This window comes from Dama dama, chromosome 24, assembly GCF_033118175.1.
Source record: "Dama dama isolate Ldn47 chromosome 24, ASM3311817v1, whole genome shotgun sequence".
Taxonomy (NCBI): domain Eukaryota; kingdom Metazoa; phylum Chordata; class Mammalia; order Artiodactyla; family Cervidae; genus Dama; species Dama dama.
Window position 1 is genome coordinate 55,713,816 of NC_083704.1, and position 60,948 is coordinate 55,774,763.

A 60,948-nucleotide genomic window follows, 5' to 3' on the forward strand; every position below is an offset into this window, starting at 1 on the left:
GTGTGAGCCCGGATCCTGCATCGCCCCCTCCTCTGCTCCTCCCAGCCAGCGTCATGTCCATGAGACTCATGGGCATTGCACCTGCAGGCTTAGCCCTGAGAATCAACTGCGTCTCTGAGTGCTTCAAAGGTCAGAAGCCTGGCCCCTCGTGGACTGTCAGCTCCGTGTGAGCAGGGTCAGCATTCCCACCAGCACTGCACACACAGCAGGTCTCCTTAGGTCCGACTGGGTGTTGGAGGAGGGCAGGGGCGGGTGAAGGGCTTGGGACGAACCCAAGGATGGATCTCCTGGGGCTGCTGTCTCCCGCGTGCCCTCCTGGAAGGAACAGGGGCCTCACCCTCCTCTCTGTTCACAGGAGGGATCTCACACAACATACACTCTTGTACACACACATAGACAAATAGACGCACACACCACACACTCACACATAGATACACACACAAGATATGGAATAGTTAAAGATTCTTTCTTGATAAGTGTGAGGAGAGGAGACAATGAAATTGAGGCCTGCAGGATATTCATATCACAAGAATTTATTTTTCAGATCCAGTAGCCTGAGGCAGAGCAAGGAAACCCTTGGGACTCTTCTCTGCCTTATGATGGAAATCCTCAAGCGCTGATTATCTGCAAACCCTTAACACGACAATGCGACATACTCGGGCTGCTTGTGGAGGCGCCCATGGTTGCTTTGTTATCCTGATGCTCTGGTGCTGTGAAACAGAAAGGAACACAGGCTGCTTGTTGGTACTGCATCACCAGCAACCCAACCTCCTTCCCTACCTGGACCTCCCATTTCCAGGGTCACACCAGGCTCCTTGGGCAGCAGTTCACCTCTGGCTGTGATATGTGGAGCATGAGGTGGAATCCCCACACTCAGAGATAGATGAGGACACTGAGGGAAGACAAGGGCTTCCCAGAGTCACAAGCCCATCCCAGCAAAGCTGGAAGGGAGCATTAATTGAGAGTTTGTGACTCTCAAAACTTTAGGATGGTCAGAGTCCCTGAAAGTCTTGGGAAAAGACAAATGATCGGACCCCACCGCAGAGACCGACTTAGTTTCTCTGAATGGGGCTGATAATCTGCCTTTCTGACAAGCTCTCTGGGTGGAGACCCCAGTAGAGAACCACTGCTCTTAGGGACACACAGCCAGGACTGGAGACCTGGGGCTCGGGGAGGGAGGGGGCAGGGTAAGAGGGCCTTTCTCAGCCCTGGATGGGGCAGCGGGTCATTGGTCCAAAGGTACTTCCACAACCCACCCCCACGGCAGTTCTCACAGTACAGAAGGGGCCACTTACATTATTACAGGTGATGTCAAAGTTACCCCTGACCTGGTCCAGGGTGACTGTCCCCTCACACCGTTTCAGCAGCTGGAAAGGGAGGCTCAAGGTCAGAGTGGAACCACCCACCCCCAGGCCATAACCTCCCAACCTCACACCAGGGGCTGGGAATCTTGCTGGAAGTGCCCTGTTCAGCCATCTGGGAAGCATCCTCCTTGCCCCCAGCCCCCAGGCTCACCCCATTCTCCTTGAAGTCACACTGCTCCGGGGGCTGCTGGGTGGTCCTGGAACACACGGTCTCCTTCACCCTGAAGCTCACCCGCTTCGGGGTGTCTGGGTCTTCATCCTGGTCAAGGATCAGAGTGGGGAGACTGGGCTCGGGCTCAGGCTTCCCTCTCTGCTCCGTGTCCCTGCTCCCGCACCTAGAGGGTCCGTTACCCAGCCCCCTCCCTGACTCACATCCTGACGAGGCTGGTCCAGCTCGAGAAGACGGTAAATATTAGGTTCTGAGGATTGCTCATTGAGCTGATCCACAGCACGAAGCACGGCCTCCCTGTAGCTGAGGGCCTGGGCGCTGGCCAAGGGCAGCACTAGTCCCAGGAGCGGTAGCCACAGTGCCCAGTGTCTCAGCGAGAGGCTGGCCCTCTGGGTCTCCATGATCCCCAATCTGCCTCCTCCCAGCCCGAGGGACCCCCTTTTATGCTCAGCCTGGGCCTGATGCAAAGACTCAACCTGACCTGCCCCATCCCGGCCCTCCTCCCAGGGTGCGAGGTGGACTTGCCTCAGCCCCTGCTGTTGCTTCATGGGATTGCTGGGCAGTGGGCAGGGAGGCCCCCGTGCAAAGTGAAGAAATGGTTTCTCCATCTCCCTGACAATATCTGGGCCTCTCCTGGGGTCCATGGAAGTGTCACAGGCAGGGTTGCTCAAAGGGGTTGAGTCCTCCAGTCGAGGGAGGGACCAGGCACGGTCTACATCCCCTCTGACTCCACACCATGGGCTCCTCAGGATTCGGGGTAAAGGAGTGTATTCAGGAGTCAGCCTCCAACACTTGGCACTGCCTGGAACCCAGTAGAGAGTCACTTAACATTTGGTGAGGGGATGACAGTACCACATCTACAGATGTACACACCAGAATTGATGGGAGAGCACTGTGTGACCATACCCTTGTGGCTAGGCTCTTTGGGAATGTAAATTGTAAATCCTCTGTAAAACACAAAAGATAGGAAGGGAAGGGAGTACTGGCAGAGACAGGTCATGCTTAAACTTGAACTTCTAAATGGGTCACTCCTTTGCAGGGTTACAGTTGCACTAACAAGATTATCTCCCCCAGTGGGCAACTTGAGGGTCCTGTACTAGTCCTTTCCCTCAATCCCATGATCCCAATGGGCAGTTAAATACTAAGCAACTGTCATCTGCTTGATGAATGTCAGAAGTGAGAGCCCTAGTTGACTTGCAAGACTGCATGGCTCCAGAGTAAGAAGGGTGGGGAGTGTAACACTGATGAGTCTCTAATCTGGCTCTCTGGTGCAGGAGGGAGATGACCTCGATCTTGCGGAGCCCGCAGGCTCTCCAGCTCACTCTGGCCCTCATCAAGCCTGATGCCCAGTTGCTCACCCCCTGCTTCTGGAGGTGAGAACACATCCTAAGCCTCTACTGTATGCCCTGGGCATTGCTTCTGTTTCAGCTGCCACAGGGCCATTTGTGAAGACTGACAACACAGTCCTGTGCTAGATGGTGTGGAGGCAAAGCTAGACGTCGTGGATGCTGACCCCAAGGAAACTAAAAATCTGTTGGAGAACTGAGGCAGATATAAAATATAACCACTGGTAGTCCAGTGCTGAAGAATCCGCCTTGATGCAGGGAACATAGGTTTGATCTGTGATCAGAGAACTAAGATCCCACTGAGATTGGGGAACTAAGATGGGGCAACTAAGCCCACGTGCCACAACTACTGAAGGCCACGGGCCACAGCAGATGATTCTGCATGAAGCAATGAAGATCCTGCGGGCTGCAACTTAGACCCCAGGCTGTGTGCTGTGCTTAGTCACTCAGCCGTGTCCGACTGTCTGCAGCCCCATGGACTATAGCCCCCAGGCTCCTCTGTCCATGGGAATTCTCCAGACAAGAATACTGGAATGGGTTTCTATGTCCTCATCCAGGGGATCTTCCCAACCCAGCAATGGAATCCCGGTCTCCCACCTTGCAGGCAGATTTTTTAAACACATACAGCCAAAGGAACAAATAAATAAAATATTTTTTTAAAAAATTAAACAAAGGCTCTAATACAGTAAGAAGAATCAAACCTCAAGACAGTGTGTGTATGCTAGTTGTCTACTGCGCATGTGCTCAGTCGTGTCTGGCTCTTTGCAACTCCATGGATTATAGCGTGCCAGGATCCTCTGTCCATGGAATTTTCCAGGCAAGAAGACTGGAGTGGGTTGCTGTTTTATCCTCCAGGGGATCTTCCCGACCCAGAGATCAAACCCTTGTCTGCTGTGTCTCCTGCATTGCAGGCAAATTCCGTACCACTGCACCACCTGGGAAGGCCCAGTTCTCTATTGCCCCATAACAAATTACCACAACTTAGCAGCTTTAAACAGCATTCATTACCTCACAGTTCTAGAATGTAGAGGTCCAGTAGGTTTGGCTGAGGGCTAGATTCTCGCCTTAGGGTTTCACAAAGCCAAAGTCCAGGTATCAATTGACTGGGCCCTTATCTCCAGGGTGTGGGGAAGAATCCATTTTGAAGCTCATTCGGAATGGCAGAATTTGATTTCTGGGACTATAGGGCTGAGGTCCCCATGTCCTAACTGGCCTTCAGGTGGGGACTATCATTTTAAGTAACTACTCACATTCCTTGTTACATGACTCATTCCCGTCTTCAAGATAGCAACAGGGAGTCTCTTTTCTTCAAGTTTTAGGCTGTAATGTTTCCCCAGGAGTCTTTTGGTTAGCCTGGATCTCCTGTTCAGTCAGATGCTCGCTGTCACTGACTTTTATCTTTGGGATGGCGTTTATCCAGGCTGTTCATCAGCAGATTCTGAGCAACAAGTTCCTTATTGTGCGAATGAGAGAACTTCTATGGAGAAAGGAAGACTGCCAGAAGTTTTACCGAGAGCATGAAGGTAGGAGCCAAGCGTCCTCTGAGCGGGAGGCTTCTCTATCCCTGGAAAGATTTTACCAACACCCAAGTCAGGTTCTCACAGACGTCAGTCCGGTCACTCAGTGTATCTCTTTGTGACCCTGTGGACTGCGGCATGCCAACCTTCCCTGTACATCACCGACTCTCAGAGCTTGCTCAAAGTCATGTCCATCGAGTGGGTGATGCCATCCAACCATCGTATCCTCTGTCGCCCCCTTCTCCTCCTGCCTTCAGTCCTGGTATCAGGGTCTTTCCCAATGAGTCAGTTCTTTGCATCAGGTGGCCAAAGTATTGGAGCGTCAGCATCACTCCTTCCAATGAACATTCAGGACTGATTTCCTGTAGGATTAAGTGGTCTGATCTCCTTGCAGTGCAAGGGACTCTCAGGAGTCTTCTCCCAACACCACAGTTCAAAAGCATCAATTCTTTGGCATTCAGCTTTCTTTATAGTCCAACTCTCACATCCATACATGACTACTGTACTTACCAACTGTAAAATTCAGCCAGTCTTCTAAAGAGTGGATTGATAACACAAACTTTTCATGATTATCAATGTTTTTAAAATATTTTCTAGGAGGGTCCTACCTCATGGTACAAAAAGAAATTTAGTCTTCTATCCTGATAATATCACTTGTCAACAATTGACTCTGTCAAATACTGTCCAAAGGCTCCTGATTTCATTTCATTTCCCAGCAACCCCATGAGGTAGCTATTATGTCCCCAGCACACAGATTAGGAAACTAAGTTAGGGAAGTTATTGATTTACCCGAAACTACACAGGTGGTAAGTTGGAGAGCCTGGGTTCAGACCCAGGTAAGTCAGACTCCCTGTTCCTTTCTCGAAAGCAGTGATTATTCCCTCCTCTACGGAGGCAGGAGTGTCAAAAATTCTCTTGGCACTGGTGTCTTAATGGAGGTCCTCTCTCCTTGCAGGGCTTTTTTCTATCAGTGGCTTGTGGAGTTCATGGCCAGGTATTTCTCATTTTAGTTCCAACATCTTCATCCACTGACTTATTTCCCCTGCCCCACTAAGTAGATTTATTAATTTTATTTGCCACTCTTTAAAGTTGTAAGCAGTGTCGAGGGTCTGAAGAAACATGGGTTCGGGCCGAGACTGACCCTGTGGCCACCTTTTCTGAGGTGCTTACTGATCCAGGGGCGGTAGAAGAGTGTTGCTGAATGCTTCCTAACAAATCTGCTGTCTCGGTGGCCTTTCTTCCTCGGCGGCCTTCTGTCACCTCTTTGACGCAGTACTCAGCTAGAAAGGCAAGGGGACTCTCAGGATGTCCGGTGTGCCCTCCTGAACCCAGAGCCAGATTCCTGACATGTGCTCCCCTGGTTCACAGTGGGCCGATCCGAGCCTACATCCTCGCCCACAAGGACGCCATGCAGCTCTGAAGGACTGTGATGGGACCCACCAGAGTGTTTCGGGCACGCCACGTGGCCCCAGATTCAATTCGTGGGAGTTTTGGCCTCACCGACACCCGTAACACAACCCACGGCTCAGGTGAGGCTGCCTCCTGTGTCCACCGTATTCAAAGGGAATTTGGTTCAAGGATGCTGGGCAGGGTGGGTGGTGGGGTTGAAAGGCAGGTCCCCCAGGGAGCTTTCCTCCCAGTTGGGTTTCTGGCCCTTTGTGGTGACCTGTGTCCCAGGACGTAGGGGTGGGAGAAGTACAGGCTCTGAAGCTGATTATGACTGCTTCTTGCGTCTACCCTGCACTCCCTATGAGAACCCCTTCTCTTTCTCTCCTCCCCTTACAGACTCAGTGGTTTCAGCCAGTAGAGAGATTGCAGCCTTCTTCCCCGATTTCAGTGAACAGCGCTGGTACGAGGAGGAGGAGCCCCAGTTGCGCTGTGGCCCTGTGCACTACAGTCCCGAGGGTGGCATCCAGTTTGCTGCTGACGCAGGCCTGAGGGTTTGTGAAGACTGGGGCATCGCCCAACCTTCTCCACAGACCTCTGGTCCCAGAGCAGTCTTCTAGGACTGCTTGGGCCATTTCTGCTGGGCATCAACACCTATGTGAGGGCCTAAGCTCCTCACTGCCACCTCTTCTAGAATCTACTATCTACCTCTTCTCTGGAATGTTCATGGCTGGTTCAGAGGAATGATGGCTCCTCTTTTTCAGGGAACTGTTCTCATTTTCAAGGAGAAGCTCACCCAGCTGACTTGCCTGAAAAATGCAGTGACTCTCTATTAGTCACGTTTGGTCTGTTCTCCTTAATAAAAGTCAGTTTGCTACTGAATAAAGGCTGGGAGCGCTGCTCGGTGCTCTCTCTCTAACTGGAGCGTTTGAACCCGTCCTAAGTCGAGTTTCTGGTCTATGCTAAGTGAAGAGAGAGTCAAAACTCCCAGGAGGTTCACGTGGCATACAGCTTATGTAGAGCACGAAGGCCCCTGGCATAGGCCTGCATCCTGGAAGAAGGGGCACCTTTGGTTTGAGCAAAAGTATGTCTGCCAGTAGTGGCATATTGTTATGACTCACTTTTTTTTTTTTTTTGATATGCACAGAGCCACTAAAGGCAGCCATGTCTCTGCTGTAGCTGAGGATGACAGTTACCTACTGCTATGACAAATCACCTCAAGATTTCATGGCTTAAAACCATAATGACTGAACTTGTCTATATGTCTGTGGATCAGCTGGGTGATTCTGCTGGGCTCACCTGGATGCACATGGCTGCATTCAGCAGTTGGGTCCAGCGTGGTCTTTCCTCCTGAGCTGCTGCTTTGCATGGTTATTTCAGGGTTCCAAGAAAACAGGCCTCCATTCACGAACTTATCGAGCTTCTGCTTGGGTCATGTTTGCTGGTACCCCACTGTGAAAGGCAAGTCACATGGCCAAGCCCAGAGTCCATGTGGGAAGCAACTGCACAGGGCACAGATGCAGGGAGGTGTGAATCACGAGGGAGCATTACCATGACAATCTACAATCTGAAAGTGAACAGGCTTGAATTTATATAGAGAATTTATGCAAACAAGTATTTGCACAAGCCAGGAAAAGACAGAAATAGCCAGAGAAGGACGGCTGAAGCCTTGCCCACATACTTGCACTCATCAGGCTCCTCTCCTGAGTGTGTCCTCTGCTGTGGGTTGAGGAATGTCTTGTGACTAGGCCCCCACCCACACTCCCCGTAAACAAAAGGCTTCTCACCTGAATGTGTCCTCAGGTGTGATATCTCCCTAAAGTCTTGACCACAGTTCCTGCACACGTAAGGTTTATGCCCTCTGTGAATCCTCTGGTGCTTAACGAGGGCTGACTTTTCACTAATACCTCACCCACACAGCACGCACACAAAAGGCTTCTCCCTTGTGTGTGTCCTCTGATGCAGTGTGACTTGAGGCTAAAAGCACACATAAACCTTCTCCCCGGAGTGTGTACTCTGGTGGTTTTAAGGGGCGACATCTAAAAAGCCTGGCCCACGCTTCCTACATATTTAAGGCTTTTCCCTGTGTGTCCTTTGATGTCTGATGAATGTGACTTCTGACTAAAGTTTCACCCACACTTTGCACACAGAAGATCTTCCCTCCCTGTGACAATGAAGAGGTTTGACTTCTGGCTAAAATCCAGTCCACACTCTCCAAACCGGACTGCTCCAGATCCTGAGATTTCTACCCTCTCGGGAACGTTGTCTGTCTCCCCAGAGCTTACCCTCTGGGCTGGACTGAGCTGCACCTTCGACACAGTTGCCTCCCTGAGAGTTTACTGGTGGTCGTTGGGGTGGGCTAGAGAAAAGCACTGAAGTCCTCCTGTCATTGGTAATTAAAAAACAAAACACAAAGGGGTAGAGCCCCTCCCTCTTTGATGTTCTGCTTTGCCCACCACCACCCCTCCCCAAAGTGGTTTTCATCAGAATGTTGTTGCTGCTACTGCTGCTGCTCAACTGGGCAAGCATGTCCTGGTTGGTGTTGATTTCCTGCACATGAATCTGGAAATAGGACGACTGCAGAGATCACGCTGGCTGAGAATCTGCTTATGCCAGATGACAGACAGGCCAGGGGTGGATTTGTGGCTTTGAATCTGAAGAAAGAGTTTTCAGCCTAAGTAGTCACAGGAAGGGTTAGCTAGGCTTTCCCTCCTTGTCATAATGTCTTGTAGTCCATTCATCAATCACAACCATTAATGTATGTCTCTCCAAGGCAAGTTTCACCAGACCTATATTTCCATTTAACCCCTTTTGACTTTTTATTTGGAAATAATTTCAAACATACAGAGAAGTTGCAAGAATAAGGACAGTATACAGAACAGCTCCTACCTTTTACCCAAACTACCTAGTGTTAAAATTTGTATGTTATATGTGTGTGTGTACATGTATATGTACATACATTTTTTTTCTTTGAATTAATGCATACATCAATACTCTTTACCTATAAATACTTCATTGTGTGTCTGACAAAAGTAGGGATATTCTTTTTCATAACCACAATACAGTTATCAACTCCAGTAAATTTAACATTTATATAATACTTTAACAACTAGGAGGGCTTCCCTGATAGTAAAGAGTCTGCCTGCAATGCAGGAGACCCCGGTTCAATTCCTGGGTCAGGAAGGTCCCCTGGAGAAGGCATAGGCTGCCCGCTCCAGTATTCTTGGGCTTCCCTTGTGGTTCGCCTGGTAAAGAATCCACCTGCAATGCGGGAGACCTCGGTTCGATCCCTGGGTTGGGAGGATCCCCTGGAAGGGAAAGGAAAGGCTACCCACTCCAGGCTACCCATTCTGGCCTAGAGAATTCCATGGACTATATAGTCCATGGGGTTGCAAAGAGTCGGACATGACTGAGCAACTTTCACTTTAAATTAATGACTATCATATGTATTCCAGTTGTCAGCTGATCCAATAATATCCTTTATAGCATTTTCCCCACAGCACGGGATGGTCTACAATCATATTAAAATTAGTTATGTTTCCTTAGTTCCCATTAGTGTCTCTTTCATGAGACTGGCATTTCTGAAGAACAGAGTTCTTTTCTCAGAGAATCTTTCTCATGTTTAGAATATGTATAGAATATTCCTGACATCTTCCTATGATTAGGTTCAGATTATATACCCCAGTCAATTTTTTTTAAAGATTTATGTATTTTATTTTTAGGCTGTGGTGGGTCTTTGTTGCTGCTTTTGTTGCTGCACACGTGCTTTCTCTAGTGGTCGCAAGCAGGGGCTACTCTTCATTGCAGGGTGGTGGGCTTCTCATTGTGATGGCTTCTCTTGTTGCAGAGCATGGCCTCTAGGCATGCAGTCTTCAGGAGTTGCAGTGCATGGGCTCCGCAGTTGCAGCTTGCGGGCTCTAGAACACAGGCTCAGTAGTTGTGACACACAGGCTTAGCTGCTCTGAGACATGTGGGATCTTACTGGACCCAGGACTGAACCAGTGTCCCTTGCATCACAAGGCGGATTCTTAATCACTGGACCACCCTTTAGTCAATTTTTACTTATTACATTTTTTATTTGAATCAAACAAACAAAAAACCCCACAGTAGAACATATTATTCTATATATTATTCGAAAAAGGAATCTTCCAAGTAAACATCAGAGGCATTGTCAGCTTTGTAAGTATCTGCACTTATACTAAAATTATCTTCTAGGCCATAACCAGTTACACTGACACATAAGCTACAACAATTTGTTTCCAACAAGAGTTGAACAATCTGCATGACGAATATAGGAATGTTCTTTGTGACTTTTCCTCTGAAGAGAAAGAGTGGATATACACAGGAGTCACTCAGTCTGGATGTCTCTAATACAGAAGACAGTAGAGAATAGTGGCTAACCAGAGCATATGTGAAACCTCATTTGAATTTCCCCATTCATTATCTGTCCAACTTCACTGACTCTCACAGGACAGAATGAAGCATGACTAAGACATGTTGCTCTAGAGGGTCTACTGAGCCCAATCAAGTCAGGACCCGCCCTGATCCCAAGGAAGTACTCTCTGCAGCCATGAGAGTTCTGTTCTGGGATCAGGAATAGAATGGATTGGGAGCAGGTGACTAAAGCTAATTCCAGTCTCTTCCTTCTTTATTGCACATTTCTAACAAAACTGCTTACTTTATTCAAGAATGTATACGTATCCAGGACTTCCCTGGTGGTCCAGTGGTAAAGAATCCACTTGACGATGCAGGGACACGGGTCTGAGCCTCGGTGGGAAGATTCCCCATGTTGTGAGGCAACTAAGCCCATGTGCCACAACCACTGAGCCCGTGCTCTAGAGCCTGGGAGCTCCAACTACTGAAGCCTTGACCCTAACCCGTGTACCTGTGCTCCACAGTAAGAGAAACCACCGCAATGAGAAGTCTGTGCACCGCAACTAGAGGGTAGCCCCCGCTCACTGCCACTGGAGAAAGCCCACACAGCAATGAAGACCTAGTGCAACCAAACATAAATGAATATATATATCCATAATGTTCAGAGTAAAAGCCAAGCCCTAAGTGGCCCACTAGGTTCCACATTCTTTCATAACCTACTGGCTTTCTGACTCCATCTGTACTCTGCCCTTCATTCACTCCAGTCTGAGCTGCATTGACCTCTGTCCTGCTGCTGTGCAGACTGGGTCCTATGTCTGGAACACCCTTCTCCCAGATATACTACTGGTGTATCCCAAGGACACAGAACTGGACTTAACATTTAATACTTAATAAACACTTTTGAGTGAACGAGTGATAGGAGCAGAGTTAATTAAGAACGAACGTGAAAGGTTAGACAGAAGACAGACACATGTTCTGTTCTCAACACTGTTAGAATCAAAGGCTCCTTGTCTATGTTTTGTAACATCTCATTTACTGTCTTGAAATAAGATTCATATTGAATAAAATGTCCCCATACACAAAATTTTAAAAATAGTGCCCTAACCAAAATATAAATGAGAAATAAAGGAAAGTAATTGACAACAAAATACTATGCTTTTCAATATGAATTTCTTGGAAGGACTACACCAGGAGACAGTGAACCAATCAGATGCTTATAGCTATAGGCAGGTCACAGTTACAAACGGAGACAGACATGGACGTGCCTTACTGATGACGTGTGCATTCTACAGATGACAGACACAGGTGTGCTATATGGCTGGTAAATCAAACACTACAACCAGCAATGCCACTGGTGATATAATGTTTTTCTTTTTTTTTTTTTTTCCCCAGGTATACCAAGCAGTGTGTGGGGTCTTAGTTCCCAATCAGGGACTGAGTAAGGGCCATGGCAGTAAAAGCACCCAGCCCTAAGCACCAGATCACCAGGGAACTGCCATGCTTTTCATATTGATGAATACTTCTTGATAAAGTTCAAAACTATTTTCCCCTTGATTTGCAATCTACTATGTGAAAACTACTTTACAATATTATCTAAAGTAGATTTATATTCTAGATTCAAAGCATTATAAATAGATCCGTGGCCTGGAGAGGAAAAAAAAAAAAAAACAGAAGAGGGCTGATGAATTGATACAAGCTTAAGAAACATTTTTTTTGAAAAAGCAGTATGTGGATCTTGTCTAGATCCTGATTCAAATTTGCAAAACACTTTAGGATGATCAGGTAAATTTGAACACAGACCAACTATTAGAAAAGACTAACGCACTACTGATAATGTAGTTATATATGTTTTTAAAAAGCCCTTATTTGTTAGCTACTTTGTGATATATTTAGGAGTGATACGTCACATTATTTGGGATATGTTTTAAATAATCCAGCAATAAAAGAAAAAAAGATATACAGGGTAGGAAGGATGAATCAAATGTGGCAAAACAGTATAAAGCCTGAAATGGATCCAATATGATCCAATGTTTCCATGTAAAAGATTAATTTATTAACACCTTGAGGGAATATACTTCTCAGAATCAATGAAATGCATGACCATATCGACAGAGAAGAAGACCACCAGGTGAAACAAGATAAAAACAAGACCAAATGACACTGGCTAGCTGAATGCAAATTTAAACGGGTGAGTCATCACTGAGACACATGGAGAAACGAGGTGATATAAATGGAGTGAAGTGGAGCCATTAAAACTGATGAAAGCAGTTCAAAAGAGATATAAGCCGAAAAGAATAGAACAAATCAGAACTACAAATTCATAGCTATGCCAAATAGAGAAAAACCTTAAAAAAGCTTCTGACAGAAACTGACGTGCAACTCCCAAAATAACAGTCTTAAGAACTCAGGAATATCCAGAATAATTTTCTGTCTACCGATGGAGACAAATAATCAGTTTCAAGTTTTCAATAAATGAACAAATGTAAGATTTATGATATCACTTTGTTGTTTAGTCGCTAAGTCCAACTCTTTGTGACCCTGTAGACTGTAGAGCTTATAAACCACAAAACTGGTGACTTCCTTGGTGGTCCAGTGGTTAAGAATCTGCCTTGCAATGCAGGGGACTCAGGTTCAATCCCTGGTCAGGGAACTAAGATCTCACCTGCCGTGGACCAACTAAGCCTGTCTGCCGCAACAAAAACCAAGTGCAGTTGAAGTAAAATAAAGATAATAAAAAGAACCAGCTAAGAAAAAATACACAAAACTGATAGATTTAATTATACTTTAAGATTTTTAACTTGCAGGGCTCAGAGGGGGGCCTCTTTTAATACTTTCCTCTCCTCCTTGCTCTCTGTACTCCGATCACACTGGTCTCCCTACTTCCCTATCTCGGGGTCTCAGCGCTGGTTGTTTCCCTGCCCGGAAGAGTCTCCCACCACACCCACATAGCTACCTTCCTTACATCTTGCAATCTTCTGCTCACACATAGTTCCTCACAGAAGCCAACCCTGATCGCCCAACTCTGCCTCTACACCCTGGCACTCTGGATCCCCCTTATTCTGCTCTACTTATATATTTGTACATATGATACTTAGTATAATTTCCCCCCTCCCTCATGATCCAGGTCACTCATAGGTGGGTCATATCTACAAATTTTATTGCAGAGGAAGAAGGATGAATGGCTGGCTGGATGGGTGGGTGGAATGAAGGACAACCTAACTGTAGTATGTGGCATATATGGCATTTCAAGTCAATGAGAAAACAATGTCTCTTCAATAATTGGTGAGCACAAACTACAAACTACATGGCAGTTCAGCATATATTAAAATTGCAAACGTGACTTCTAAATGTGAGGCTGTCATGGCTAACGCCATGGCAGGCAGCCTAGATTAGGAGTAGGCCTGGTTTCCCGGGGTAACATAATTATCAGGCCTCCTGGAGCCAGCCAATCAACATATGCCTAGCCAGAGAAAAGGGAACCTATCAAGGGAAAGCTAAAAGCCCCACTTGTTGGGCCAACAAAAATTACCTTGCAACTGTGTAACCAATCTGCTTACGCCAACTACCCACTGTGTAACCAATCTGATTGTGCCAACTACCTGCTGCTTATTTTGGTCTAATAAATACCCGAGAGAACTGGGGCTCGGGGCCTTTCGTCTTCACACACCTGGTGAGGGCGGGAGGCCCTGGCTCGAGTCAGTAATAAATTCCCCTATTGCGAGTTGCATTGTTTCGAGGAGTCTTCTTTCCCGACGGGGAATTCGGACTATGGGCAGAACATTTGGGGGCTCGTCCGGGATCCCTTGACCGGGGAAGAACACTCTTTGGAACAAAGGGGGAAAAGAGATAGGGAATAGCACCGGTGCTCAGGTAGGTTTAGAAAAAGACCAGAGTAAAGCTGAGGCCCTGCTGTGAAGCGGGAAGGTGTCTGGCGCAGAAAAAGACCAGAGTAAAGCCGAGGCCCTGCTGTGAAGCGGGAAGGTGTCTGGCCCAGAAAAAGACCAGAGTAAAGCCGAGGCCCTGCTGTGAAGCGGGAAGGTGTCTGGCGCAGAAAAAGACCAGAGTAAAGCCGGGGCCCTGCTGTGAAGCAGGAAGGTGTCTGGCATTAGGGAAAGCTTTCCATGAGGGAACGGACTGGCCATTCCGGCTGGCGTGAGGCCGAGGCCAGCGAGCGCGCTGGGAGGCAGCCAGCTCTGCAGGAAGGAGACCCCCTCTCCTAAACCCGAATCTGGGGAACAGTGGATGCCATACGGTAAGGTGACCCTTGTTCCAGAGGATCTGTGTCATCAGCCGATGTATGTCTGTCTGTGTGTTTTTCTGTATAACTGCCGGCATTGTCTCCTGTCTCATTGTTCTCTGGTATGTCGTTGTCTACTTCTTCCTATAAAGCCTTGGAGCCTCATTTCTGTTTCTGGGAGTTTCAGTGAACAAGCAGACAGTTGTCGGGGCAACTGACGAGTCCCGGCCAGGGCTACTCCCTGGCGGATTCTGAAGGCCTCCCAACAAGTCAGCCCCAGTAACGGGAGCCTGAGAGGGTGAAACTCCTTTCTTTTTTCTCGTATTCTAAACCGAGAATCTGGCCAAATAAAAACCCGTCTGTGTGGGCATGGGACAGGCACTTAAGAGCCAATAGGGCGCCTGCCACTGGAAGACTCCCGTGAAAGGATAAGGGGGTCACGGAACGGGCTCGAAACCCTTAGGGTGCCCGCCCCCAGCAAGAAAACTTCCGTGCAACAACTAAGGCACTCAAATAGTTCCACAAAGCATACCACAAGCCCAACCTCCTGGCCGCCACCACTCCTGATAGGATTTATTGGTGGGAATTCTCGGTGACTTTCTTCTGACTCTCGTTATGGGGCAAAGAAAATCTACCTCACTCTCTCTCATGACTGATCATTTCTCGGATGTCAGGGCTAGAATGTATGATCTGTTGCTACTGGTTACAAAGAGGAAATTAATAACCTTTTGCTCTGCAGAGTGGCCCACCTTCCAAGTTGGATGGCCGCCAGAGGGAACTTTTCAACCTTCTATTATTCGGGCGGTGAAAAAAAAAAAGTTATGGCTCCTGATCCCTGGGGCCACCCGAGCCAAGTCCCATATGTTATGGTCTGGCAAGATCTAGGAAAAGATCCGCCCGAATGGTTAAAACCTTTTGTTCACATTCTCCTAATGTACAGGCCCTGGTTATGAAAACTCCCACTGCCCCAGAGAAAGCCAAAAAGAATAAGGGCCCAAAACCGGTCTTGCAGGAATCCTCGGACTGGAACCTGATTGACATGGAGACGGAAATTAGGCCCCCGCCATATGCCCCTCCTCCATTGCAGGTTCCCCCGGGGGGAGAAGCCCCCTCCCCCCGCCCCCCCCCACCCCCGATGAATCAGAAGGGACAAGGGAATCCCGACCCCAGAGAAAGAATAGAGGAAATAGGGGTGAGCAGGATCATGGGGAACCTTCATCTACTGTACAGACACTCCCCGTCCGGGTGGGACCAGCTAACCCGGATGGAGAGCGAACCTATCAATACTGGCCCTTTTCCATTTTGTTCACTCATAACCCCACCTGGGATGATTGCCAGCAGCTGTTGCAGGTGCTCTTCACCACAGAAGAACGGGAGCGAATCCTGGCAGAGGCGCGGAAATGGGTCCCGGGGATCGATGGGAGACCAACCGCCCAGCCTCATCTTGCGGATGAGGGGTTTCCTCTGTTGTGGCCTAACTGGGATTTTGAGCAAGTGGAAGGTAGGGAGCGTCTCCGAGTGTACCACCAGACTCTAATGGCTGGCCTGAGGGCCACAGCTAGGAAGCCGACAAATTTGGCAAAGGTAAATTTAATAAGGCAAGAGCCCACTGAGAGCCCATCAGCCTTCCTAGAGAGGCTAATGGAAGCCTTTAGGCAATATACACCTATGGACCCCCAGGCTGAGGAATTATGCGCTGCAGTTCTACTAGTGTTCGTGAATCAGGCAGCCCCAGATATTAGGAGGAAATTACAAAAGATGGAGGGGTTAAGACAACAGACAATACAAGACTTACTGAAAGCAGCTGAAAAGGTATTTAATAATAGGGAGACCCCAGAAGAAAGGGAGGAACGACTTCGTCGGGAGGAAAGGGAACTAGCTGAGAAGATCAGGAAAGAAGATAGGGAACATAGGGCGAAAGAAAACCGGAAAAACCAGAGAGAGCTAGCCAAGATTCTTTTTGCGGAGATGAAGGCCGGAACAAAATTGAGGGAGCCTTGAGGCCCCCAGACGGGAGAAAGAGAGAGACCAAAAAGGCAGGCCCTAAGAAAGATCAGTGCGCTTACTGCAAAGAACAGGGGCACTAGAAAAAAGAGTGCCCTAAGAGGGACCTAAAGAGAAGAACAACCCAGAGAGAGAGAATTTCCCCTGGAACTCAAGTTCTATACGCGGGGGAAGACAGTGACTAGGGGAGTCAAGACTCGGCACCCCTCCCCGAGTCCTGGGTAACCATATATATGGAGGGGAAACCCGTTGGCTTCATGGTGGACACTGGCGCCCAACACTCTGTTTTAAATAAAAAACTGGGACCAATGTCTAAAAAAACCAGCTTGGTGCAGGGAGCCATGGGGACAAAAAAAAATATTGTTGGACCACAGAACGGAAAGTAAATCTGGGGACCCATCAGGTGTCCCATTCATTTTTTGTTGATACCAGAATGCCCAGCCCCTCTACTTGGACGGGGCTTGTTGACTAAAGTTAATGTTCAGATCCATTTTGACCCTGGGAGAATGTCAGTCACGGATGGACTTAGACAGCCGATACATGTCTTGTCTCTAGCTTTAAGAGATGAATACAGTCTTTTTGTGCCTAAGCCCTCAGAGGTTATAGCACCAGATATACAACCGTGGGTCCACAAATACCCGTTGGCATGGGCAGAAACAGCAGGAAAGGGACTGGCTAAACAGAGGCATCTAGTCTTCATCGAACTAAAAGCCGAGGCGACTCCTGTGAGGGTGAGGCAATAGCCTATGAGCCAGGAGGCTCGGCGGGGGATCACTCCCCACTTTCGACGGCTCATGGATGCCGGGATTCTCAAGCGGTGTCAATCCCCTTGGAACACCCCCTTACTACCGGTAAAGAAGCCAGGGAGTACGGATTACAGACCTGTCCAGGGCCTACGAGAAGTCAACAAGCGGGTGAGTGACATACACCCTAATGTCCCCAACCCGTATACCCTCCTGAGCAGTCTGCTGCCTGACTACACTTGGTACACTGTGTTGGACTTGAAAGATGCTTTTTTCAGCCTACCCCTGGCAGCCCAGAGCCAGGAGATATTTGCCTTTGAGTGGACTGAGGGGGAAGGCCAACCGGTAGTACAACTAACTTGGACCCGCCTACCACAAGGGTTCAAAAACTCCCCTACCTTGTTTAATGAGGCTTTGAGTGAGGACCTCTATGAATATCGGACTCGCCACCCAGAGGTCATCCTGCTGCAATATATGGATGACCTTATGTTGGCTGGAACCACAGAGGAGGCATGCAGCCGTGCCACCGGTGACCTCTTACAGACTCTAGGCACCTTGGGATATCATGCTAGCGCAAGGAAGGCGCAAATATCCCGGCAAGAGGTCACCTATTTGGGGTATAAGATCAGGCAGGGGCAAAGGTGGCTAACTCAGGCCATGAAGAAAACAATATTGCAGATACCAGAGCCCAAGACCCCCCGCCAGATGAGAGAGTTTCTGGGGACTGTTAGATATAGTAGACTGTGGATCATGGGGTTTGCTGAAAAGGCCCGGCCCTCGTATGAGGGAAGTGAAGAGACCCCAAACTGGACTTAGACTGAGCCAATGAAACAGGATTTCCAGACACTCAGACAGGCCCTACTAGAAGCGGCCAGCAGGGACTACGCCGCCCCCATATTAGCCGTGGGACTTTCACCTCCTGGTATGGGGACTCTGCCGCCAGTCCCCAACTATTCCCTCCCTGACCTCGTTTGGATCAACGAGGATACCACCCTCCAGAAGGATGACAAAGATGGATGGTACCGAGATCAAAACAACAACGTGATATTGCCTGCCATCCTGGGTCGTCACCTCTGTAAACACCTGCACACAACTACACACTTGGGAGAAAAAAAGACCTTGACTCTTCTCCAGACGGCCTGCCTGAGTTTCCCTCGACAAAATGCAACTGTACGAGAGATAATCCAGGCTTGCAAAGCGTGCCAGCTGATGAGGACAGGAAAAAGGCAGCACACTGGAACGAGGTTCTGAGGGGAAGAGCCAGGGCAACACTGGGAGATAGAGTTCACTGAGGTAAGGCCAGGCAAGTATGGGTATCGCTATCTGTTGGTTCTGGTAGATACCTTCTCGGGATGGGTAGAAGCCTTCCCCACTAAGGGAGAGACAGAACAAGTGGTTGCTAAAAAGATCTTAGAGGAGATAATGCCTAGGTACAGGCTGCCAGTGACTGTGGGCTCAGATAGCGGACCTGCCTTTGTGAGCCAGATTGTACAAGGGCTGGCCCAAGCTCTGGGGACAAAATGGAAGTTACATTGTAAATATAATCCCCAGAGCTCAGGACGGGCAGAACAAATGAATCGGACCCTAAAAGAAACTTTGACAAAGTTGGTAATAGAGACTGGCGGGGACTGGGTGACCCTCCTTCCCTTCGCGCTCTTTTGAGTGCATAACACCCCTTATAAGCTGAATGCTACCCCTTTTGAGATTCTGTATGGAAGACCCCCTCCTGTGTGTCCTATATTTGAAAAAGAATGCCTACCACCCCCTACCTTGGGACAATTTCAACAAACACTGATGGCATTAAGTAAGGTACATAGCCATGTTTAGAAATTAATTCGAGAGATACACGAGGGTCCAAGCAAGGGGACCATCCCCTCACATAATATTGGCCCGGGTGATTGGGTTTTGGGTAAAACGACACCAATCTAAAGCATTAGAACCTAGATAAAAAGGCCCTTATGTTGTTCTCCTTACACTCCTACTGCTGTTAAAGTCGACGGGATCGGGCCCTAGGTTCACTGCAATCACGTGTGGCAAGCCACCCCGGAAGAACAAGAGAAGATGCAAGCAGAATGGGAGGCAAGACCTCACCCATCAAATCCTTTGAAACTGAAACTCGTACGACGGGAGCCCTCTTAACTCTCCTGCTGATAACAGATTTCATCGGCCCAGGAACAACCAGCCACAACCCCCATCAGCCAGCTAATCTGACTTGGGTGATCTACAATCCTGACACTGGAGAAGTGCTTAATTCGAGCTCCAACGTGGCCCCCAAAGGGACATGGTGGCCAGTACTGACCTTTGATTTGTGTGTGCTGGCAGCTGATGGTAATGGGTTTGGTCCCCACCAACTGACCAAGTTCTTTGCCCACGGCCCTTTCGGTCTGTTCACCCGTAACTGTGAGCGGAAAGGCCCACAGTACTACGAACAGGTGCCTGTCAATGTCTGCCTGGGGGGAAAAAGGGATCGAAACCAAATTGAAAAATGTGGGGGAGTTGACTCTTTTTATTGCACCGCTTGGGGTTGCGAAACCACGGGAACAGTCCATTTCGCACCTCCAAGAATCCTTGAGCTCCTTGGCTGAAGTAGTGTTACAGAATAAGAGACGTTTAGATTTGTTGTTTCTACAACAAAGAAGATTATGTGCAGCACTGAGAGAAAAATGCTGTTTCTATATCGACCACCCAGGGGTGGATCAAAAATCTCTCCAAAAAGTAAGAGAGAGACTAGCCCAGTAGAAGAGAAAACGAAAAGCCCAACAAGGCTGGTTTAAATCTTGGTTTCAGCGCTCCCCCTCGTTGACCACTTTGATTTCCACCCTCCTGGGTCCACTCATAATATTAATATTGTTACTGACCTTTGGTCCATACATTTTAAACAGTCTGGTCTCATTTATTAGGGAGCGCCTAAATACCATCCAAATTATGGTATTGAGACAACAATATCAGTCAATTTCACAGGGTGAAGAGGAAGATTCCTCTACTTGAACAACAGACAGGGGGGAAATGTGAGGCTGTCATGGCTAACGCCATGGCAGGCAGCCTAGATTAGGAGTAGGCCTGGTTTCCCGGGGTAACATAATTATCAGGCCTCCTGGAGCCAGCCAATCAACATATGCCTAGCCAGAGAAAAGGGAACCTATCAAGGGAAAGCTAAAAGCCCCACTTGTTGGGCCAACAAAAATTACCTTGCAACTGTGTAACCAATCTGCTTACGCCAACTACCCACTGTGTAACCAATCCGATTGTGCCAACTACCTGCTGCTTATTTTGGTCTAATAAATACCCGAGAGAACTGGGGCTCGGGGCCTTTCGTCCTCACACACCTGGTGAGGGCGGGAGGCCCTGGCTCGAGTCAGTAATAAATTCCCCTATTGCGAGTTGCATTGTTTCGAGGAGTCTTCTTTCCCGACCGGGAACTCGGACTACGGGCAGAACACTAAAACCATTAGAATCTTCTTCACCTTGGTAGAAAAGAAAACCTGAGTACCAACAGGCATTTGGTTGTAACAGATGCATCCTCCTGCCATCTCATGTTCTCAGGTCACCATCAGGTCCTTAGTTTTCTCTCTGCAGCACAACCCAACCCAGGAAGGTGCCTGGTGGCTAGGGCAGAGGGGCTGAAAAAGCCATTCTGCGGGAACCTCCAACAGAAATATTAAATGTGGTAGATACAGACCCCTCAGACAAGACAGGGTAAGAATGCCCTCCAGACACATCAGCTCCTCTAGGAAGCGTCCCCAAGAGCCCAGGAACGATCTGCCACATGCAGAAATAGCCCTTCTCCCAGTACAACGCTATCCAAGAGTAATATAGAAGCTACAGTGCCAACCACATACGTAATTTTAAATTTCCAGGACCACCCTGGTGGTTCCACGGGTAAGAACCTGTGCTTCCACTGAGGGCACACGTGTTCCATCCCTGGTCAGGGAACTAAGATCCCGGACTCACGCATGCCACACGGCACCACCGAGGAAAAAAAATTCCATAGCAGCCATCTCAAACAGTTGTTTAAAAGGTGAAATTAATTTTATGGGCTTCCTGTAAAATTAGGTAGCTCAGACGGTAAAGAATCTGCCTGCAATGCGGGAGACCCCAGTTGGATCCCTGGGTTGGGAAGATCCCCTGAAGAATGGAATGACAACCTACTCCAGTATTCTTGCCTGGAGAAATTCCGTGGACAGAGAAGCCTGGGGCACTACAGTCCATCGGGTCCCAAAGAGTTGGACAACACTGAGTGACTAACTTCACTTCTTCAACCCAACATATCTAAGATATTATCATTTCAACACATATGCAATGTTAAAAGGTTATCAAGAGTTTGGATTCCTACTCCCCCCCCCCCCCCGCCCCCAGTAATCTCTTTGATATCAGAGGTGTTTTGCACACCTACAGCACGTTTCAAAAGACGTTAAAAAGACAGTTAAAGCGAAATGTAGCCTCAGCAAAATAATCACTTTGTGTCGGGAGCTTTCCCAGTAGCTCAGTTGTAAACAACCTGCCTCCAATGCAGGACTCACAGGTTTGACCCCTGAGTAGGGAGATTCCCTGGAGAAGGAAATGGTAACCCACTCCAGTACTCTTGCTGGGAGATCTCATGGAGAGAGGAGCCTGATGGGGTAGAGTCTATGGGGTCGCAAGAGTCGGACGCGACTTAGCGACTGAACAACAACCTGTGTCCGATGAAAACCAAGTTCTAGACTTCTTCATTCTTCAGTTAGATGTTAATGAACAGGACGTAAGGATGTAGTTCTTCAGTAGCACTCGCCACAATTCAAGCTCTGAATTTTCGCCCGCAGCGGATTTGCCGCCAGAGTGGACAGCCCAGACAGCACCCGGCGTAAGGCGAGGCCGGGGACTCTGGGGAGGTAGCTATAAACCACAAGAACAGGGTACTGGACAACGAGGGAGGGAACGCCGCCCCACCCACAAGGAAGGCAAGCAGTTGGGAGGGGTGTCGCATCCTCAGCGCGCGTCTCCACAACTCCTTAGGGAACCAGCCCCGCGACACCCAGGCCCACGCCAGGTCTGCGCCTGAGGTCCGAACGCCCGGGGAGGAGGTGCGGGGGGGGGCGGTCACTCTCTTCCTGCCCTAGCAGTTGCCCAGCCGGTCCACCTCACAGTCCGCCGGCGAGCCCAGGAACTGCTCCCGCGAGGTCCACGTCTGCCACCGGCTGGGCGACGCGGCAGCAGCAAAGTCACCTGCTGTCGCGTCCAGCGACTAAAAGAGAGCGCGGCGCTTCCCCAGCAACGAAAAACGCAAAGGCAAGGCACTGCGTCAGCAGGGAGTGCGTCACGGCGCGGCGCGCAGCCTGCCGGGAAGCGTAGTTTGGGGCCAGAATGCGACTCTAGTAGAAGGGATGAACATTGTCCTAGCGCGTTGACCTGCTCAGTTCTCCTCTAGCACGTTTTTTGTTTTTACACCAGTACCCATAAGCAAAACATAGTGTTGTTTCCACGCTTTTAAACATTATATAAGTATCCTTATAACGTATTTGTAGCTTATTTTGTAGTTTTTTTTTTATATGATATACGGTAATCCATTTATTTGTGTTCACTGCTGTTTGCTATCTATTGTAGACACAGACCAATACTCCAATTGGATATTATCATATGTGTCTCCTTGCACACCCATGGAGAGTTTCTCTAATTAGCGCTTCACAAACTTTTTGCTGTAATAATCCTTTCACACTCTATAAATATTTTTTCCAGTTTCATTTGAGATATAATTGACATACAGCAGTATAAATTTCAAGTGTACAGCATAACGAGTTGACTTACTTATACTGTGAAATGAGTACTGCAGTAAGTTTCCTTAACTTCCATCGTCTCTTAGAAAAACAAAAAAACAAATGAGGTCTTCTCCTTGTGATGAGAACACTTAGGCTCTGCTCTCTTAACAACTTTCAAATATACCATACATCGGTGTTAGATATGGTCGTCATTACATCCTTGTACCCGCATACCCTCCTGAAAGGACGACGGCCTCACCTATCCGGGAGTTAATAGGAGTGATCTCTGTCTGTCTGTCTGTCTCTCTCTCACACACACACATACACTCAGGAGGACTCTCAGTGTTAAGGACCTGGTCCTAGTAAGACTGAGAGGGAAGAGAAGTGAATTTCAATGTTAAGGAAGTTGTTTTCAGAAGAATTTATTTTTCAGGAACCAGAAGTCTGAACCAGGATAACCTGATCCTTAGGACTTCAATCCGTGAAGAAATCTTTGATTCTCTGCCCAATTCTCTTTACTTTGTCGAGGATTTTCCGCCCACCTCTCTGGATTTTATCCAACAGCTGGCCGAATATCCCCACACTCTGAATCTGTGAACCAGGAGGAAATAGTTGCTTTGGGGGATTGGCTCAGCATTAAAACCAGACCCCTTGCCACTTGAACACTCCGATTCCTGGGCCAAATCAGGAAGCTTGGAGCCCCAGGTTACCTCCCATATGATGTTTGGAGCCTGTGGTTAAATCGCCACACCACAGACAGACAAGGAAACCAAGGTCCCTTAGGTGACAGGGGGCTTCCCAGGGTCACAAGCTCATCCCAAAAAAGCTGGAAGAGAACCAGGGTTGAGGGCTCATGACTCAAGTCAATGCCTCTCAAACTTCAGCATCGACAGAAACGCCTGGAGGCTTTGTGAAAATACAAAAGGCTGCCCCCCATCCAGGAATCTGATTCAGGAGGTTTGAGGAGGCCTGCGAATCTGCCTCTATACCAGTTCCCAGTTTGGGACCCCAGTGGGAATCACTGCTCTAAGGGGCACAGAGCCAGGACTGGAGACCTGGGGCTTGGGGTGGGAGGGGCCAGGGTAGGAGGACCTTTCTCTGCCCTGGATGGGGCAGCGGGTCATTGGTCCATAGGAAGTTCCACAACCCACCCCTCTAGCAGTCCTTGCAGAACAGAAGGGGCCACTTACATCATTACAGGTGATGTCGGAGTCACCCCTGCTCTGGTACAGGGTGACTGTCCCCACACACTGTTTCACCAGCTGGAAAAGAAGGCTTGAGGTCAAACTAGAAACCCCAGGCCACATCTCCCAGCCACACCCCACCTCACCCCAGGAACTGCAATTCTGTCCCAAAAGCCCCTGTTCAGCTCCCTGAGAAGCATTCTCCTCCTCCAGCCCCCAGGCTCACCCCATTCTCCCTGAAGTCACACTGTTCCAGGGGCTGCTGGCTCATCCTGGGGCATATGGTCTCCTTCACCCTGAAGCTCACAGGCTTTCGAGCACTGTGGTCCTCCACCTGGTCAAAGATCAAAGTGGGGAGACTGGACTCGGGCTCATGTTTCCTTCTCTGATCTGTCTCCCCGCGCCCACCCAGACGGCAGCCTCTCTAGCTCCCTGCGTGTCCGGCCCTGGGCTTGGTGCTGGGAGCCCAGGGGAGGGGCAGAGCCCGTCCCGGCCTCACGGGCTCACAGAGAGCAGGAGTGGACTGCAGAGCAGCGCTGAGGGCAGAGCCTCCCCGCAGAGGGGCTGAGGGAGGTCAGGGCCGCCTGCAGGGAGAGCCCTTGTACCTGGAACGTCCAGGCTGACAGAGGCCTCCCTGGCAGGGAGACACCGTGGTGCACAGGGGCTTCAGCACGGACATCACCTCACAGAGCCTGTGACCTCCTCCATCCCTGGAGCTCCCGGAAGTCCTGGGAGCCAGGTGTGCAGGGCGCCTGATCCCACAGCAGAGATGCTAAGGCAGGAAGCCTGGGGCTGGCAGGGGACCCAGGTCTGGGAAGGTTTCCTAAAACAGGTGGGAGCCACCTAGAGGGAGAAGTGCCTTCCTGACAGGAGGTACAGCCTGAGTGAAGGGGGCGACCGTGTGGCCAAGGATGTCAGGAGACAGATCCCCTTCCCAGCCCACTCCCCAACTCACATCCTGCTCTGGAGGCGGGTCTAGCTCCAGGAGGCGGTAGAGATTAGCTTCTGAGGACTGCTCATTGAACTGATCCACAGCGCGAAGCACAGCTCTCCTGTAGCTGGGGGCCTGGGCGCTGGGCGAGGGCAGCACCAGTCCCAGCAGCAGTAGCCACAGTGACCACCGTCCCAGGGAGAGGCTGGCCCTCTGGGTCTCCATGGTCCCCAAACTGCCTCCTCGCAGCCTGAGGGAACTTTCTTTCATGTTCAGCCTGAGCCCTGATGCAAAGGCTCAACCAGCAGTCTTCCTGACCTGCCCCACCCCTGCCCTCCTCCCAGGGTGTGAGCTGGACTTGCCTCAGCCCCTGCTGTTGCTTCATGGGATTGCTGGGCAGTGGGCAGGGAGGCCCCTGAGCAAGGTGAAGAAATGGTTTCTCCATCTCCCGGACAATGTCTTGGCCTCTGCTGGGGTCCATGGGAAGTGTCACAGGGAGGTTTGCTCAAGAAGATTGAGTCCTCCAGGAGAGGGAGGGACCACGCACTGTCTACATCTCCTCGGCTTCCCCTCTAAGGTCTCTCAAGATTCAGGGTAAAGGAGTGTATTGCGCACTCAACCTTCAGCTCTCAGTACTGCCTAGGACCCAATAGGGCGTCATTTAATGATGTCTAACAGTACTACTCACACCTTAACACGTATACACACAGCTTGTCCCTAGGCAGACACACGCCCACACCATCTTTTTCTCTGTGCCCAGGCCCAGGGAGTGAGTTCCATTTCTCCTCTCTCCTGGATTCCTCTTCATTCCTTTTCTAAGTCTACTAATGTCTTGTCCTCAGACCCCACAGAACATGGCCTATTGTCCTGGCCCCTCCCCAGCAGAGCCTGAGGAAGTGTTCCCTACACCACCTCCAACAATTCTTTGCTGGCTTACATCAAGCCCATCGCAGGCTGACCAGCCCTCCCTAGATCCAGAGGCCACACTCAAGCCTTGTCTTATAAGCACAGCTTCTGGGGACACTCTGTCCTCCTGAAATTGCCCCTGACCAATAGTCCCCTGTCCCTGCTCTCCTGGGTCCCCTCCTCCCTGTGTGTTCCTGCTGACTCTCCTCCAAGGACTCTCCTCTTCGGAGCCAGGGCTGGCCCAGGTGCATCCGGGCTGCTTCACCTCCCAGTCCTCAAATGTTCCTGGGACGGCCCTCCTGAAGAAACCAGTTCTCATGCACATCATCACTGCTCTGTGCCTCTGGGTTGAAGACTCCCAAGAACACCCTGGTTGTCTGCACCGGACTGTTGGCGGGGTGCTATCGCAGGAGCCCAGAGCTGGAAGCCTGGGAGCCCCATCTGCTCCTTCGTCCTCCTGAGGACACTACCCTGACCTCCCGTCACCCTTGCCCTAGTCCTACTCCTGTCTTCTTTCCTTTTGGTGACGCCACAACCTCCATACTCCATGTTCCAGAAGCTGGAGAATATCAGTTTCTCCCTGAACACTGCCCACCCTCCAAGCTATTCTCTAGGGCTCCAAGACACCGCCCATTTGACCATGTCACCCACTGCCTCCAGAGCCCACACCACCCCCACCTGGCATCAGGGCCTAAATGGTTGCTCTTCTTACTTGTCATCACCCCATGGCTGTGGGCTTCCGGTGTCAGGCTGCCCTGTCCACCCCAAGCCCTCAGGCCACTCAGAGCCTCCCGCTTGTCTCCCATCTCTGCCCCTGATCCCACTGTTAACCCAGGTCTTCCTCCTTGGGAAGACTTCAGGGATCTTCAGGCATAGAAGCCACCTCCTCCTTTTTTCTGACCTAGGACATCAGTCTTCAGGACATCCCTTCTAATTTGACCCCCAAGTGACTCCATGTCCAGTCATCCAATCGAGTCACCAAGCAGAGTGGCCAGCGCTGAGGTGTGGAGGAGTTCAACTGGGAGAGATAATAAGCCAAAATGTTAGAGGGTCCCCGAGGCCGTGAGGCAAATTCTAATCCAGTTTCCCGTGGGATGGCCACGGGACTGCAGTTCGGGGGTAGTAGCTCTTGGCCACTGTCGGCCTCTGGGACTCGGGACAATTATCTGGGAAACCATGGAAGATGGCAGCTGAATGGAGGGTGGTGGTTACACACTCAGCCTTGGAGAAGGAAGGAGAAGTGGGCTTCCATGAAACCTGGTTTCCTTGTCCAGGTTTGACCCTAGCCTGTTGTCAAGCAGCCTCTTGGTCAGGCTGGGTCATTTTCCCACATCAAAGACGAAAAGGGCCATGATTACAATAGAACATACTTAGTAATACATGTAGTGACTGGTGTCTGGTACCGGGAACAATCTCTCTGTGCTTTCCTGCCTCTGGGCCTTTCACTCTTACACTCTTCAGACTGACTCTTCCCCCATCCATCCCCGATCCTTCGGAGGTCCCACATCCGGGTTCTCAGGCTGCACTTCCTGTGATGCGAAGGGTGAACCTTCCATGCCTCCAGCATCCAGCTTTCCTGGCTTAGTCCTCACAGCTGGTCAGAAGTGAGGTCTGCTCAGGAGAGACATCACAGTCCTCATCTTAGATTGCTTGGCCCCGCCGCCACACCTGGTCCTTGAGCAATCCACATGCACCATTTCCCCAGCAAACTCAGGTGTGAGCCCGGATCCTGCATCGCCCCCTCCTCTGCTCCTCCCAGCCAGCGTCATGTCCATGAGACTCATGGGCATTGCACCTGCAGGCTTAGCCCTGAGAATCAACTGCGTCTCTGAGTGCTTCAAAGGTCAGAAGCCTGGCCCCTCGTGGACTGTCAGCTCCGTGTGAGCAGGGTCAGCATTCCCACCAGCACTGCACACACAGCAGGTCTCCTTAGGTCCGACTGGGTGTTGGAGGAGGGCAGGGGCGGGTGAAGGGCTTGGGACGAACCCAAGGATGGATCTCCTGGGGCTGCTGTCTCCCGCGTGCCCTCCTGGAAGGAACAGGGGCCTCACCCTCCTCTCTGTTCACAGGAGGGATCTCACACAACATACACTCTTGTACACACACATAGACAAATAGACACACAGACACATACTCACACATACACACACACACAAGATATGGAATAGTTAAAGATTCTTTCTTGATAAGTGTGAGGAGAGGAGACAATGAAATTGAGGCCTGCAGGATATTCATATCACAAGAATTTATTTTTCAGATCCAGTAGCCTGAGGCAGAGCAAGGAAACCCTTGGGACTCTTCTCTGCCTTATGATGGAAATCCTCAAGCGCTGATTATCTGCAAACCGTAAACACGACGATGCGACATACTCGGGCTGCTTGTGGAGGCGCCCATGGTTGCTTTGTTATCCTGATGCTCTGGTGCTGTGAAACAGAAAGGAACACAGGCTGCTTGTTGGTACTGCATCACCAGCAACCCAACCTCCTTCCCTACCTGGACCTCCCATTTCCAGGGTCACACCAGGCTCCTTGGGCAGCAGTTCACCTCTGGCTGTGATATGTGGAGCATGAGGTGGAATCCCCACACTCAGAGATAGATGAGGACACTGAGGGAAGACAAGGGCTTCCCAGAGTCACAAGCCCATCCCAGCAAAGCTGGAAGGGAGCATTAATTGAGAGTTTGTGACTCTCAAAACTTTAGGATGATCAGAGTCCCTGAAAGTCTTGGGAAAAGACAAATGTTCGGACCCCACCCCAGAGACCGAATTAGTTTCTCTGAATGGGGCTGATAATCTGCCTTTCTGACAAGTTCTCTGGGTGGAGACCCCAGTAGAGAACCACTGCTCTTAGGGACACACAGCCAGGACTGGAGACCTGAGGCTTGGGGAGGGAGGGGGCAGGGTAAGAGGGCCTTTCTCTGCCCTGGATGGGCCAGCGGGTCATTGGTCCAAAGGTACTTCCACAACCCACCCCCACGGCAGTTCTCACAGTACAGAAGGGGCCACTTACATTATTACAGGTGATGTCAAAGTTACCCCTGACCTGGTCCAGGGTGACTGTCCCCTCACACCGTTTCAGCAGCTGGAAAGGGAGGCTCAAGGTCAGAGTGGAACCACCCACCCCCAGGCCATAACCTCCCAACCTCACACCAGGGGCTGGGAATCTTGCTGGAAGTGCCCTGTTCAGCCATCTGGGAAGCATCCTCCTTGCCCCCAGCCCCCAGGCTCACCCCATTCTCCTTGAAGTCACACTGCTCCGGGGGCTGCTGGGTGGTCCTGGAACACACGGTCTCCTTCACCCTGAAGCTCACCCGCTTCGGGGTGTCTGGGTCTTCATCCTGGTCAAGGATCAGAGTGGGGAGACTGGGCTCGGGCTCAGGCTTCCCTCTCTGCTCTGTGTCCCTGCTCCCCCACCTAGAGGGTCCCTTCCCCAGCCCCCTCCCTGACTCACATCCTGACGAGGCTGGTCCAGCTCGAGAAGACGGTAAATATTAGGTTCTGAGGATTGCTCATTGAGCTGATCCACAGCACGAAGCACGGCCTCCCTGTAGCTGAGGGCCTGGGCGCTGGCCGAGGGCAGCACTAGTCCCAGGAGCGGTAGCCACAGTGCCCAGTGTCTCAGCGAGAGGCTGGCCCTCTGGGTCTCCATGATCCCCAATCTGCCTCCTCCCAGCCCGAGGGACCCCCTTTTATGCTCAGCCTGGGCCTGATGCAAAGACTCAACCTGACCTGCCCCATCCCGGCCCTCCTCCCAGGGTGCGAGGTGGACTTGCCTCAGCCCCTGCTGTTGCTTCATGGGATTGCTGGGCAGTGGGCAGGGAGGCCCCCGTGCAAAGTGAAGAAATGGTTTCTCCATCTCCCTGACAATATCTGGGCCTCTCCTGGGGTCCATGGAAGTGTCACAGGCAGGGTTGCTCAAAGGGGTTGAGTCCTCCAGTCGAGGGAGGGACCAGGCACGGTCTACATCCCCTCTGACTCCACACCATGGGCTCCTCAGGATTTGGGGTAAAGGAGTGTATTCAGGAGTCAGCCTCCAACACTTGGCACTGCCTGGAACCCAGTAGAGAGTCACTTAACATTTGGTGAGGGGATGACAGTACCACATCTAAAGATGTACACACCAGAATTGATGGGAGAGCACTGTGTGACCATACCCTTGTGGCTAGGCTCTTTGGGAATGTAAATTGTAAATCCTCTGTAAAACACAAAAGATAGGAAGGGAAGGGAGTACTGGCAGAGACAGGTCATGCTTAAACTTGAACTTCTAAATGGGTCACTCCTTTGCAGGGATACAGTTGCACTAACAAGATTATCTCCCCCAGTGGACAACTTGAGGGTCCTGTACTAGTCCTTTCCCTCAATCCCATGATCCTAATGGGCAGTTAAATACTAAGCAACTGTCATCTGCTTGATGAATGTCAGAAGTGAGAGCCCTAGTTGACTTGCAAGACTGCATGGCTCCAGAGTAAGAAGGGTGGGGAGTGTAACACTGATGAGTCTCTAATCTGGCTCTCTGGTGCAGGAGGGAGATGACCTCGATCTTGCGGAGCCCGCAGGCTCTCCAGCTCACTCTGGCCCTCATCAAGCCTGATGCCCAGTTGCTCACCCCCTGATTCTGGAGGTAAGAACACATCCTAAGCCTCTACTGTATGCCCTGGGCATTGCTTCTGTTTCAGCTGCCACAGGGCCATTTGTGAAGACTGACAACACAGTCCTGTGCTAGATGGTGTGGAGGCAAAGCTAGACGTCGTGGATGCTGACCCCAAGGAAACTAAAAATCTGTTGGAGAACTGAGGCAGATATAAAATATAACCACTGGTAGTCCAGTGCTGAAGAATCCGCCTTGATGCAGGGAACATAGGTTTGATCTGTGATCAGAGAACTAAGATCCCACTGAGATTGGGGAACTAAGATGGGGCAACTAAGCCCACGTGCCACAACTACTGAAGGCCACGGGCCACAGCAGATGATTCTGCATGAAGCAATGAAGATCCTGCGGGCTGCAACTTAGACCCCAGGCTGTGTGCTGTGCTTAGTCACTCAGCCGTGTCCGACTGTCTGCAGCCCCATGGACTATAGCCCCCAGGCTCCTCTGTCCATGGGAATTCTCCAGACAAGAATACTGGAATGGGTTTCTATGTCCTCATCCAGGGGATCTTCCCAACCCAGCAATGGAATCCCGGTCTCCCACCTTGCAGGCAGATTTTTTAAACACATACAGCCAAAGGAACAAATAAATAAAATATTTTTTTAAAAAATTAAACAAAGGCTCTAATACAGTAAGAAGAATCAAACCTCAAGACAGTGTGTGTATGCTAGTTGTCTACTGCGCATGTGCTCAGTCGTGTCTGGCTCTTTGCAACTCCATGGATTATAGCGTGCCAGGATCCTCTGTCCATGGAATTTTCCAGGCAAGAAGACTGGAGTGGGTTGCTGTTTTATCCTCCAGGGGATCTTCCCGACCCAGAGATCAAACCCTTGTCTGCTGTGTCTCCTGCATTGCAGGCAAATTCCGTACCACTGCACCACCTGGGAAGGCCCAGTTCTCTATTGCCCCATAACAAATTACCACAACTTAGCAGCTTTAAACAGCATTCATTACCTCACAGTTCTAGAATGTAGAGGTCCAGTAGGTTTGGCTGTGGGCTAGATTCTCGCCTTAGGGTTTCACAAAGCCAAAGTCCAGGTATCAATTGACTGGGCCCTTATCTCCAGGGTGTGGGGAAGAATCCATTTTGAAGCTCATTCGGAATGGCAGAATTTGATTTCTGGGACTATAGGGCTGAGGTCCCCATGTCCTAACTGGCCTTCAGGTGGGGACTATCATTTTAAGTAACTACTCACATTCCTTGTTACATGACTCACTCCCGTCTTCAAGATAGCAACAGGGAGTCTCTTTTCTTCAAGTTTTAGGCTGTAATGTTTCCCCAGGAGTCTTTTGGTTAGCCTGGATCTCCTGTTCAGTCAGATGCTCGCTGTCACTGACTTTTATCTTTGGGATGGCATTTATCCAGGCTGTTCATCAGCAGATTCTGAGCAACAAGTTCCTTATTGTGCGAATGAGAGAACTTCTATGGAGAAAGGAAGACTGCCAGAAGTTTTACCAAGAGCATGAAGGTAGGAGCCAAGCGTCCTCTGAGCAGGAGGCTTCTCTATCCCTGGAAAGATTTTACCAACACCCAAGTCAGGTTCTCACAGACGTCAGTCCGGTCACTCAGTGTATCTCTTTGTGACCCTGTGGACTGCGGCATGCCAGACTTCCCTGTCCATCACCGACTCTCAGAGCTTGCTCAAAGTCATGTCCATCGAGTGGGTGATGCCATCCAACCATCACATCCTCTGTCGCCCCCTTCTCCTCCTGCCTTTAGTCCTGGCATCAGGGTCTTTCCCAATAAGTCAGTTCTTCACATCAGGTGGCCAAAGTATTGGAGCGTCAGCATCACTCCTTCCAATGAACATTCAGGACTGATTTCCTGTAGGATTAAGTGGTCTGATCTCCTTGCAGTGCAAGGGACTCTCAGGAGTCTTCTCCCAACACCACAGTTCAAAAGCATCAATTCTTTGGCATTCAGTTTTCTTTATAGTCCAACTCTCACATCCATACATGACTACTGTACTTACCAACTGTAAAATTCAGCCAGTCTTCTAAAGAGTGGATTGATAACACAAACTTTTCATGATTATCAATGTTTTTAAAATATTTTCTAGGAGGGTCCTACCTCATGGTACAAAAAGAAATTTAGTCTTCTATCCTGATAATATCACTTGTCAACAATTGACTCTGTCAAATACTGTCCAAAGGCTCCTGATTTCATTTCATTTCCCAGCAACCCCATGAGGTAGCTATTATGTCCCCAGCACACAGATTAGGAAACTAAGTTAGGGAAGTTATTGATTTACCCGAAACTACACAGGTGGTAAGTTGGAGAGCCTGGGTTCAGACCCAGGTAAGTCAGACTCCCTGTTCCTTTCTCGAAAGCAGTGATTATTCCCTCCTCTACGGAGGCAGGAGTATAAAAAGTTCTCTTGGCACTGGTGTCTTAATGGAGGTCCTCTCTCCTTGCAGGGCTTTTTTCTATCAGTGGCTTGTGGAGTTCATGGCCAGGTATTTCTCATTTTAGTTCCAACATCTTCATCCACTGACTTATTTCCCCTGCCCCACTAAGTAGATTTATTAATTTTATTTGCCACTCTTTAAAGTTGTAAGCAGTGTCGAGGGTCTGAAGAAACATGGGTTCGGGCCGAGACTGACCCTGTGGCCACCTTTTCTGAGGTGCTTACTGATCCAGGGGCGGTAGAAGAGTGTTGCTGAATGCTTCCTAACAACTCTGCTGTCTCGGTGGCCTTTCTTCCTCGGCGGCCTTCTGTCACCTCTTTGACGCAGTACTCAGCTAGAAAGGCAAGGGGACTCTCAGGATGTCCAGTGTGCCCTCCTGAACCCAGAGCCAGATTCCTGACATGTGCTCCCCTGGTTCACAGTGGGCCGATCCGAGCCTACATCCTCGCCCACAAGGACGCCATGCAGCTCTGAAGGACTGTGATGGGACCCACCAGAGTGTTTCGGGCACGCCACGTGGCCCCAGATTCAATTCGTGGGAGTTTTGGCCTCACCGACACCCGTAACACAACCCACGGCTCAGGTGAGGCTGCCTCCTGTGTCCACCGTATTCAAAGGGAATTTGGTTCAAGGATGCTGGGCAGGGTGGGTGGTGGGGTTGAAAGGCAGGTCCCCCAGGGAGCTTTCCTCCCAGTTGGGTTTCTGGCCCTTTGTGGTGACCTGTGTCCCAGGACGTAGGGGTGGGAGAAGTACAGGCTCTGAAGCTGATTATGACTGCTTCTTGCGTCTACCCTGCACTCCCTATGAGAACCCCTTCTCTTTCTCTCCTCCCCTTACAGACTCAGTGGTTTCAGCCAGTAGAGAGATTGCAGCCTTCTTCCCCGATTTCAGTGAACAGCGCTGGTACGAGGAGGAGGAGCCCCAGTTGCGCTGTGGCCCTGTGCACTACAGTCCCGAGGGTGGCATCCAGTTTGCTGCTGACGCAGGCCTGAGGGTTTGTGAAGACTGGGGCATCGCCCAACCTTCTCCACAGACCTCTGGTCCCAGAGCAGTCTTCTAGGACTGCTTGGGCCATCTCTGCTGGGCATCAACACCTATGTGAGGGCCTAAGCTCCTCACTGCCACCTCTTCTAGAATCTACTATCTACCTCTTCTCTGGAATGTTCATGGCTGGTTCAGAGGAATCATGGCTCATCTTTTTTCTGAGAACTGTTCTCATTTTCAAGGAGAAGCTCGCCGAGCTGACTTGCCTGAAAAATGCAGTGACTCTCTATTAGTCACGTTTGGTCTGTTCTCCTTAATAAAAGTCAGTTTGCTACTGAATAAAGGCTAGCGCTGCTCGGTGCTCTCTCTCTAACTGGAGCGTTTGAACCTGTCCTAAGTCAAGTTTCTGGTCTATACTAAGTGAAGAGAGAGTCAAAACTCCCAGGAGGTTCACGTGGCATACAGCTTATGTAGAGCACAAAGGCCCCTGGCATAGGCCTGCATCCTGGAAGAAGGGGCACCTTTGGTTTGAGCAAAAGTATGTCTGCCCAGTAGTGGCATATTGTTATGACTCACTTTTTTTTTTTTTTTCTGATTTGCACAGAGCCACTAAAGGCAGCCATGTCTCTGCTGTAGCTGAGGATGACAGTTACCTACTGCTATGACAAGTCACCTCAAGGTTTCATGGCTTAAAACCATAATGACTGAACTTGTCTATATGTCTGTGGATCAGCTGGGTGATTCTGCTGGGCTCATCTGGACGCACATGGCTGCGTTCAGCAGTTGGGTCCAGCGTGGTCTTTCCTCCTGAGCTGCTGCTTTGCATGGTTATCTCAGGGTTCCAAGAAAACAGGCCTCCATTCACAAACTTATCGAGCTTCTGCTTGGGTCATGTTTGCTGGTACCCCACTGTGAAAGGCAAGTCACATGGCCAAGCCCAGAGTCCATGTGGGAAGCAACTGCACAGGGCACAGATGCAGGGAGGTGTGAATCACGAGGGAGCGTTACCATGACAATCTACAATCTGAAAGTGAACAGGCTTGAATTTATATAGAGAACTTATGGAAACAAGTATTTGCACAAGCCAGGAAAAGACAGAAATAGCCAGAGAAGGACGGCGGAAGCCTTGCCCACATACTTGCACTCATCAGGCTCCTCTCCTGAGTGTGTCCTCTGGTGTGTGTTGAGGAATGTCTTGTGACTAGGCCCCCACCCACACTCCCTGTAAACAAAAGGCTTCTCACCTGATGGTGTCCTCAGGTGTGATTTCTCCATAAAGTCTTGACCACAGTTCCTGCACACGTAAGGTTTATGCCCTCTGTGAATCCTCTGGTGCTTAACGAGGGCTGACTTTTCACTAATACCTCACCCACACAGCACACACACAAAGGGCTTCTCCCTTGTGTGTGTCCTCTGATGCAGTGTGACTTGAGGCTAAAAGCACACATAAACCTTCTCCCCGGAGTGTGTACTCTGGTGGTTTTAAGGGGTGACATCTAAAAAGCCTGGCCCACGCTTCCTACATATTTAAGGCTTTTCCCTGTGTGTCCTCTGATGTCTGATGAATGTGACTTCTGACTAAAGTTTCACCCACACTTTGCACACAGAAGATCTTCCCTCCCTGTGACACTTAAGAGGTTTGACTTCTGGCTAAAATCCAATCCACACTCTCCAAACCGGACTGCTCCAGATCCTGAGATTTCTACCCTCTCGGGAACGTTGTCTGTCTCCCCAGAGCTTACCCTCTGGGCTGGACTGAGCTGCACCTTCGACACAGTTGCCTCCCTGAGAGTTTACTGGTGGTCGTTGGGGTGGGCTAGAGAAAAGCACTGAAGTCCTCCTGTCATTGGTAATTAAAAAACAAAACACAAAGGGGTAGAGCCCCTCCCTCTTTGATGTTCTGCTTTGCCCACCACCACCCCTCCCCAAAGTGGTTTTCATCAGAATGTTGTTGCTGCTACTGCTGCTGCTCAACTGGGCAAGCATGTCCTGGTTGGTGTTGATTTCCTGCACATGAATCTGGAAATAGGACGACTGCAGAGATCACGCTGGCTGAGAATCTGCTTATGCCAGATGACAGACAGGCCAGGGGTGGATTTGTGGCTTTGAATCTGAAGAAAGAGTTTTCAGCCTAAGTAGTCACAGGAAGGGTTAGCTAGGCTTTCCCTCCTTGTCATAATGTCTTGTAGTCCATTCATCAATCACAACCATTAATGTATGTCTCTCCAAGGCAAGTTTCACCAGACCTATATTTCCATTTAACCCCTTTTGACTTTTTATTTGGAAGTAATTTCAAACATACAGAGAAGTTGCAAGAATAAGGACAGTATACAGAACAGCTCCTACCTTTTACCCAAACTACCTAGTGTTAAAATTTGTATGTTATATGTGTGTGTGTACATGTATATGTATATACATTTTTTTTCTTTGAATTAATGCATACATCAATACTCTTTACCTATAAATACTTCATTGTGTGTCTGACAAAAGTAGGGATATTCTTTTTCATAACCACAATACAGTTATCAACTCCAGTAAATTTAACATTTATATAATACTTTAACAACTAGGAGGGCTTCCCTGATAGTAAAGAGTCTGCCTGCAATGCAGGAGACCCCGGTTCAATTCCTGGGTCAGGAAGGTCCCCTGGAGAAGGCATAGGCTGCCCGCTCCAGTATTCTTGGGCTTCCCTTGTGGTTCGCCTGGTAAAGAATCCACCTGCAATGCGGGAGACCTGGGTACGATCCCTGGGTTGGGAGGATCCCCTGGAAGGGAAAGGAAAGGCTACCCACTCCAGGCTACCCATTCTGGCCTAGAGAATTCCATGGACTATATAGTCCATGGGGTTGCAAAGAGTCGGACATGACTGAGCAACTTTCACTTTAAATTAATGACTATCATAGGTATTCCAGTTGTCAGCTGATCCAATAATATCCTTTATAGCATTTTCCCCACAGCACGGGATGGTCTACAATCATATTAAAATTAGTTATGTTTCCTTAGTTTCCATTAGTGTCTCTTTCATGAGACTGGCATTTCTGAAGAACAGAGTTCTTTTTTCAGAGAATGTATCTCATGTTTAGAATATGTATCGAACATTCCTGACATCTTCCTATGATTAGGTTCAGATTATGTACCCCAGTCAATTTTTTTTAAAGATTTATATATTTTATTTTTAGGCTGTGGTGGGTCTTTGTTGCTGCTTTTGTTGCTGCACACGGGCTTTCTCTAGTGGTCGCAAGCAGGGGCTACTCTTCATTGCAGGGTGGTGGGCTTCTCATTGTGATGGCTTCTCTTGTTGCAGAGCATGGCCTCTAGGCATGCAGTCTTCAGGAGTTGCAGTGCATGGGCTCCGCAGTTGCAGCTTGCGGGTTCTAGAACACAGGCTCAGTAGTTGTGACACACAGGCTTAGCTGCTCTGAGACATGTGGGATCTTACTGGACCCAGGACTGAACCAGTGTCCCTTGCATCACAAGGCGGATTCTTAATCACTGGACCATCCTTTAGTCAATTTTTACTTATTACATTTTTTATTTGAATCAAACAAACAAAAAACCCCACAGTAGAACGTATTATTCTATATATTATTCGAAAAAGGAATCTTCCAAGTAAACATCAGAGGCAATGTCAGCTTTGTAAGTATCTGCACTTATACTAAAATTATCTTCTAGGCCATAACCAGTTATACTGACACATAAGCTACAACAATTTGTTTCCAACAAGAGTTGAACAATCTTCATGACGAATATGGGAATGTTCTTTGTGACTTTTTCTCTGAAGAGAAAGAGTGGATATACACAGGAGTCACTCAGTCTGGATGTCTCTAATACAGAAGACAGTAGAGAATAGTGGCTAACCAGAGCATATGTGAAACCTCATTTGAATTTCCCCATTCATTATCTGTCCAACTTCACTGACTCTCACAGGACAGAATGAAGCACGACTAAGACATGTTGTTCTAGAGGGTCTACTGAGCCCAATCAAGTCAGGACCCGCCCTGATCCCAAGGAAGTACTCTCTGCAGCCATGAGATTTCTGTTCTGGGATCAGGAATAGAATGGATTGGGAGCAGGTGACTAAAGCTAATTCCAGTCTCTTCCTTCTTTATTGCACATTTCTAACAAAACTGCTTACTTTATTCAAGAATGTATACGTATCCAGGACTTCCCTGGTGGTCCAGTGGTAAAGAATCCACTTGACGATGCAGGGACACGGGTCTGATCCTCGGTGGGAAGATTCCCCATGCTGTGAGGCAACTAAGCCCATGTGCCACAACCACTGAGCCCGTGCTCTAGAGCCTGGGAGCTCCAACTACTGAAGCCCTGACCCTAACCCGTGTGCCTGTGCTCCACAGTAAGAGAAACCACCGCGATGAGAAGTCCGTGCACCGCAACTAGAGAGTAGCCCCCGCTCACTGCCACTGGAGAAAGCCCACACAGCAATGAAGACCTAGTGCAACCAAACATAAATGAATATATATATCCGTAATGTTCAGAGTAAAAGCCAAGCCCTAAGTGGCCCACTAGATTCCACATTCTTTCATAACCTACTGGCTTTCTGACTCCATCTGTACTCTGCCCTTCATTCACTCCAGTCTGAGCTGCACTGACCTCTGTCCTGCTGCTGTGCAGACTGGGTCCTATGTCTGGAACACCCTTCTCCCAGATATACTACTGGTGTATCCCAAGGACACAGAACTGGACTTAACATTTAATACTTAATAAACACTTTTGAGTGAACGAGTGATAGGAGCAGAGTTAATTAAGAACGAACCTGAAAGGTTAGACAGAAGACAGACACATGTTCTGTTCTCAACACTGTTAGAATCAAAGGCTCCTTGTCTATGTTTTGTAACATCTGATTTACTGTCTTGACATGAGATTCATATTGAATAAAATGTCCCCATACACAGCATTTAAAAAATAGTGCCCTAACCAAAATATAAATGAGAAACAAAGGAAAGTAATTGACAACAAAATACTATGCTTTTCAATATGAATTTCTTGAAAGGACTACACCAGGAGACAGTGAACCAATCAGATGCTTATAGCTATAGGCAGGTCACAGTTACAAACGGAGACAGACATGGACGTGCCTTACTGATGACGTGTGCATTCTACAGATGACAGACACAGGTGTGCTATATGGCTGGTAACTCAAACACTACAACCAGCAATGCCACTGGTGATATAATGTTTTTCTTTTTTTTTCTCTCAGCTATGCCAAGCAGTGTGTGGGGTCTTAGTTCCCAATCAGGGACTGAGTAAGGGCCATGGCAGTAAAAGCACCCAGCCCTAAGCACCAGACCACCAGGGAACTGCCATGCTTTTCATATTGATGAATATTTCTTGATAAAGTTCAAAACTATTTTCCCCTTGATTTACAATCTACTATGTGAAAACTACTTTACAATATTATCTAAAGTAGATTTATATTCTAGATTCAAAGCATTATAAATAGATCCGTGGCCTGGAGAGGAAAAAAAAAAAAAAAACAGAAGAGGGCTGATGAATTGATACAAGCTTAAGAAACATTTTTTTAAAAAGCAGTATGTGGATCTTGTCTAGATCCTGATTCAAATTTGCAAAACACTTTAGGATGATCAGGTAAATTTGAACACAGACCAACTATTAGAAAAGACTAACGCACTACTGATAATGTAGTTATATATGTTTTTAAAAAGCCCTTATTTGTTAGCTACTTTGTGATATATTTAGGAGTGATACGTCACATTATTTGGGATATGTTTTAAATAATCCAGCAATAAAAGAAAAAAAGATATACAGAGAAGGAAGGATGAATCAAATGTAGCAAAACAGTATAAAGCCTGAAATGGATCCAATATGATCCAATGTTTCCATGTAAAAGATTAATTTATTAACACCTTGAGGGAATATACTTCTCAGAATGAATGAAATGCATGACCATATCGACAGAGAAGACGACCACCAGGTGAAACAAGATAAAAACAAGACCAAATGACACTGGCTAGCTGAATGCAAATTTAAACGGGTGAGTCATCACTGAGACACATGGAAAAACGAGGTGATATAAATGGAGTGAAGTGGAGCCATTAAAGCTGATGAAAGCAGTTCAAAAGAGATATAAGCCGAAAAGAATAGAACAAATCAGAACTACAAATTCATAGCTATGCCAAATAGAGAAAAACCTTAAAAAAGCTTCTGACAGAAACTGACGTGCAACTCCCAAAATAGCAGTCTTAAGAACTCAGGAATATCCAGAATAATTTTGTGTCTACCAATGGAGACAAATAATCAGTTTCAAGTTTTCAATAAATGAACAAATGTAAGATTTATGATATCACTTTGTTGTTTAGTCATTAAGTCCAACTCTTTGTGACCCTATAGACTGTAGAGCTTATAAACCACAAAACTGGTGACTTCCTTGGTGGTCCAGTGGTTAAGAATCTGCCTTGCAATGCAGGGGACTCAGGTTCAATCCCTGGTCAGGGAACTAAGATCTCACCTGCCGTGGACCAACTAAGCCTGTCTGCCGCAACAAAAACCAAGTGCAGTTGAAGTAAAATAATGATAATAAAAAGAATCAGTTAAAAAAAAATACACAAAACTGATAGATTTAATTATACTTTAAGATTTTTAACTTGCAGGGCTCAGAGGGGGCCTCTTTTAATACTTTCCTCTCCTCCTTGCTCTCTGTACTCCGATCACACTGGTCTCCCTACTTCCCTATCTCGGGGTCTCAGCGCTAGTTGTTTCCCTGCCAGGAAGAGTCTCCCACCACACCCACATAGCTACCTTCCTTACATCTTGCAATCTTCTGCTCACACATAGTTCCTCACAGAAGCCAACCCTGATCGCCCAACTCTGCCTCTACACCCTGGCACTCTGGATCCCCCTTATTCTGCTCTACTTATATATTTGTACATATGATACTTAGTATAATTTCCCCCCTCCCTCATGATCCAGGTCACTCATAGGTGGGTCATATCGACAAATTTTATTGCAGAGGAAGAAGGATGAATGGCTGGCTGGATGGGTGGGTGGAATGAAGGACAACCTAACTGTAGTATGTGGCATATATGGCATTTCAAGTCAATGAGAAAACAATGTCTCTTCAATAATTGGTGAGCACAAACTACAAACTACATGGCAGTTCAGCATATATTAAAATTGCAAACGTGACTTCTAAATGTGAGGCTGTCATGGCTAACGCCATGGCAGGCAGCCTAGATTAGGAGTAGGCCTGGTTTCCCGGGGTAACATAATTATCAGGCCTCCTGGAGCCAGCCAATCAACATATGCCTAGCCAGAGAAAAGGGAACCTATCAAGGGAAAGCTAAAAGCCCCACTTGTTGGGCCAACAAAAATTACCTTGCAACTGTGTAACCAATCTGCTTACGCCAACTACCCACTGTGTAACCAATCTGATTGTGCCAACTACCTGCTGCTTATTTTGGTCTAATAAATACCCGAGAGAACTGGGGCTCGGGGCCTTTCGTCTTCACACACCTGGTGAGGGCGGGAGGCCCTGGCTCGAGTCAGTAATAAATTCCCCTATTGCGAGTTGCATTGTTTCGAGGAGTCTTCTTTCCCGACGGGGAATTCGGACTATGGGCAGAACATTTGGGGGCTCGTCCGGGATCCCTTGACCAGGGAAGAACACTCTTTGGAACAAAGGGGAAAAAGAGATAGGGAATAGCACCGGTGCTCAGGTAGGTTTAGAAATAGACCAGAGTAAAGCTGAGGCCCTGCTGTGAAGCGGGAAGGTGTCTGGCGCAGAAAAAGACCAGAGTAAAGCCGAGGCCCTGCTGTGAAGCGGGAAGGTGTCTGGCCCAGAAAAAGACCAGAGTAAAGCCGAGGCCCTGCTGTGAAGCGGGAAGGTGTCTGGCGCAGAAAAAGACCAGAGTAAAGCCGGGGCCCTGCTGTGAAGCAAGAAGGTGTCTGGCATTAGGGAAAGCTTTCCATGAGGGAACGGACTGGCCATTCCGGCTGGCGTGAGGCCGAGGCCAGCGAGCGCGCTGGGAGGCAGCCAGCTCTGCAGGAAGGAGACCCCCTCTCCTAAACCCGAATCTGGGGAACAGTGGATGCCATACGGTAAGGTGACCCTTGTTCCAGAGGATCTGTGTCATCAGCCGATGTATGTCTGTCTGTGTGTTTTTCTGTATAACTGCCGGCATTGTCTCCTGTCTCATTGTTCTCTGGTATGTCGTTGTCTACTTCTTCCTATAAAGCCTTGGAGCCTCATTTCTGTTTCTGGGAGTTTCAGTGAACAAGCAGACAGTTGTCGGGGCAACTGACGAGTCCCGGCCAGGGCTACTCCCTGGCGGATTCTGAAGGCCTCCCAACAAGTCAGCCCCAGTAACGGGAGCCTGAGAGGGTGAAATTCCTTTCTTTTTTCTCGTATTCTAAACCGAGAATCTGGCCAAATAAAAACCCGTCTGTGTGGGCATGGGACAGGCACTTAAGAGCCAATAGGGCGCCTGCCACTGGAAGACTCCCGTGAAAGGATAAGGGGGTCACGGAACGGGCTCGAAACCCTTAGGGTGCCCGCCCCCAGCAAGAAAACTTCCGTGCAACAACTAAGGCACTCAAATAGTTCCACAAAGCATACCACAAGCCCAACCTCCTGGCCGCCACCACTCCTGATAGGATTTATTGGTGGGAATTCTCGGTGACTTTCTTCTGACTCTCGTTATGGGGCAAAGAAAATCTACCTCACTCTCTCTCATGACTGATCATTTCTCGGATGTCAGGGCTAGAATGTATGATCTGTTGCTACTGGTTACAAAGAGGAAATTAATAACCTTTTGCTCTGCAGAGTGGCCCACCTTCCAAGTTGGATGGCCGCCAGAGGGAACTTTTCAACCTTCTATTATTCGGGCGGTGAAAAAAAAAAAGTTATGGCTCCTGATCCCTGGGGCCACCCGAGCCAAGTCCCATATGTTATGGTCTGGCAAGATCTAGGAAAAGATCCGCCCGAATGGTTAAAACCTTTTGTTCACATTCTCCTAATGTACAGGCCCTGGTTATGAAAACTCCCACTGCCCCAGAGAAAGCCAAAAAGAATAAGGGCCCAAAACCGGTCTTGCAGGAATCCTCGGACTGGAACCTGATTGACATGGAGACGGAAATTAGGCCCCCGCCATATGCCCCTCCTCCATTGCAGGTTCCCCCGGGGGGAGAAGCCCCCTCCCCCCGCCCCCCCCCCACCCCCGATGAATCAGAAGGGACAAGGGAATCCCGACCCCAGAGAAAGAATAGAGGAAATAGGGGTGAGCAGGATCATGGGGAACCTTCATCTACTGTACAGACACTCCCCGTCCGGGTGGGACCAGCTAACCCGGATGGAGAGCGAACCTATCAATACTGGCCCTTTTCCATTTTGTTCACTCATAACCCCACCTGGGATGACTGCCAGCAGCTGTTGCAGGTGCTCTTCACCACGGAAGAACGGGAGCGAATCCTGGCAGAGGCGCGGAAACGGGTCCCGGGGATCGACGGGAGACCAACCGCCCAGCCTCATCTCGCGGATGAGGGGTTTCCTCTGTTGTGGCCTAACTGGGATTTTGAGCAAGTGGAAGGTAGGGAGCGTCTCCGAGTGTACCGCCAGACTCTAATGGCTGGCCTGAGGGCCACAGCTAGGAAGCCGACAAATTTGGCAAAGGTAAATTTAATAAGGCAAGAGCCCACTGAGAGCCCATCAGCCTTCCTAGAGAGGCTAATGGAAGCCTTTAGGCAATATACACCTATGGACCCCCAGGCTGAGGAATCATGTGCTGCAGTTCTACTAGTGTTCGTGAATCAGGCAGCCCCAGATATTAGGAGGAAATTACAAAAGATGGAGGGGTTAAGACAACAGACAATACAAGACTTACTGAAAGCAGCTGAAAAGGTATTTAATAATAGGGAGACCCCAGAAGAAAGGGAGGAACGACTTCGTCGGGAGGAAAGGGAACTAGCTGAGAAGATCAGGAAAGAAGATAGGGAACATAGGGCGAAAGAAAACCGGAAAAACCAGAGAGAGCTAGCCAAGATTCTTTTTGCGGGGATGAAGGCCGGAACAAAACTGAGGGAGCCTCGAAGCCCCCAGACGGGAGAAACAGAGAGACCAAAAAGGCAGGCCCTAAGAAAGATCAGTGCGCTTACTGCAAAGAACAGGGGCACTAGAAAAAAGAGTGCCCTAAGAGGGACCTAAAGAGAAGAACAACCCAGAGAGAGAGAATTTCCCCTGGAACTCAAGTTCTATATGCGGGGGAAGACAGTGACTAGGGGAGTCAAGACTCGGCACCCCTCCCCGAGTCCTGGGTAACCATATATATGGAGGGGAAACCCGTTGGCTTCATGGTGGACACTGGCGCCCAACACTCTGTTTTAAATAAAAAACTGGGACCAATGTCTAAAAAAACCAGCTTGGTGCAGGGAGCCATGGGGACAAAATAAATATTGTTGGACCACAGAACGGAAAGTAAATCTGGGGACCCATCAGGTGTCCCATTCATTTTTGTTGATACCAGAATGCCCAGCCCCTCTACTTGGACGGGACTTGTTGACTAAAGTTAATGCTCAGATCCATTTTGACCCTGGGAGAATGTCAGTCACGGATGGACTTAGACAGCCGATACATGTCTTGTCTCTAGCTTTAAGAGATGAATACAGTCTTTTTGTGCCTAAGCCCTCAGAGGTTATAGCACCAGATATACAACCGTGGGTCCACAAATACCCGTTGGCATGGGCAGAAACAGCAGGAAAGGGACTGGCTAAACAGAGGCATCTAGTCGTCATCGAACTAAAAGCCGAGGCGACTCCTGTGAGGGTGAGGCAATAGCCTATGAGCCAGGAGGCTCGGCGGGGGATCACTCCCCACTTTCGACGGCTCATGGATGCCGGGATTCTCAAGCGGTGCCAATCCCCTTGGAACACCCCCTTACTACCGGTAAAGAAGCCAGGGAGTACGGATTACAGACCTGTCCAGGACCTACGAGAAGTCAACAAGCGGGTGAGTGACATACACCCTACTGTCCCCAACCTGTATACCCTCCTGAGCAGTCTGCTGCCTGACTACACTTGGTACACTGTGTTGGACTTGAAAGATGCTTTTTTTCAGCCTACCCCTGGCAGCCCAGAGCCAGGAGATATTTGCCTTTGAGTGGACTGAGGGGGAAGGCCAACCGGTAGTACAACTAACTTGGACCCGCCTACCACAAGGGTTCAAAAACTCCCCTACCTTGTTTAATGAGGCTTTGAGTGAGGACCTCTATGAATATCGGACTCGCCACCCAGAGGTCATCCTACTGCAATATATGGATGACCTTATGTTGGCTGGAACCACAGAGGAGGCATGCAGCCGTGCCACCGGTGACCTCTTACAGACTCTAGGCACCTTGGGATATTGTGCTAGCGCAAAGAAGGCACAAATATCCCGGCAAGAGGTCACCTATTTGGGGTATAAGATCAGGCAGGGGCAAAGGTAGCTAACTCAGGCCATGAAGAAAACAATATTGCAGATACCAGAGCCCAAGACCCCCCGCCAGATGAGAGAGTTTCTGGGGACTGTTAGATATTGTAGACTGTGGATCATGGGGTTTGCTGAAAAGGCCCGGCCCTCGTATGAGGGAAGTGAAGAGACCCCAAACTGGACTTAGACTGAGCCAATGAAACAGGATTTCCAGACACTCAGACAGGCCCTACTAGAAGCGGCCAGCAGGGACTACGCTGCCCCCATATTAGCCGTGGGACTTTCACCTCCTGGTATGGGGACTCTGCCGCCAGTCCCCAACTATTCCCTCCCTGACCTCGTTTGGATCAACGAGGATACCACCCTCCAGAAGGATGACAAAGATGGATGGTACCGAGATCAAAACAACAACGTGATATTGCCTGCCATCCTGGGTCGTCACCTCTGTAAACACCTGCACACAACTACACACTTGGGAGAAAAAAAGACCTTGACTCTTCTCCAGACGGCCTGCCTGAGTTTCCCTCGACAAAATGCAACTGTACGAGAGATAATCCAGGCTTGCAAAGCGTGCCAGCTGATGAGGACAGGAAAAAGGCAGCACACTGGAACGAGGTTCTGAGGGGAAGAGCCAGGGCAACACTGGGAGATAGAGTTCACTGAGGTAAGGCCAGGCAAGTATGGGTATCGCTATCTGTTGGTTCTGGTAGATACCTTCTCGGGATGGGTAGAAGCCTTCCCCACTAAGGGAGAGACAGAACAAGTGGTTGCTAAAAAGATCTTAGAGGAGATAATGCCTAGGTACAGGCTGCCAGTGACTGTGGGCTCTGATAGCGGACCTGCCTTTGTGAGCCAGATTGTACAAGGGCTGGCCCAAGCTCTGGGGACAAAATGGAAGTTACATTGTAAATATAATCCCCAGAGCTCAGGACGGGCAGAACAAATGAATCGGACCCTAAAAGAAACTTTGACAAAGTTGGTAATAGAGACTGGCGGGGACTGGGTGACCCTCCTTCCCTTCGCGCTCTTTTGAGCGCATAACACCCCTTATAAGCTGAATCCTACCCCTTTTGAGATTCTGTATGGAAGACCCCCTCCTGTGTGTCCTATATTTGAAAAAAAATGCCTACCACCCCCTACCTTGGGACAATTTCAACAAACACTGATGGCATTAAGTAAGGCACATAGCCATGTTTAGAAATTAATTCGAGAGATACACGAGGGTCCAAGCAAGGGGACCATCCCCTCACATAATATTTGCTCTGGTGATTGGGTTTAGGTAAAACGACACCAATCTAAAGCATTAGAACCTAGATAAAAAGGCCCTTATGTTGTTCTCCTTACACTCCTACTGCTGTTAAAGTCGACGGGATCGGGCCCTAGGTTCACTGCAATCACGTGTGGCAAGCCACCCCGGAAGAACAAGAGAAGATGCAAGCAGAATGGGAGGCAAGACCTCACCCGTCAAATCCTTTGAAACTGAAACTCGTACAACGGGAGCCCTCTTAACTCTCCTGCTGATAACAGTTTTCATTGGCCCAGGAACAACCAGCCACAACCCCCATCAGCCAGCTAATCTGACTTGGGTGATCTACAATCCTGACACTGGAGAAGTGCTTAATTCGAGCTCCAACGTGGCCCCCAAAGGGACATGGTGGCCAGTACTGACCTTTGATTTGTGTGTGCTGGCAGCTGATGGTAATGGGTTTGGTCCCCACCAACTGACCAAGTTCTTTGCCCACGGCCCTTTCGGTCTGTTCACCCGTAACTGTGAGCGGAAAGGCCCACAGTACTACGAACAGGTGCCTGTCTATGTCTGCCTGGGGGGAAAAAGGGATCGAAACCAAATTGAAAAATGTGGGGGAGTTGACTCTTTTTATTGCACCGCTTGGGGTTGCAAAACCACGGGAACAGTCCATTTCGCACCTCCAAGAATCCTTGAGCTCCTTGGCTGAAGTAGTGTTACAGAATAAGAGACGTTTAGATTTGTTGTTTCTACAACTATTTGTTTAAAAGGTGAAATTAATTTTATGGGCTTCCTGTAAAATTAGGTAGCTCAGACGGTAAAGAATCTGCCTGCAATGCGGAAGACCACAGTTGGATCCCTGGGTTGGGAAGATCCCCTGAAGAATGGAATGACAACCTACTCCAGTATTCTTGCCTGGAGAAATTCCGTGGACAGAGAAGCCTGGGGGACTACAGTCCAAGGGGTCCCAAAGAGTCGGACAACACTTAGTGACTAACTTCACTTCTTCAACCCAACATGTCTAAGATATTATCATTTCAACACATATGCAATGTTAAAAGGTTATCAAGAGTTTGGATTCCTACTCCCCCCCCCCCCCTAGTAATCTCTTTGATATCAGAGGTGTTTTGCACACCTACAGCACATTTCAAAAGACGTTAAAAAGACAGTTAAAGCGAAATGTAGCCTCAGCAAAATAATCACTTTGTGTCGGGAGCTTTCCCAGTAGCTCAGTTGTAAAGAACCTGCCTCCAATGCAGGACTCACAGGTTTGACCCCTGAGTAGGGAGATTCCCTGGAGAAGGAAATGGTAACCCACTCCAGTACTCTTGCTGGGAGATCTCATGGAGAGAGGAGCCTGATGGGGTAGAGTCCATGGGGTCGCAAGAGTCAGACGCGACTTAGCGACTGAACAACAACCTGTGTCCGATGAAAACCAAGTTCTAGACTTCTTCATTCTTCAGTTAGATGTTAATGAACAGGACGTAAGGATGTAGTTCTTCAGTAGCTCTCGCCACAATTCAAGCGCTCAATTTTCGCCCGCAGCGGATTTGCCGCCAGAGTGGACAGCCCAGACAGCACCCGGCGTAAGGCGAGGCCGGGGACTCTGGGGAGGTAGCTATAAACCACAAGAACAGGGTACTGGACAATGAGGGAGGGAACGCCGCCCCACCCACAAGGAAGGCAAGCAGTTGGGAGGGGTGTCGCATCCTCAGCGCGCGTCTCCACAACTCCTTAGGGAACCAGCCCCGCGACACCCAGGCCCACGCCAGGTCTGCGCCTGAGGTCCGAACGCCCGGGGAGGAGGTGCGGGGGGGGGGGGCGGTCACTCTCTTCCTGCCCTAGCAGTTGCCCAGCCGGTCCACCTCACAGTCCGCCGGCGAGCCCAGGAACTGCTCCCGCGAGGTCCACGTCTGCCACCGGCTGGGCGACGCGGCAGCAGCAAAGTCACCTGCTGTCGCGTCCAGCGACTAAAAGAGAGCGCGGCGCTTCCCCAGCAACGAAAAACGCAAAGGCAAGGCACTGCGTCAGCAGGGAGTGCGTCACGGCGCGGCGCGCAGCCTGCCGGGAAGCGTAGTTTGGGGCCAGAATGCGACTCTAGTAGAAGGGATGAACATTGTCCTAGCGCGTTGACCTGCTCAGTTCTCCTCTAGCACGTTTTTTGTTTTTACACCAGTACCCATAAGCAAAACATAGTGTTTTTTCCACGCTTTTAAACATTATATAAGTATCCTTATAACGTATTTGTAGCTTATTTTGTAGTGTTTTTTTTTAAATGATATACGGTAATCCATTTATTTGTGTTCACTGCTGTTTGCTATCTATTGTAGAAACAGACCAATACTCCAATTGGATATTATCATATGTGTCTCCTTGCACACCCATGGAGAGTTTCTCTAATTAGCGCTTCACAAACTTTTTGCTGTAATAATCCTTTCACACTCTATAAATATTTTTTCCAGTTTCATTTGAGATATAATTGACATACAGCACTATAAATTTCAAGTGTACAGCATAACGAGTTGACTTACTTATACTGTGAAATGAGTACTGCAGTAAGTTTCCTTAACTTCCATCATCTCTTAGAGATACAAAAAAACAAATGAGGTCTTCTCCTTGTGATGAGAACACTTAGGCTCTGCTCTCTTAACAACTTTCAAATATACCATACATCGGTGTTAGCTATGGTCGTCATTACATCCTTGTACCCGCATACGCTCCTGAAAGGACAACAGCCTCACCCATCCGGGAGTTAATAGGAGTGATCTCTGTCTGTCTGTCTGTCTCTCACACACACACACATACACTCAGGAGGACTGTCAGAGTTAAGGACCTGGTCCTAGTAAGACGGAGAGGGAAGAGAAGTGAATTTCAATGTTAAGGAAGTTGTTTTCAGAAGAATTTATTTTTCAGGAACCAGAAGTCTGAACCAGGATAACCTGATCCTTAGGACTTCATCCCCTGAAGAAATCTTTGATTCTCTGCCCAGTTCTCTTTACTTTGTCGACGATTTTCCGCCCACCTCTCCAGATTTTATCCCGCAGCCGGTCTAATATCCGCACACTCTGAATCTGTGAACCAGGAGGAAATAGTTGCTTTGGAGGATTGGCTGAGCACTAAAACCAGACCCCTTGCCACTTGAGCACTCCGATTCCTGGGCCAAATCAGGAAGCTTGGAGCCCCAGGTTACCTCCCATACGATGTTTGGAGCCTGTGGTTAAATCGCCACACCACAGACAGATAAGGAAACCAAGGTCCCTTAGGTGACAGGGGGCTTCCCAGATCACAAGCCCATCCCAACAAAGCTGGAAGAGAACCAGGGTTGAGGGCTCATGACTCAAGTCAATGCCTCTCAAACTTCAGCATCAACAGAAACGCCTGGAGGCTTTGTGAAAATCCAAAAGGCTGCCCCCCCATCCAGGAATCTGATTCAGGAGGTTTGAGTAGGCCTGCAAATCTGCCTCTATATCAGTTCCCAGTTTGGGACCCCAGTAGGGAATCACTGCTCTAAGGGGCACAGAGCCAGGACTGGAGACCTGGGGCTCAGGGTGGGAGGGGCCAGGGTAGGAGGACCTTTCTCTGCCCTGGATAGGGCAGAGGGTCATTGGTCCATACGAAGTTCCACAACCCACCCCTCTAGCAGTCCTTGCAGAACAGAAGGGGCCACTTACATCATTACAGGTGATGTTGGAGTCACCCCTGCTCTGGTACAGGGTGACTGTCCCCACACACTGTTTCACCAGCTGGAAAAGAAGGCTTGAGGTCAAACTAGAAACCCCAGGCCACATCTCCCAGCCACACCCCACCTCACCCCAGGAACTGCAATTCTGTCCCAAAAGCCCCTGTTCAGCTCCCTGAGAAGCATTCTCCTGCTCCTCCAGCCCCCAGGCTCACCCCATTCTCCTTGAAGTCACACTGCTCCAGGGGCTGCTGGCTCGTCCTGGGGCACACAGTCTCCTTCACCCTGAAGCTCACAGGCTTTCGAGCACTGTGGTCCTCCACCTGGTCAAAGATCAAAGTGGGGAGACTGGACTCGGGCTCATGTTTCCTTCTCTGATCTGTCTCCCTGCCCCCACCCAGACGGCAGCCTCTCCAGCCCCCTGTGTGTCTGGCCCTGGACTTGGTGCTGGGAGCCCAGGGGAGGGGACAGAGGCCGTCCCTGGCCTCACGAGCACCCAAAGAGCAGGAGTGGACCGCACGGCAGTGCTGAGGGCAGCGCCTCCCCCCAGAGGGGCTGAGGGAGGTCAGGGCTGCCTGCAGGGAGAGCCCTTGTAGCTGGAATCTCCAGGCTGACAGAGGCCTCCCTGGCAGGGAGACACCGTGGTGCAGAGGGGTTTCAGCAGGGACATCGCCTCACAGAGCCTGTGACCCCCTCCATCCCTGGAGCTCCCGGAAGTCCTGGAAGCCAGGTGTGCAGGGCGCCTGTTCCCGCAGCAGAGATGCTAAGGCAGGAAGCCTGGGGCTGGGAGGGTCCCAGGTCTGGGAAGGATTTCTGGTAGAAGTGGGAGCCACCTAGAGGGAGAAGTGCCTTCCTGACAGGAGGTACAGCCTGAGTGAACGGGGAGACAGTGTGGCCAAGGATGTCAGGAGACAGATCCCCTTCCCAGCCCCCTCCCCAACTCACATCCTGCTCTGGAGGCGGGTCTAGCTCCAGGAGGCGGTAGAGATTAGCTTCCGAGGACTGCTCATTGAACTGATCCACAGCGCGAAGCACAGCTCTCCTGTAGCTGTAGGCCTGGGCGCTGGCCGAGGGCAGCACCAGTCCCAGCAGCAGTAGCCACAGTGACCACCGTCCCAGGGAGAGGCTGGCCCTCTGGGTCTCCATGGTCCCCAAACTGCCTCCTCCCAGCCCGAGGGACACTTCTTTTATGCTCAGCTTGAGCCCTGATGCAAAGGCTCAACCAGCAGTCTTCCTGACCTGCCCCACCCCTGCCCTCCTCCCAGGGTGTGAGCTGGACTTGCCTCAGCCCCTGCTGTTGCTTCATGGGATTTCTGGGCAGTGGGCAGGGAGGCCCCTGAGCAAGGTGAAGAAATGGTTTCTCCATCTCCCGGACAATGTCTTGGCCTCTGCTGGGGTCCATGGGAAGTGTCACAGGGAGGCTTGCTCAAGAAGATTGAGTCCTCCAGGAGAGGGAGGGACCACGCACTGTCTACACCTCCTCGGCTTCCCCTCTAAGGTCTCTCAAGATTCAGGGTAAAGGAGTGTATTGCGCACTCAACCTTCAGCTCTCAGTACTGCCTAGGACCCAATAGGGCGTCATTTAATGATGTCTAACAGTACTACTCACACTTTAACACGTATACACACAGCTTGTCCCTAGGCAGACACACGCCCACACCATCTTTTTCTCTGTGCCCAGGCCCAGGGAGTGAGTTTCATTTCTCCTCTCTCCTGGATTCCTCTTCATTCCTTTTCTCAGTCTACTAATGTCTTGTCCTCAGACCCCAAAAAACATGGCCCATTGTCCTGGCCCCTCCCCAGCAGAGCCTGAGGAAGTGTTCCCTACACCACCTCCAACAATTCTTTGCTGGCTTACATCAAGCCCATCGCAGGCTGACCTACCCTCCCTAGATCCAGAGGCCACACTCAAGCCTTGTCTTATCAGCACAGCTTCTGGGGACACTCTGTCCTCCTGAAATTGCCCCTGACCAATAGTCCCCTGTCCCTGCTCTCCTGGGTCCCCTCCTCCCTGTGTGTTCCTGCTGACTCTCCTCCAAGGACTCTCCTCTTCGGAGACAGGGCTGGCTCAGGTGCATCCGGGCTGCTTCACCTCCCAGTCCTCAAATGTTCCTGGGACGGCCCTCCTGAAGAAACCAGTTCTCATGCACATCATCACTGCTCTGTGCCTCTGGGTTCAAGACTCCCAAGAACACCCTGGTTGTCTGCACTGGACTGTTGGCGGGGTGCTATCACAGGAGCCCAGAGCTGGAAGCCTGGGAGCCCCATCTGCTCCTTCGTCCTCCTGAGGACACTCCCCTGACATCCTGCCACCGCTGCCCTGGGCCTACCCTGTCTTCTCTCCTCTCAGTGAAGCCACAGGTGTAGACTCCACCTTCCCCGAAAGGCAGGTTCTATCTGACCACTGTCCACCCTCCAAGCTATTTCCTAGGGCTCCAACAGACTGCCCATTTGACCATTCCACCCCGTGATTCCACAGCCCACCCTCCCCACTACCTGGCATTAGGGCCTAGACGTTTGCTGCTCTTAGTTTTCTTCAATCCAGACTTTGGGCCTCGGTTTCAGGCTGCCCTGTCCTCCACAACCATTCAGGCCCCTCAGAACCGCCTACTCCTTCTTCCTCTGAGGACACTACCCTGACCTCCCGTCACCCTTGCCCTAGTCCTACTCCTGTCTTCTCTCCTTTTGGTGACGCCACAACCTCCAGACTCCATGTTCCAGAAGCTGGAGAATATCAGTTTCTCCCTGAACACTGCCCACCCTCCATGCTATTCTCTAGGGCTCCAACACACCGCCCATTTGACCATGTCACCCACTGCCTCCAGAGCCCACACCACCCCCACCTGGCATCAGGGCCTAAATGGTTGCTCTTCTTACTTGTCATCACTCCATGCCTGTGGGCCTCCGGTGTCAGGCTGCCCTGTCCACCCCAAGCCCTCAGGCCACTCAGAGCCTCCAGCTTGTCTCCCATCTCTGCCCCTGATCCCACTGTTAACCCAGGTCTTCCTCCTTGGGAAGCCTTCAGGGATCTTCAGGCATAGAAGCCACCTCCTCCTTTTTTCTGACCTAGGATATCAGTCTTCAGGACATCCCTTCTAATTTGACCCCCAAGTGACTCCATGTCCAGTCATCCAGTCGAGTCACCAAGCAGAGTGGCCAGCGCTGAGGTGTGGAGGAGTTCAACTGGGAGAGATAATAAGCCAAAATGTTAGAGGGTCCCCGAGGCCGTGAGGCAAATTCTAATCCAGTTTCCCGTGGGATGGCCACGGGACTGCAGTTCGGGGGTAGTAGCTCTTGGCCACTGTCGGCCTCTGGGACTCGGGACAATTATCTGGGAAACCATGGAAGATGGCAGCTGAATGGAGGGTGGTGGTTACACACTCAGCCTTGGAGAAGGAAGGAGAAGTGGGCTTCCATGAAACCTGGTTTCCTTGTCCAGGTTTGACCCTAGCCTGTTGTCAAGCAGCCTCTTGGTCAGGCTGGGTCATTTTCCCACATCAAAGACGAAAAGGGCCATGATTACAATAGAACATACTTAGTAATACATGTAGTGACTGGTGTCTGGTACCGGGAACAATCTCTCTGTGCTTTCCTGCCTCTGGGCCTTTCACTCTTACACTCTTGAGACTGAAGTCCTCTTCCCCCATCCAGCCCCGATCCTTCGGAGATCCCACATCCGGGTTCTCAGGCTGCACTTCCTGTGATGCGAAGGGTGAACCTTCCATGCCTCCAGCATCCAGCTTTCCTGGCTTAGTCCTCACAGCCGGTCAGAAGTGAGGTCTGCTCAGGAGAGACATCACAGTCCTCATCTTAGATTGCTTGGCCCCGCCGCCACACCTGGTCCTTGAGCAATCCACATGCACCATTTCCCCAGCAAACTCAGGTGTGAGCCCGGATCCTGCATCGCCCCCTCCTCTGCTCCTCCCAGCCAGCGTCATGTCCATGAGACTCATGGGCATTGCACCTGCAGGCTTAGCCCTGAGAATCAACTGCGTCTCTGAGTGCTTCAAAGGTCAGAAGCCTGGCCCCTCGTGGACTGTCAGCTCCGTGTGAGCAGGGTCAGCATTCCCACCAGCACTGCACACACAGCAGGTCTCCTTAGGTCCGACTGGGTGTTGGAGGAGGGCAGGGGCGGGTGAAGGGCTTGGGACGAACCCAAGGATGGATCTCCTGGGGCTGCTGTCTCCCCCGTGCCCTCCTGGAAGGAACAGGGGCCTCACCCTCCTCTCTGTTCACAGGAGGGATCTCACACAACATACACTCTTGTACACACACATAGACAAATAGACGCACACACACACACACACACACTCACACATACATACACACACAAGATATGGAATAGTTAAAGATTCTTTCTTGATAAGTGTGAGGAGAGGAGACAATGAAATTGAGGCCTGCAGGATATTCATATCACAAGAATTTATTTTTCAGATCCAGTAGCCTGAGGCAGAGCAAGGAAACCCTTGGGACTCTTCTCTGCCTTATGATGGAAATCCTCAAGTGCTGATTATCTGCAAACCCTTAACACGACGATGCGACATACTCGGGCTGCTTGTGGAGGCGCCCATGGTTGCTTTGTTATCCTTATGCTCTTGTGCTGTGAAACAGAAAGGAACACAGGCTGCTTGTTGGTACTGCATCACCAGCAACCCAACCTCCTTCCCTACCTGGACCTCCCATTTCCAGGGTCACACCAGGCTCCTTGGGCAGCAGTTCACCTCTGGCTGTGATATGTGGAGCATGAGGTGGAATCCCCACACTCAGAGATAGATGAGGACACTGAGGGAAGACAAGGGCTTCCCAGAGTCACAAGCCCATCCCAGCAAAGCTGGAAGGGAGCATTAATTGAGAGTTTGTGACTCTCAAAACTTTAGGATGGTCAGAGTCCCTGAAAGTCTTGGGAAAAGACAAATGATCGGACCCCACCGCAGAGACCGACTTAGTTTCTCTGAATGGGGCTGATAATCTGCCTTTCTGACAAGCTCTTCTGGGTGGAGACCCCAGTAGAGAACCACTGCTCTTAGGGACACACAGCCAGGACTGGAGACCTGGGGCTCGGGGAGGGAGGGGGCAGGGTAAGAGGGCCTTTCTCTGCCCTGGATGGGGCAGCGGGTCATTGGTCCAAAGGTACTTCCACAACCCACCCCCACGGCAGTTCTCACAGTACAGAAGGGGCCACTTACATTATTACAGGTGATGTCAAAGTTACCCCTGACCTGGTCCAGGGTGACTGTCCCCTCACACCGTTTCAGCAGCTGGAAAGGGAGGCTCAAGGTCAGAGTGGAACCACCCACCCCCAGGCCATAACCTCCCAACCTCACACCAGGGGCTGGGAATCTTGCTGGAAGTGCCCTGTTCAGCCATCTGGGAAGCATCCTCCTTGCCCCCAGCCCCCAGGCTCACCCCATTCTCCTTGAAGTCACACTGCTCCGGGGGCTGCTGGGTGGTCCTGGAACACACGGTCTCCTTCACCCTGAAGCTCACCCGCTTCGGGGTGTCTGGGTCTTCATCCTGGTCAAGGATCAGAGTGGGGAGACTGGGCTCGGGCTCAGGCTTCCCTCTCTGCTCCGTGTCCCTGCTCCCGCACCTAGAGGGTCCGTTACCCAGCCCCCTCCCTGACTCACATCCTGACGAGGCTGGTCCAGCTCGAGAAGACGGTAAATATTAGGTTCTGAGGATTGCTCATTGAGCTGATCCACAGCACGAAGCACGGCCTCCCTGTAGCTGAGGGCCTGGGCGCTGGCCAAGGGCAGCACTAGTCCCAGGAGCGGTAGCCACAGTGCCCAGTGTCTCAGCGAGAGGCTGGCCCTCTGAGTCTCCATGATCCCCAATCTGCCTCCTCCCAGCCCGAGGGACCCCCTTTTATGCTCAGCCTGGCCCTGTTGCAAAGACTCAACCTGACCTGCCCCATCCCGGCCCTCCTCCCAGGGTGCGAGGTGGACTTGCCTCAGCCCCTGCTGTTGCTTCATGGGATTGCTGGGCAGTGGGCAGGGAGGCCCCCGTGCAAAGTGAAGAAATGGTTTCTCCATCTCCCTGACAATATCTGGGCCTCTCCTGGGGTCCATGGAAGTGTCACAGGCAGGGTTGCTCAAAGGGGTTGAGTCCTCCAGTCGAGGGAGGGACCAGGCACGGTCTACATCCCCTCTGACTCCACACCATGGGCTCCTCAGGATTCGGGGTAAAGGAGTGTATTCAGGAGTCAGCCTCCAACACTTGGCACTGCCTGGAACCCAGTAGAGAGTCACTTAACATTTGGTGAGGGGATGACAGTACCACATCTACAGATGTACACACCAGAATTGATGGGAGAGCACTGTGTGACCATACCCTTGTGGCTAGGCTCTTTGGGAATGTAAATTGTAAATCCTCTGTAAAACACAAAAGATAGGAAGGGAAGGGAGTACTGGCAGAGACAGGTCATGCTTAAACTTGAACTTCTAAATGGGTCACTCCTTTGCAGGGTTACAGTTGCACTAACAAGATTATCTCCCCCAGTGGGCAACTTGAGGGTCCTGTACTAGTCCTTTCCCTCAATCCCATGATACCAATGGGCAGTTAAATACTAAGCAACTGTCATCTGCTTGATGAATGTCAGAAGTGAGAGCCCTAGTTGACTTGCAAGACTGCATGGCTCCAGAGTAAGAAGGGTGGGGAGTGTAACACTGATGAGTCTCTAATCTGGCTCTCTGGTGCAGGAGGGAGATGACCTCGATCTTGCGGAGCCCGCAGGCTCTCCAGCTCTGGCCCTCATCAAGCCTGATGCCCAGTTGCTCACCCCCTGATTCTGGAGGTAAGAACACATCCTAAGCCTCTACTGTATGCCCTGGGCATTGCTTCTGTTTCAGCTGCCACAGGGCCATTTGTGAAGACTGACAACACAGTCCTGTGCTAGATGGTGTGGAGGCAAAGCTAGACGTCGTGGATGCTGACCCCAAGGAAACTAAAAATCTGTTGGAGAACTGAGGCAGATATAAAATATAACCACTGGTAGTCCAGTGCTGAAGAATCCGCCTTGATGCAGGGAACATAGGTTTGATCTGTGATCAGAGAACTAAGATCCCACTGAGATTGGGGAACTAAGATGGGGCAACTAAGCCCACGTGCCACAACTACTGAAGGCCACGGGCCACAGCAGATGATTCTGCATGAAGCAATGAAGATCCTGCGGGCTGCAACTTAGACCCCAGGCTGTGTGCTGTGCTTAGTCACTCAGCCGTGTCCGACTGTCTGCAGCCCCATGGACTATAGCCCCCAGGCTCCTCTGTCCATGGGAATTCTCCAGACAAGAATACTGGAATGGGTTTCTATGTCCTCATCCAGGGGATCTTCCCAACCCAGCAATGGAATCCCGGTCTCCCACCTTGCAGGCAGATTTTTTAAACACATACAGCCAAAGGAACAAATAAATAAAATATTTTTTTAAAAAATTAAACAAAGGCTCTAATACAGTAAGGAGAATCAAACCTCAAGACAGTGTGTGTATGCTAGTTGTCTACTGCGCATGTGCTCAGTCGTGTCTGGCTCTTTGCAACTCCATGGATTATAGCGTGCCAGGATCCTCTGTCCATGGAATTCTCCAGGCAAGAAGACTGGAGTGGGTTGCTGTTTTATCCTCCAGGGGATCTTCCCGACCCAGAGATCAAACCCTTGTCTGCTGTGTCTCCTGCATTGCAGGCAAATTCCGTACCACTGCACCACCTGGGAAGGCCCAGTTCTCTATTGCCCCATAACAAATTACCACAACTTAGCAGCTTTAAACAGCATTCATTACCTCACAGTTCTAGAATGTAGAGGTCCAGTAGGTTTGGCTGTGGGCTAGATTCTCGCCTTAGGGTTTCACAAGCCAAAGTCCAGGTATCAATTGACTGGGCCCTTATCTCCAGGGTGTGGGGAAGAATCCATTTTGAAGCTCATTCGGAATGGCAGAATTTGATGTCTGGGACTATAGGACTGAGGTCCCCATGTCCTAACTGGCCTTCAGGTGGGGACTATCATTTTAAGTAACTACTCACATTCCTTGTTACATGACTCACTCCCATCTTCAAGATAGCAACAGGGAGTCTCTTTTCTTCAAGTTTTAGGCTGTAATGTTTCCCCAGGAGTCTTTTGGTTAGCCTGGATCTCCTGTTCAGTCAGATGCTCCCTGTCACTGACTGTTATCTTTGGAATGGCGTTCATCCAGGCTGTTCATCAGCAGATTCTGAGCAACAAGTTCCTTATTGTGCGAATGAGAGAACTTCTATGGAGAAAGGAAGACTGCCAGAAGTTTTACCAAGAGCATGAAGGTAGGAGCCAAGCATCCTCTGAGCGGGAGGCTTCTCTATCCCTGGAAAGATTTTACCGACACCCATGTCAGGTTGTCACAGACGTCAGTCCGGTCACTCAGTGTATCTCTTTGTGACCCTGTGGACTGTGGCATGCCAGACTTCCCTGTCCATCACTGACTCCCAGATCTTGCTCAAAGTCATGTCCATTGAGTGGGTGATGCCATCCAACCATCGCATCCTCTGTCGCCCCCTTCTCCTCCTGCCTTCAGTCCTGGCATCAGGGTCTTTCCCAATGAGTCAGTTCTTCACATCAGGTGGCCAAAGTATTGGAGTTTCAGCATCAGTCCTTTCAATGAACATTCAGGACTGATTTCCTGTAGGATTAAGTGGTCTGATCTCCTTGCAGTGCAAGGGACTCTCAGGAGTCTTCTCCCAACACCACAGTTCAAAAGCATCAATTCTTTGGCATTCAGTTTTCTTTATAGTCCAACTCTCACATCCATACATGACTACTGTACTTACAAACCATAAAATTCAGCCAGTCTTCTAAAGAGTGGATTGATAACACAAACTTTTCATGATTATCAATGTTTTTAAAATATTTTCTAGGAGGGTCCTACCTCATGGTACAAAAAGAAATTTAGTCTTCTATCCTGATAGGATCACTTGCCAACAATTGACTCTGTCAAATACTGTCCAAAGGCTCCTGATTTCATTTCATTTCCCAGCAACCCCATGAGGTAGCTATTATGTCCCCAGCACACAGATTAGGAAACTAAGTTAGGGAAGTTATTGATTTACCCGAAACTACACAGGTGGTAAGTTGGAGAGCCTGGGTTCAGACCCAGGTAAGTCAGACTCCCTGTTCCTTTCTCGAAAGCAGTGATTATTCCCTCCTCTACGGAGGCAGGAGTGTCAAAAATTCTCTTGGCACTGGTGTCTTAATGGAGGTCCTCTCTCCTTGCAGGGCTTTTTTCTATCAGCGGCTGGTGGAGTTCATGGCCAGATATTTCTCATTTTAGTTCCAACATCTTCATGCACTGACTTATTTCCCCTGCCCCCCAAGTAGATTTATTAATTTTATTTGCCACTCTTTAAAGTTGTAAGCAGTGTCGAGGGTCTGAAGAAACATGGGTTTGGGCCGAGACTGACCCCGTGGCCACCTGTTCTGAGGTGCTTACTGATCCAGGGGCTGTAGAAGAGTCTTGTTGAATGCTTCCTAACAACTCTGCTGTCTCGGTGGCCTTCTGTCACCTCTTTGACGCAGTACTCAGCTAGAAAGGCAAGGGGACTCTCAGGATGTCCAGTGTGCCCTCCTGAACCCAGAGCCAGATTCCTGACATGTGCTCCCCTGGTTCACAGTGGGCCGATCCGAGCCTACCTCCTCGCCCACAAGGACGCCATCCAGCTCTGGAGGACCGTGATGGGACCCACCAGAGTGTTTCGGGCATGCCACATGGCCCCAGATTCAATTCGTGGGAGTTTTGGCCTCACCGACACCCGTAACACAACCCACAGCTCAGGTGAGGCTGCCTCCTGTGTCCACAGTATTCAAAGGGAATTTGGTTCAAGGACGCTGGGCAGGCTGGATGGTGGGGTTGAAAGGCAGGTCCCCCAGGGAGCTTTCCTCCCAGTTGGGTTTCTGGCCCTTTGTGGTGTCCTCGGCAGATGTGGCCCAGGACTTAGGGGTGGGAGAACTACAGGCTCTGAAGCCGATTATGACTGCTTCTTGCGTCTACCCTGCCCTCCCTATGAGAACCCCTTCTCTTTCTCTCCTCCCCTTACAGACTCAGTGGTTTCAGCCAGTAGAGAGATTGCAGCCTTCTTCCCCGATTTCAGTGAACAGCGCTGGTACGAGGAGGAGGAGCCCCAGTTGCGCTGTGGCCCTGTGCACTACAGTCCCGAGGGTGGCATCCACTTTGCTGCTCCAGCAGGAGGCCCGGGGCCAGCCTGACACAGGCCTGTGAGTGTGTGAAGACTGGGGCATCGCCCAACCTTCTCCACAGACCTCTGGTCCCAGAAGAGTCTTCTAGGACCAGGGAGGCAAAGGCTGCTTGCGCCATCTCTGCTGGGCACCGCCACCTGCATGAGGGTTAAGCTCCTCACTGCCACCTCTTCTAGAATCTACTATCTACCTCCTCTCTGGAATGTTCATGGCTGGTTCAGAGGAATGATGGCTCCTCTTTGTCAGGGAACTGTTCTCATTTTCAAGGAGAAGCTCGCCCAGCTGACTTGCCTGAAAAATGCAGTGACTCTCTATTAGTCACGTTTGGTCTGTTCTCCTTAATAAAAGTCAGTTTGCTACTGAATAAAGGCTGGGAGCGCTGCTCGGTGCTCTCGCTCTAACTGGAGCGTTTGAACCCGTCCTCAGTCGAGTTTCTGGT

The 60,948-nt window shown here is 49.9% G+C and overlaps 6 protein-coding genes and 4 pseudogenes across 6 annotated transcripts; 3 read left to right on the top strand and 7 right to left on the bottom strand.

The window, feature by feature from the left end:
- Positions 1 to 517: 517 nt before the first annotated feature.
- LOC133045987 (cathelicidin-1-like) lies at positions 518 to 1,934 on the bottom strand. Its single transcript, XM_061128700.1, has 4 exons — positions 1,737 to 1,934; positions 1,516 to 1,623; positions 1,296 to 1,367; positions 518 to 710 (listed from the first exon to the last, which is right to left on the bottom strand). Exons 1-4 carry the CDS (start codon positions 1,932 to 1,934, stop codon positions 621 to 623), a joined length of 468 nt encoding a protein of 155 aa, XP_060984683.1. The 3' UTR covers positions 518 to 620.
- An 839-nt stretch (positions 1,935 to 2,773) lies between these two features.
- Positions 2,774 to 6,402, top strand: LOC133046171 (nucleoside diphosphate kinase 6-like; annotated as a pseudogene).
- An 812-nt stretch (positions 6,403 to 7,214) lies between these two features.
- On the bottom strand, positions 7,215 to 8,311 carry LOC133045594 (zinc finger protein 133-like; annotated as a pseudogene).
- Positions 8,312 to 23,346: 15,035 nt separating this feature from the next.
- LOC133045595 (cathelicidin-7-like) lies at positions 23,347 to 25,212 on the bottom strand. Its single transcript, XM_061127778.1, has 4 exons — positions 25,012 to 25,212; positions 24,283 to 24,390; positions 24,063 to 24,134; positions 23,347 to 23,463 (listed from the first exon to the last, which is right to left on the bottom strand). Exons 1-4 carry the CDS (start codon positions 25,210 to 25,212, stop codon positions 23,347 to 23,349), a joined length of 498 nt encoding a protein of 165 aa, XP_060983761.1.
- A 2,911-nt stretch (positions 25,213 to 28,123) lies between these two features.
- LOC133046285 (cathelicidin-1-like) lies at positions 28,124 to 29,540 on the bottom strand. Its single transcript, XM_061129206.1, has 4 exons — positions 29,343 to 29,540; positions 29,122 to 29,229; positions 28,902 to 28,973; positions 28,124 to 28,316 (listed from the first exon to the last, which is right to left on the bottom strand). The coding sequence occupies exons 1-4, from the start codon at positions 29,538 to 29,540 to the stop codon at positions 28,227 to 28,229; spliced, it is 468 nt and encodes a 155-aa protein (XP_060985189.1). The 3' UTR covers positions 28,124 to 28,226.
- Positions 29,541 to 30,379: 839 nt separating this feature from the next.
- On the top strand, positions 30,380 to 34,008 carry LOC133045596 (nucleoside diphosphate kinase 6-like; annotated as a pseudogene).
- A 653-nt stretch (positions 34,009 to 34,661) lies between these two features.
- LOC133045597 (zinc finger protein 133-like) lies at positions 34,662 to 35,918 on the bottom strand (annotated as a pseudogene).
- A 13,583-nt stretch (positions 35,919 to 49,501) lies between these two features.
- Positions 49,502 to 51,440, bottom strand: LOC133046286 (cathelicidin-7-like). Its single transcript, XM_061129207.1, has 4 exons — positions 51,240 to 51,440; positions 50,510 to 50,617; positions 50,287 to 50,358; positions 49,502 to 49,686 (listed from the first exon to the last, which is right to left on the bottom strand). Exons 1-4 carry the CDS (start codon positions 51,438 to 51,440, stop codon positions 49,570 to 49,572), a joined length of 498 nt encoding a protein of 165 aa, XP_060985190.1. The 3' UTR covers positions 49,502 to 49,569.
- A 3,259-nt stretch (positions 51,441 to 54,699) lies between these two features.
- Positions 54,700 to 56,119, bottom strand: LOC133046287 (cathelicidin-1-like). Its single transcript, XM_061129208.1, has 4 exons — positions 55,922 to 56,119; positions 55,701 to 55,808; positions 55,481 to 55,552; positions 54,700 to 54,894 (listed from the first exon to the last, which is right to left on the bottom strand). The coding sequence occupies exons 1-4, from the start codon at positions 56,117 to 56,119 to the stop codon at positions 54,805 to 54,807; spliced, it is 468 nt and encodes a 155-aa protein (XP_060985191.1). The 3' UTR covers positions 54,700 to 54,804.
- An 880-nt stretch (positions 56,120 to 56,999) lies between these two features.
- LOC133046288 (nucleoside diphosphate kinase 6-like) lies at positions 57,000 to 60,559 on the top strand. Its single transcript, XM_061129209.1, is given in 7 exon segments — positions 57,000 to 57,033; positions 57,036 to 57,061; positions 57,064 to 57,087; positions 58,480 to 58,587; positions 59,536 to 59,567; positions 59,924 to 60,087; positions 60,352 to 60,559. Coding segments are annotated over 7 exon segments (555 nt in total). The 3' UTR covers positions 60,519 to 60,559.
- The last annotated feature ends 389 nt before the right edge of the window (positions 60,560 to 60,948 follow it).

Excerpts from the sequence above, each read along its gene's own strand:
- LOC133046287 (XM_061129208.1), bottom strand. The coding sequence starts at position 56,119 with ATGGAGACTCAGAGGGCCAGCCTCTCGCTGAGACACTGGGCACTGTGG. Across the intron at positions 55,809-55,921 it reads TGGACCAGCCTCGTCAGGAT|GATGAAGACCCAGACACCCC; the intron begins GTGAGTCAGGGA and ends ATCCTTGACCAG. Across the intron at positions 54,895-55,480 it reads TTGACATCACCTGTAATAAT|CACAAGAGCATAAGGATAAC; the intron begins GTAAGTGGCCCC and ends TCTGTTTCACAG.
- LOC133046285 (XM_061129206.1), bottom strand. The coding sequence starts at position 29,540 with ATGGAGACCCAGAGGGCCAGCCTCTCGCTGAGACACTGGGCACTGTGG. Across the intron at positions 28,974-29,121 it reads GTGACTTCAAGGAGAATGGG|CTGCTGAAACGGTGTGAGGG; the intron begins GTGAGCCTGGGG and ends CTCCCTTTCCAG. Across the intron at positions 28,317-28,901 it reads TTGACATCACCTGTAATAAT|CACCAGAGCATCAGGATAAC; the intron begins GTAAGTGGCCCC and ends TCTGTTTCACAG.
- LOC133045987 (XM_061128700.1), bottom strand. The coding sequence starts at position 1,934 with ATGGAGACCCAGAGGGCCAGCCTCTCGCTGAGACACTGGGCACTGTGG. Across the intron at positions 1,624-1,736 it reads TGGACCAGCCTCGTCAGGAT|GATGAAGACCCAGACACCCC; the intron begins GTGAGTCAGGGA and ends ATCCTTGACCAG. Across the intron at positions 711-1,295 it reads TTGACATCACCTGTAATAAT|CACCAGAGCATCAGGATAAC; the intron begins GTAAGTGGCCCC and ends TCTGTTTCACAG.
- LOC133046286 (XM_061129207.1), bottom strand. The coding sequence starts at position 51,440 with ATGGAGACCCAGAGGGCCAGCCTCTCCCTGGGACGGTGGTCACTGTGG. Across the intron at positions 50,618-51,239 it reads ACCCGCCTCCAGAGCAGGAT|GTGGAGGACCACAGTGCTCG; the intron begins GTGAGTTGGGGA and ends ATCTTTGACCAG. Across the intron at positions 49,687-50,286 it reads CCAACATCACCTGTAATGAT|ATTCAGAGTGTGCGGATATT; the intron begins GTAAGTGGCCCC and ends CCTGGTTCACAG.
- LOC133045595 (XM_061127778.1), bottom strand. The coding sequence starts at position 25,212 with ATGGAGACCCAGAGGGCCAGCCTCTCCCTGGGACGGTGGTCACTGTGG. Across the intron at positions 24,135-24,282 it reads GTGACTTCAGGGAGAATGGG|CTGGTGAAACAGTGTGTGGG; the intron begins GTGAGCCTGGGG and ends CTTCTTTTCCAG. Across the intron at positions 23,464-24,062 it reads CCGACATCACCTGTAATGAT|ATTCAGAGTGTGGGGATATT; the intron begins GTAAGTGGCCCC and ends CCTGGTTCACAG.